We start from the raw sequence: 72,089 nt of genomic DNA, 5'->3' as shown, positions 1-72,089 counted from the left end.
CTATATTCATTAATTAGCTCTAGTAATTTTCTGATGAAGTCTTTAGGGTTTTCTATGTAGAGGATCATGTCATCTGCAAACAGTGAGAGTTTTGCTTCTTTTCCAATCTCGATTCCTTTTATTTCTTTTCTGCTCTGATTGCTGTGGCCAAAACCTCCAAAACTATGTTGAATAGTAGTGGTTAGAGTGGGCACCCTTGTCTTGTTCCTGACTTTAGGGGGAATGCTTTCAATATTTCACCATGAGGATAATGTTTGCTGTGGGTTTGTCATATATAGCTTTTATTATGTTGAGGTATATTCCTTCTATTCCTGCCTTCTGGAGGGTTTTTTATCATAAATGGCTGTTGAATTTTGTCAGGCTTTCTCTGCATCTGTTGAGATAATCATATGGTTTTTATTTTTCAATTTTTTGAAATTTAAATTTATTTAATTGGAGGCTAATTATGTTACAACATTATATTGGTTTTGCATTACATCACCATGAATCTGCCACAGGTATACACATGTTCCCCATCCTGAATCCCCTCCCACCTCCCTCCCCGTACCATCCCTCTGGGTCATCCCAGTGCACCAGCCCCAAGTATCCTGTATCCTGCATTGAAACTGGACTGGTAATTTGTTTCTTATATGATATTATACATGTTTCAATGCCATTCTCCCAAATCATCCCACCCTCTCCCTCTCCCACAATTTTTTAATGTGGTGTTTTACATTGATTGATTTGCGGATATTGAAGAATCCTTGCATCCCTGGGATAAAGCAAACTTGGTCATGATGTATGATCTTTTTAATATGTTGTTGGATTCTTGGACTTTGGTGATTATTTCCTTCGCCATTTTAGGGAAGTTTTCAACTGTTATCTCCTCAAGTATTTTCTCATGGCCTTTCTTTTTGTCTTCTTCTTCTGGGACTCCTATGATTTGAATGTTGGGGCGTTTAACATTGTCCCAGAGGTCTCTGAGGTTGTCCTCATTTCTTTTAATTCTTTTTTTCTTTTTTCCTCTCTGATTCATTTATTTCTACCATTCTATCTTCTACCTCACTAATCCTATCTTCTGCCTGTTATTCTACTGTTGGTTCCCTCCAGAGTGTTTTTGATATCAATTATTTCATTATATATTGACTCTTTTTTATTTCTTCTAGGTCCTTGTTAAAGCTTTCTTGCATCTTCTCAATCTTTGTCTCCAGGCTATTTATCTGTAATTCTATTTTGTTTTCAAGATTTTAGATCATTTTCACTATCATTATTTGGAATTCTTTATCAGGTAGATTCCCAATCTCTTCCCCTTTTGTTTGGTTTGGTGGGAATTTATCCTGTTCCTTTGCCTGCTGGGTATTTCTCTGCCTTTTCATCTTGTTTAGATTGCTGTGTTTGGGGTGGCTCTTCCGTATTCTGGCAGTTTATGGTTCCTCTTTATTGTGGAGTTTCCTCGTTGTGGGTGGGGTTGGACATATGGCTTGTCAAGGTTTCCTGGTTAGGGAAGCTTGTGTCGGTCTTCTGGTGGGTGGAGCTGGATTTCTTCTCTCTGGAGTGCACTGAAGTGGCCAGTAATGAGTTTTGAGATGTCAGTGGATTTGGTGTGACTTTGGGCAGCCTGTATATTGAAGCTCAAGGTTATGTTTCTGTGTTACTGAAGAGTTTGTGTGGTATGTCTTTCTCTGGAACTTGTTGACCCTTGGGTGGTGCTTGGCTTCCGTATAGGTATGAAGGTGTTTGATGAGCTCCTATCGATTAATATTTCCTGGAATCAGGAGTTCTCTGGTGTTCTCAGGATTTGGACTTAAGCCTCCTGCCTCTGGTTTTCAGTCTTATTCTTACAGTAGCTTCAAGACTTCTCCATCTCCTTTCAAAGACAATGGGGTGCTTTCTGGGTGCCTGATGTTCTCTGCCAGCATTCAGAAGTTGTTTTGTCTTTGGTATGGATTCTTGAGGGTATTCTGTATATAACATCACGTCATCTGTGAGTAGAGATAGTTTTATTCCTTCCTTTTCTTGTTTAAGTGCCCTGAACTTTCAGTGCAGTGTGACAAGAGCAAATATTCTTGTCTTGTTCCCGATCTTAGGGGGAAAGCATTCAATCATTCACCCTTAAGTATGATGTTAGCTCTGGGTTTTTCACAGATGCTCTTTATCAGTTTGAGGAAGTTCTCTTCTGTTCCTAGTTTGTTGACAGTTGACAGTTTTTATCATGAAAGGGTTTTAGATTTTTATCAAGTGTTTTCTTTTCTTGTATCTATTGAGATTATCATATGTGTTTTCACTTTGTTAATATGATGTATTATATTGATTGATTTTCATATGTTGACCCAACATTGGTCAACATCACGTGGTGTATAATCATTTTTATACGCTTCTGGATTTGATGTTCAAGTATTTTGTTGAAGACTTTGTGTCTGAGTTTTCCTGTGACCTCTTTGCTTGGTGCTGTACTAGGGTGAAATTATTCTCATGTTAGTGTTTCCTACTCTTCTATTTTAGAAGGAATTTAAGGATTGGTGTTAATTATTCTTTAAATGTTTAATGGATTTTACCAGTGAAGTTATCTAGTCTAGGATTTTCCTTATTGGAAGTTTTTGACTATTGACTGAATCTGTTACTTGTTTTATTAGGAAGATCCCCTGGGGGAGAAGGGGCTTCCCTGGTGGCTCAGATGGTAAAGCATCTGCCTGCAATGTGGGAGACCCAGGTTCGATTCCTGGGTCAGGAAGATCCCCTGGAGAAGGAAATGGCAATCCACTCCAGCACTCTTGCCTGGAAAATCCCATGGACGGAGGAGCCTGAAAGGCTACAGTCCATGGGGTTGCAAAGAGTCAGACACGACTGAACGACTTCACTTTCACTTTCCTGGGGGAGGAAATGGCAACCCACTCCTGTATTCTTTCCTGGAAAATTCCATGGACAGAGCAGCCTGGCAGGCTACAGTCCATGGAGTTAAAAGAATCAGACACAACTGAGCACACTTACATTTCTTGAGAGATTGCTTATTTTGGAGTGTATTCAGATTTTCTATGTCTTCTTAAGTGAGTTGTTTTGCTTTTTTAAGTTAAGAGGTGTGTTTATTTAGAGAGAAACACACTCCGCAGACCGAGTGTGGGTCATCTCAGAAGGTGAGAGTGGCCCTTAAGTCTGTTTTGATAGTTTGTGTGTTTCTAGGAATATGTCCATTTCATCTAGGTTATCTAATTGTTGGTATACAATTGTTTATAGCATTTTATTATTATTTTTATTTCTGTAAGAGCAGTAGCAGCATCCTCACTTTCATTCCTGATTTTTGTAATTTGATCTTTTCTCTTTTTTTCATGATCAGTCTAGCTAAAGTTTTGTCAATTTTGTTAATCCTTTTAGAGAAATGACTTTTGGTTTTGATGATTTTTCTCTACCTTTTGTTTTTCTATTTGAAAATTTAGTTTATTTTCTTTTAAATTTCTCTTTATTTTCTTCCTTCTTTTGCTTTAAGCTTACTTTTCTAAGGTGTAGCAGGTTAGGTTAATGATTTTAGATCTTTCTTTTTTGTGTGTACTGTAGGCATTTAGAAGATTAATCTCGCTGCTTTTGTCGCATCTCATAAGTTTTGATATGTTATATTTTTCATTTTCATTCATCTCGTATTTTCTAGTTTCCCTTGAATTTCTTCTTTGACCCATTGATTATTTAGAAATATGTTGTTTAATTTGCGCAAGTTTATGGAGTAATTAAAAGATGCTTTCTCCTTGGAAGGAAAGTTATGACCAACCTAGATAGCATATTGAAAAGCAGAGACATTACTTTGCCAACAAAGGTCTGTCTAGCCAAGGCTATGGTTTTTCCAGTGGTCATGTATGGATGTGAGAGTTGGACTGTGAGGAAAGCTGAGTGCTGAAGAATTGATGCTTTTGAACTGTGATGTTGGAGAAGACTCTTGAGAGTCCCTTGGATTGCAAGGAGATCCAACCAGTGCATTCTAAAGGAGATCAGTCCTGGGTGTTCCTTGGAAGGACTGATGCTAAAGCTGAAAGTCCAGTACTTTGGCCACCTGATGCGAAGAGTTGACTCATTGGAAAAGACTCTGATGCTGGGAGGGATTGAGGGCAGGAGGAGAAGGGGACTACAGAGGATGAGATGGCTGGATGGCATCACTGACTTGATGGACGCGAGTCTGAGTGAACTCCGGGAGTTGGTGATGGACAGGGAGGCCTTGCGTGCTGCGATTCATGGGGTTGCAAAGAGTCGGACACGACTGAGCGACTGAACTGAACTTAACTGATGGAGTTCCATATTTCTATCTGTTGTTGATTTCCAAGTTTGTTCCACTGTGGTCAGAGAACATTATCTGTAGAATTTCATCTTTTAAAAAATGATTGAAACTAGTTTTGTGTCTTAATCTATGGTATATTCTGATAAATGTTCCATGTGCACTTCAGAAGAATGTGTATTTTACTTTTGTTTTGTGGAATGTTCTGTATAGATATATAGGTCTAGTTAGTTTATAGTGTTGTTTAGTTTTCTATTTCCTTGCTTATTTTCCCTCGGGCTATTCGGTCCATTACTGAGAGAGGGATATTAAATTCTCCAAATATTATTGAAATATACATTTTCCCCTTAAATTCTGCTGGGTTTTGTTTAAAGTATTTAGGTGCTCCTGTTTAGTGTGTAATTGTTGTATCTTCTTGATGGATTGACCTTTTATCATCATGTAATATCCTGCCTCTCTCATAACAATCGGTGTCTTAAAGTCTACTGTATTTTGTCTCATATTTGTGTAGCCAAGTGTTTTTTAAGGTAACTTTTCTTCCTTTTATACATTTTAGGTTAAATTGTTTCAGAATACTAGAAATTGTTTCTAGTATTCTGTAAATAAATTTTGAGTACTCACTAATTGTTTTCCTTCCATTTCTATATCTACTTGAATTGTGCTAAAATAGTCAAAGCATATTGTTTCATGCAAGATTTTCAATAGAAAATCTTATTCTTACTGTGAATGCCACATCAGGGGTAAATGTGGGCAGTTCTCCAAGTTTGAAATGAAAACCTCAACTGGGTTGATAATGCTAGTATATGAGAGCCTTAATTTTCCTTTGGAAATTGAAGTGAAAATATGAAAGATTAGTAATTGCTCATACCACTTAAACTGAATATTTTTTCAGCACTTATAGGCTTCATTTTTTCAGAATTTTTTGTTGTTGTAAAAAACACATTATCATAAAATTTATGATCTTAACCATTGTTAAGTATAGAGTTCAGTAATGTTAAGTTCATTTATATTGTTGTGAAACAGAGCTCCAGAGCTTTTACATCTTAAAGGACTGGAATTCCATACCCAGTAAACAACAGTTCTCCTTTGCCCCTTCCCCCAGCCCTTGTAACTAACATTCTATTTCTGTATCTATGAATTTGACAGTTTTAGGTACCTCATATTATTGGAATGATGCAGTATTTGTCCTTTTGTGACTGGCTTATTTCACTTAACATAAATAATGTCCTCAAGGTTCTTCCATGTTGTGGCATGTGGCAAATTTCCTTTTTTTAAGGATAAGTAATATTCCACTGTATGTATATACCACATTTGTTTATTCATCCATCAGTGAACATTTGGGTTACTTCTCCTTCTTGGCTCTTGTGAGTAGTGCTGCTAATAGGTCTTAAAGACTCTACTTTCAGGTTTTTTTTTTTTTGGCTATATAGCCACAAGTGGGATTTCTATATCACATGGTAGTTCTATTTTTATTTTTTTGAGAATCAGATTATATATATATATATATATATATATATATACACACACACATATATATAAATATATATAATTCACATACCATAAAATTCACCAGTTTAAAGTATACAATTCAGTGGTCTTTAGTGTGTTCATAATGTTGTGCCACCATTGTTGCTGTCTTATTCCAGAAGAGTTCTATCACTCAGAAAAGGAAATCCAAACCTGTTAGCAGTCACTCTTCACTTCCCCATCCCCCTCACCCAGCCTGAAGCAACCACTAATCTACTTTCTATCCTTATGGATTTTCCAATTCTGTTTATTTTCATACAAATGAAGTTATACAATATATGGTCTTATGTGAATGACTTCTTTTGCTTAGTGTGTTTCCAAGGTTTATGCATGTTGAGGCATGTACGAATACTTCATTCTTTTTATTGCCAAGTACTATTCCTTTGTATGGCTAGAACACATTTTGTTTATTCATTTATCATTTGATAGACATTTGGATTGTTTCCAGTTTTAGGCTATCATAAATAATGCTGCTATGAACATTTTTGTATAAGCCTTTGTGTGGACATATGTCTTCAGTTTTCTTGAGCATATACTTAGTAGTGGAATTGCTGAGTTACATGATAACTGTATATGTAAAATTTTCAGAAACTGCCCAAGTGTTTTACATAGTGGTGGCGCCATTTGATAATTTCACCAGTAATGTATGAGGATTCCAGTTTCTCTACATTTTAATCAAAGCTGTCTTGGCTATCTTTTTATTGTAGCCACTCTACTGTGTATGAAGTGACATCTTTCTGTGAGTTTGATTTGCATTTCTTTAATGACCATTGACGTTGGACATCTTTTCATGTGGTTATTGCCTACTTCTATATATACATTGGAGATATGATTATTCAGATTCTGTTCTAAAACAAAAAGTTCAATTAATTTTGTAAAAAATATTTATTTATTTGCCTGCATTGTTGCGGCACATGAGATCTTCATCGTGTCCTGTGGGATCTTTCCTTATAGCACATAGGCTGTTTAGTTGTGGTGTGCAGGCTCTAGAGCACGTGGGCTCAGTAGTTGTGGTATGAGGGCTTAGTTGCCCTGTGTCATGTGGGATCTTAGTTCCCCAACAAGGGATTGAACCTGTGTCCCCTGCATTGCAAGGTGGATTCTTAACCATTGGACCCCAGGGAAGTCCCCCCAAAGATTAATTTAAACAAAAGCCTGGACCAGTGTTCCACAGATCTGTGATGTGAATGACTTAACTCTTTGAGATTTGGTGACTTGTGCAATGACACATAGTAGATGGGGACAGAGAGTGACCCCCTACTCTCTATGGGGCTTGCTGCTACCTTTTGTGCCACCAAATTACTTACTGCAGCTCACTATGGTGGGGTGCAGGAATCATAGGCTGTGGATACAGGCAGACCTGGGTTATGTCTCAGTTCATCCACTTCCAAGCTTTCTGGCCTTGGACAATTTGAAATCAGGAAGCTAAGCCCCCTCTGCTAAATGGGGGTGTTAGTAAGACCTGACTACCAAGTTATCCTGAGGATTAAATGATACCATTTAGTGGTACATAAAGTGCCTGGGTCTTTGCAGATGAGTAATCATCTATGTAGAATATTCCAAAGGATCGACCAAAAAGAAGCTCTTGAAGGGCTTCCCTGGTGGCTCTCCTGCCAATGCAGGAGACACAGGTTCAATCCCTGATCTGGGAAGACCCCATATGCCACAGGGCAACCAAGCCTGTGTGCCATAACTACTGAGCCTGTGCTCTAGAGCCCAGGCATTGCAACTACTGAGCCCATGTGCTATAATTACTGAAGCCCACGCGCCCTAGAGCCCATGTTCTGCAACAAGAGAAGCCACCACAATGAGAAGTGCACACACTGCAGGTAGAGAATAGCCCCCACTGGCTGCAACTAGAGAAGAGCCTGTGTAGCAACAAAGATTCAACACAGCCAAACAAACAAACAAACCCTCTTGAAACTAAAAGGTAGTCACAGGATGCAACATTAATACATAAAAGTCATGGCTTTCCTGTGTATTAGTAATGAACAATTAGAATTAAAAATTCAAATTTAATACCACTTATTGTACAGTAGCACAAAAATTCAGATACTTAAATATAAACCCCCCCAAAATGCTTGTAAGTTCTGTATGTAGAAAACTGAAAAACTCTGATGAAAGAAAAAAAGATCTGAATAAATGGAAGGATATTTGGTGTTCATGGATTGACTCAGTATTATTAAGATGTCAATTCTCAACTTGATCTATAGATTCAGTGCAGTCCCAGTGAAAACCCCAGCAAGTTATTTGAGATATTGACAAACTCATTCCAGAGTTTATATGAAAAGGCTGCTGCTGCTAAGTCACTTCAGTCGTGTCCGATTCTGTGTGACCCCATAGATGGCAGCCCACCAGGCTCCCCCGTCCCTGGGATTCTCCAGGCAAGAACACTGAAGTGGGTTGCCATTTCCTTCTCCAATGCATGAAAGTGAAAAGTAAAAGTGAAGTCTCTCAGTTGTGTCCGACTCTTCGCGACCCCATGGACCACAGCCTACCAGGCTCCTCTGTCCATGGGATTTTCCAGGCAAGAGTACTGGAGTGGGGTGCCATTGCCTTCTCCAATAAGAAAAGGCAAAAGGCCTCAAATAGCCAACAAAATACTGAGGAAGAACAAAGTTGGACTTAGGCTTCTATTAATGACTTCAAGACTTACTATAAAGCTGCAGTAACGAAGACGGTGTAGTATTGATGAAAGAATAGACAAATAGATCAATGGAACAGAATACAGAGCTCAGAAATAGATCCACCTGAAGACAGTCAACTATTCTTTGACAAAGGAGCAAAGGCAAGTCAATGGAGAAAGGGCAGTCTTTTCAACAAATGGTGCTAGGATAACTGGATATCCATTAAAAAAAAAAAAAAAAGAAGAAGAAGAACCTGGACACAGACCTTATAACTTTCACAAAAATGAACTCAGAATAGATCGCAGACCTAAATGTAATGTGCCTGGTATGTGGCAGGTACTCCATCAACGGTCTCTATGGTTTTGGAACCATTCTGAAGCTTTGTTGAGTTGGCTGGTCAAGAACTTGTGGTGCTTGAGGGAGGCTGAGTGGGCCTTGTTAAGAAGACTGGTTTTTTTTTAGTGTGGCCAGGGGACCACCTGTGTAAGAAGTTACATGGAATCTTTATTACACAGATAAGTTCCTGGGCTTGCTATAGAAACTGATGCCCTGTGACTTTTGTGGGTTTTGTTTATTTTTTCTGAAATGATACCTTCAGGTGATTTTGATGCATATTCATATTTGAGAATTTCAGGTGTAGGAGTTAGTCAAGATAAGGAGCCTGTTACAATGTGAGTTCCAATTGCAGCCCCACTGATTGGCATAGTAGAAGGGAGAGTAGGTTTTGGATTTACAGGAAACTGATTTCTTACTGATTTCAAATTGATTTCTTTTTCTGCCCCTTTTGACAGTGTGACATTAGGCAAAGCATCCTCCACTCTGAGCCTCAATTTCTCTTTTTCTAAATGAGGAGGGTAAAATAATGGTTCTGGCCTCCCGGGTGGGCTGGGAGGTCTAAATGAGATGGAACCTGGCCTTGTGGGTGTTATCACTCTCAGTCTCATTACATCTGAACAGCCAGCCAAAGGAAGGCAGGAGCATGGGGAGGAAGGAAGGAGAACTTGGGGTTCTTGGTGGGTCATGATGTAGCTGTGGAGGAGGTCTTGGTAGCCAGAAGGCAGTGAGTGGTCACATAGAGTGTCACAAGACAGACGGAAGTGATGCTCAGCAGCTCAGTGGTTTAGCCTTCTTTGGGAGCTAGGTGACTGCTTCTCAGATAGAAATGGCCCTGACCATGAAAGATGCCACCTTTGAGTGTCTGCCTACTTTCTGTCTTCAGAGTATGAAGAGCTGGTCATAGACCATAGGTATCCCCTTCAAGAACTGGCAGTTTTCAAAGGAATCTGTTTTTAATATTGTATATACTCTTAACTTCTTCAACATGAGAAAAAATTTCTGAGCCCCCTCTGCTGGTTGTACTGGAGAAAAACATGTGAGGAAAGGAACAGAATGTTTCACAGGGACATACAGACACCTACGCTACAGAAGCTGAGAGCTGTGCACATTTATAGTTCCTTGCATGTAGATCACACACAAAGACAGACACAAGCATGTGCGGACGTAACGCAGCCCCATATCAGTGCAAGGTGGTTGAGTGTACCAGCTCAGGCCTCACACAGACCAGGCCTGCATCGCCCACTTAGAGCTGTGTAGCCCTGGGCAGGTTAGATTCATGGAGGTAGAGCTAAGAATTGAAAGTTGTATGTATTCAAGGTGTACAACTTGTGAACACATGTATGCATTATGAACTATTCAGCATGATCAAGCTACTTAACATGTCCATCACCCCTCCCCCTCATAGTTATAATTCCCTTTCTTTCAAGTTCTTTAACCTTTTAATTTTGTAATTTTAAAATGTATGTATATATAACATATGTATAAGCCTATGTAAAATATGTATGTATATGCATATCTATATTATAATGTATGAAAAGGGCCTACTTAGCACACACTAAACACTTTATAAATGGAAGCTGTTATGTTTTTATTATTGTTACAAAGTCAGACTCAACCTTTCAGAGTTTCAGTTTACTAGTCCATTCTGAAGGAGATCGACCCTGAGATTTCTTTGGAAGGAATGATGCTAAAGCTGAAACTCCAGTACTTTGGCCACCTCATGTGAAGAGTTGACTCATTGGAAAAGACTTTGATGCTGGGAGGGATTGGGGGCAGGAGAAGAAGGGGACGACAGAGGATGAGATGGCTGGATGGCATCACTGACTCGATGGACGCGAGTCTGAGTGAACTCCGGGAGTTGGTGATGGACAGGGAGGCCTGGCGTGCTGCAATTCATGGGGTCGCAAAGAGTTGGACAAGACTGAGCAACTGAACTGAACTGAACTGAATCTGTAAATTGGGAGTGTTAGCAAACATTCATATGGTGTTTACTGTGTGCCAGGCACTGTTTTATTGATAAATGTTTTCTATGTACTTTCTCATTTCATTCTCCCAGTAACCTTATGAAGTAGGAGGTATAGCTACCCTCATTTTACAGAAAAAAACAAGTTTCAGAGAGGGTAAGTGGCTTGTCCAGCATCACACAGCTAGTAAGCAGAAGAGCTGGGATTCTAATGCAGGCAGCCTGGTTCCAGAGAGTGTTCTTAAACAGGAAACTCCATCTGCTTCACGGGTGGGATTGAATGAGGCACTGTGTGCAAGGTGCTTAGCAGAGTGCTAGGCACATTAAAAACAGTAAATACTGGCTATGATTATTCAAATGTCAGCCCTGCCACATTGACTAACTGGGCTGACACAGATATATACACACATGCAAGCACATACAGAGAGACTTACATGCCTATTCCAAACATCTGCAAATATGCAGGTGCAAACATGGATCCAAAAAGATGTATTCACTCATCCAGTGTACTCAATAGCGGTGTCAACTTGGGTAAACCGTTTTATTTCTCTGAGTCTCAGTTTCCTCATTTGGAAAATGGTGATAATAATAACAATTTTCTCAGAGGGTAATTGTGAGTATTGAGTTAATGCTTATAAAACACTTATTACAATGTGTGACTTATAGGTAGCCAGCTCTTGTTGGTCTTGGTGTTTGCATTGAAAACTCCCTGCCAGTCAGCCAGGCATCCTCAGTCCCCACCATTGGCTCTGCCTGTTACTTCTGGCTTTATCTTCAGAGATCCCCGAGGACAGAAAGGAGAGGCCTGAGGGGAGGGACCACGGCACACATGAACACTGATTTCGGCAAGTGGGAGATGGTATGAAGACAAGGCTCAGCAAACTCAGAATGAAGGGGACTTTCTGGAAGGGGCAGGCCTAAGAGAGATGCTTCAGCTAGAAGGCATGGGAAACAGAGCGCCGAAGACACAGGTGGGGTTCACCAGAGCCCTTGTCCAAAGGTCAGCCTGTGTGCTCCTAGCAGAGTCTGCTCCTGGGACTGATATAGGCGGTGGGCACTGAAAGAGGTGTGTCCCCATCTTACTCATAGTCCCCGGGCTATGGTGAATTGGAACATAGGCCTCAACCAAGGTCGTCTATCTTTAAAAAAAAAAAAAAAAAGATTGAAAAAATTGAAGAAAAGTACACATGTCATAAGGGTACAGCTCAAAGTATTTTTATAAACTAATATGTCTGGATAAGAGCTGACTTATTAGAAAAGACCCTGATGCTTGGAAAGAGTGAAGGCAGGAGAAGGGGGCAACAGAGAATGAGATGCCTGGATGGTATCACAGACTCAATGGACATGAGTTTGAGCAAATTCCAGGAGATAGTGGAGGGCAGGAAAGCCTGGTGTGGTGCAGTCTAGGGAGTCACAGAGTTGGACACGACTGAGTGACTAAACAACAACACCACCACCACTATCTGGCTAATCAGCATCAGATTAAAAATCATAAATGACCAGCACCCAGAGATCCTGCAGTGGCTCTGCTCCCATCACTGTGCCCCAGTGATAGCCACTAGCCTGGTTTCTAACAGCACAGACTTGGTTTTTCCATGTTTTCAGATGAAATCATCCAATTTGTCCTCTTTTGTCTCTGGCTTCTTTTACTCAAATGTGTGAGGTTCATCCTTATTGTTACATATATCGGTAACTTGTCCTTTTTTCACTGCTGTATAGTATTCCAATTTGAGACTATACTATGCTTGATCAATTTGAGGAGATACTAGCTTGAAGCTATCAGAAATATATACTAGGAATGTTATAGTACATCTTTTGGTAAACACATGCCTGTACCTTGTTTTTTATTTATAAATATTCATCCCTTATAAGAGGGCTACCCTCAATTGGTTAGGCCCTAGGCTTCAGAAAATAGATTCGGTCCTGCCCAGGAGCCAGGTGTTTTTTTTTGTTTTTTTTTTTTGTTTTTTTTTAACTTTTCTCTGGTTTCTCTGCATTTTCTTTTTTTTTTTTTAATTAAAAAAATTTTTTTTGGTTTTAATTGGAGGCTAATTACTTTACAGTATTGTGGTGGTTTTTGCCATACATTCACATGAATCAGCCATGGGTGTACATGTGTTCCCCATCCTGAATCCCCCTCCCACCTCCCTCCCCATCCCATCCCTCAGGGTCATCCCATGCACCAGTCCCGAGCACCCTGTCTCATGCATCGAACCTGGACTGGCGATCTGTTTCACACGTGATAATATACATGCTTCAATGCTATTCTCTCAAATCACACCCTCGCCTTCTCCCACAGAGTCCAACAGTCTGTTCTTTACATCTGTGTCTCTTTTGCTGTCATGCATATAGGGTCATCATTGGAGCCAGGCTTTTTAAAGCTTATGTAAGGCTGTCACGTGTCACAACTAACTCCAGTGGGCATCATTTCCATGTACTGTACATGATTGGCATCCCTAGAACACAATACACTTCTGGTGCCCCTTGGAGTTATGCAGTGAATGGCTCACTTACACTCTACTTCTTGTCCTTTCTCAGAACTCAGAGATGGCTAATTTAACTGAACTCAGAAATACCTTTTCTCAAAATTGCTTCTCTTTTATGTTCCTTTTGATTTTGAATCATGGGCACGGAATCACAAGAGTCATGGGTCAGTTTAAATGGTGCCAACAGCCCGTCAGCTAATTCTATGGGAATAAAAAAAGAACCCCAAATTACTTCAGGTGTTTGATTTTATAGAAAACATATCATGGAACTACTTTTCTTTTAACCCCTTAAGAAGTTGTTCAGATAGACACATTGCAAAAGTGTCATCCAGCCCCTTTTGAGAGTCAGCAAAGGAGAAACAGGTTGGGTTTTGGAAATAGAAGTTTTGTTTCAAAATTAGGTTCTAGTCTCTCTTTCTGCCCTAAGTTCCAGGATGTGTGGGTTGAGTGTGGCAGCCTGGAGCATGTTCTCTGGAAACAGAGTGATCTGCTTTCAGTCTCTGCTGGGCCAGTTCTGAGCTGCACAGGTGGCATTAAACACTCTGGGCCTCAGTGTTTGTCAGTGGATAAATGGATAAAGAAGATGATTGATTTTCTATCTCTATCTCCCATATCTGTATAAATAATGGAATATTATTCAGCCATTAAAAAGAACATCCTGTCATTTGTGAGAACATGGATGACCCTGGAGGACATTCTGCCAAATGAAAGAAGGCAGACAAGAAAGACAAATACTGTATGCTCTCACTTACATGTGAAATCTAAGAAACATGAGTTCCTAGAAACAGAGATTAGAGTGGTGGTTACTAGAAGCTGGGGATGGGGGAAATGGGGAGAGATTGATTAAAGGGTACAAACTTCCAGTTATAAGATGAAGTTCTGGGCATCTGATGGACAGTGTGGTAACTAGTTAACAATACTGAATTGTATATTGGAATTTGCTAAGAGAGTAGATCTCAAGTGTTCTTACTCCCATCTTCCAAAAAAAAGAAAGAAAAAGAAAGTAACTCTGTGAGCTGATGGATATTTCAATTAACTTGATTGTGTTAATCATTTCACAGTATATATATATATATATATATATATATATATATATATATATATCAAATCACTACACTACACACTTTAAATATATCTAGCATTATTTGTGAATTATACGTCAGTAAATCCTGGGGTGAAAAATGTCATATGTGATGCAGGACAGCTCTTTGTCATGTGAGGTTATGTCTGCCTTCCTGGTCTCCAACTCCTAAATGCCAGTAGTGACTTACGCAGTCCCTGTAACAACCCTTCAAATTTTTTTGGCAAATGCCCCCTGGGGGCCACAGTCCCCCATGAGAACCAAATCTATTTAAAGCTGTAGAAGCCTAGAGAGTCAGAATGTAGTGGAACCCAGGGAGAATCTTGACCAGTCCCTCCACTTAAAAAAAAAAGTTCATTGGAATGTAGTTGATTTACAATTTTGTGTTAGTTTCTGCTGTACAGCAAAATGAGTCACATATAGATATAGATACAGATATGAAAGTGAAAGTGAAGTCGCTTAGTCATGTCCGACTCTTTGCGGCCCCATGGACTGTAGCCTATCACGCTCCTCTGTCCATGGGATTTTCCAGGCAAGAGTACTGGAGTGGGTTGCCATTTCCTTCTCCAGAGGATCTTCCTGATGCAGGGATCAAATCCAGGTCCCCCTCATTGTAGGCAGACGCTTTACCATCTGAGACGCCAGGGAATAGTGGGTGTATATAGCAATGCGGGAGACCCAGGTTCAATCCCTGGGTCAGGAATATCCCCAGGAGAAGGAAATGGCAACCCACTCCAGTATTCTTGCCTAGAGAAGTCCATGAACAGAGGAGCCTGGGGGGCTACAGTCCATGGGGTCACAAAGAGTTGGACACAGCCAAGTGACTAACACTTTCATATATATATATATATATATATGTCTTTTCCTTTGGCCATATCCAAAGGTATCCAAAGTAATCTTACAGATGTTGAAAGTGGGACTTCTCTGGTGGTCCAGTGGTTAAGACTGCATGCTTCCCCTGGAGTGGGTAGGGGTTCAGTACCTGGTTGGGAAACTAAGATCCCACATGCCACGTGGTATGGGCAAAAAAACCCTCAACGTTGAAAGTTAGCATTCCTGCAACTAAATATGCAAAATCTTAAGTAGATTCCCTTTCTCTGGGATTTTGGAGGTTGTTTATATCCTATATGGAAGTGAATTTATTACAGATTTATACTGCTCAAAGGTGATATGAATGTCCTGAGTTGACTTGTACTTGTTTCCAAATCTTTGTGAAGGCAGGGTGCATCACAGCAGAGTCAGGTGGATGTGAACTTGAGGCCTCTTTTTATCATTTCCCAGTGGTGGGACCTTAAGAGTTAATCTCTTTGAATATCATTTACTTTCAGTAACTCAAAGTCTCTCACTTTCCTAAGAAGCCTAAGTAGGCTTCACACTGCTGAGCTCTTCTTCTAGCCACTGCCTCCCGTTATTACCCTGAAGAACTCTTACCTGCATTTCAGAGCCCTGCATGATGCACATTTCTCTGTGAGAATTCTGACTTCCTCCTCAGGTTCTCCTGTATTTTGTACAGCCCTCTGTTTAACTCTTATCTGTCTGTTGAAATGAGCGGTTTCCAGGTCTGTCTCCACCAAAGCACTGCCAGCTCCTTGAGAACAACTATGTCTTTTACTTATCTTTATATCCCCAGCACCTAACTTGGGGCTTCCCTGGTGGCTCAGATGGTGAAGAATCCACCTGCAATGCAAGAGACCCAGGTTTGATCCCTGGGTCAGGAAGATCCCCTGGAGAAGGGAATGGCTACCCACTGGAGTATTCTTGCCTGGAGAATTCCATGGACAGAGGACCCTGGCAGACCCTGGAGTCACTAGAGTCAGACATAACTTATCGACTAAACCACCAGCACTACCACCACCATGCCTAACTTGGGTCTGGGTCAGAGGAAGACCTCAATTAAGTTGTGTCAAACATCAATATCAGTCACTGTTGTCATCTTCTCTCCTTCCTGGCATCCTGAGGCACTTGCTGTCCAGAACTATACCATTCATTATGGCACTAAGTCATCTTCCTCCTAGTTCCTCCTGATTGCTTCTGAGTGCTTTCCGGATGTGACTCTGGGTTCCTCGGCATGACTGAGTTATGTAAGAGCAGGACATTGTTATATTTCTTCCTATGCAGTGCTTGGACACATAAGAAGTTGTCAACCACCACAGTTTGAGTTTGAAATGCACTGGGCTACTGGGATGCCACCATTTCAATGGTGTTGTATTGATAGCAGTTTGCTAGAAAAATAGGAATCCATGCTGTGGCAAAAGAGATCTCTCCTAGGCTTGGGGGTTTTCTCTTCTACTCAGCTGGTGACAGGGGATTTATCACTACAAATAAGCACCAGCAAAATTGAACATGTTGGGTATTTGAACTCTTGCCCAATGTTGATTCCATGTGATGAGCATGAACATCCCAATTATACATCCTAATTATACAAGCAATCATTCCAGACAATTTGAAGATGGATATGACCAAAAAGTTATTAGGGTATATAGTAAAGAATTGAGAGGCCAGTCTGTGGAGCTATTGAGGAATCTGAACATCTAATGAGTAAGGAGTTTTACAGACTTTTGAATCGGGGCATCAAAAGACATTCCAAATCTTTATGCACTTACAAATATTTACAGATCTTTTAAAGATCAAGTCTGTCATTATCAGTTTCGGTGCTGTATATTGTCAGTATCCACAGTGACCCCAGAGGAGCCTGTGCTGGCAGGAGTAATGCTGTGGTATGTTCAGCTTTGCTGGATCTCCATAGAGGGGGGCTGGAATGCCTTGTGGAACAAAGCCCTGGGCTCCTGAGAGCAAAGAATGAAGGGCAGCCTAGTTTGATAACCACATTAAAGCATTACCAACATCTGTTCAAGCCAAAGACAACGCTATCTCCAGGAATTAACCTTCTGAACTACTGAATCATTACCCTCAGTAGACTGAAAGTTGGACAACAAGAGCCTATTTGTCAGGGGTTCCTCAGAGAGACGTGGTAAGCCATATTTTACTGCAAACAGCGTGAGAAGGCCTGGCTCAGCTTTATACATTTTAAACACAGAATATATTTGTGTGGGAAACAAGCAGACAATGAATGTAAATAAACTTTTGATGGTACCTTGCAACTATCAGCATTTATCCCACTCCAGAACAAATGGACCCTGGCACATTGCCCCAGAAAATAGAATGTCCTAGATTTGTACTTAAATGTTTCCCCCTTATTTTAATGAAACATTAGGTATCAATAATGAGAGTATTAACAGTGTGTGAGATGCACTTTACCCACTCCAGTATTCTTGCCTGGGAAGTCCTATGGACAGAGGAGCCTGGTGGGCTACAGTCCATGGGGTCGCAAAAGAGTCGGACATGACTTTAGCGACTAAACAACAGCAAAGATGCCCTTTACATCTACACTAATACAAAAAAGAAAATCTAACGCTTTGTTGAAAGTAATATAATTTACTCTAAGTGTAATAGTAACTAGTTGGATGGACTTTGTGAAGCTACATCAGATGGAGAGGAAGTCAAGGAGGATGGAAGGGAAAATCTAACTAAATAAAATGTTTAGAATGGAAGTAAGCATAGAAGGCCTCTCCTCAAGACTTTTGAAGACTCTGGAATTTGGAGGTGTATTTCTTAGAGTGAACACTGGCTGCAACTTCTACTCTGATTTTAAGCCCTGTACCACACTAATTGAAAAATCCAGCTGCAGCTGTTTATGTTCTGATTCATCCTTAATTGCACTGAATGGGCTTTTTTATGCCAAATCTGCCTCTGAAGACTGAGATTAAACTGAGCTTTGTCCTTAGATTAGTGCTTGAAACATATTTATTTCACAACACATATAGTACTTACTATGTACTAGTTTCAAAGAAAAATGTTAATACTGTGTGGTGATTGACATCTGTAATTGCTGTAAAAATATTCCCTTTTGATGATTTAATAGTATATATGGATGGCTATATGGTATATATAAACTATATACAAGTATATATACCATATATGCATACATGCTAAGTCACTCAGTTGTATCCAACTCTTTGAGACCCCATGGACTGTAGCCCACCAGGCTCCTTTGTCCATGGGGATTCTCCAAGCAAGAATACTGGAGTGGGTTGCCATGCCCTCCTCCAGGGGATCTTCCTGACCCAAGGATCAAACCTGTGTCTCTAGCATCTCTTGCATTGGCAGGTGGGTTCTTTACCATTAGTGCCACCTGGGAAGTCCATATACTATATATATATATATATATATATATATATATATATATATATATATATATATATATATATATATGTGTGTGTGTGTGTGTGTGTGTGTGTGTGTGTGTGTGTGTGTGTGTGTGTCTTGGAAACTTGTATATAGTGTGTATAGACACACACACACACACACACACACACACACACACACGGGCTTCCCAGGTGGTGCTGGGGTAAAGAACCCTCCTGCCAATGCAGGAGACATAAGAGATGCGGGTCTGATCCCTTGGTTGAGAAAATCCTCTGGAGGACGTGACGACTCACTCTTGTATTCTCACCTGGAGAATCCCATGGACAGAGGAGCCTGGCAGGCTATAGTCTGTAAGGTGCAAAGAGTTGGACACAACTAAAACAACTTAGCATGCACACACACATACACACACACAAAATATATATAGACTTATTTTATCACATCAAGCAATGCAGAGTGGAATATTAGTGTTGTGGCTTACTCCACTCACTTTCTTAGAAGTCATTAAGTCTATAATATTGTGGGTGGCTCTAGTGGTGCTGGTCCTTGTAGGCTGACTTGCTAAGCTTCTGCAGCGTACCTAGGTAGTAGCATGATATTTGAGTGAGTGCCAAATGGCATGAGACTGTATTGCATCTGGACAAAGAAGGCTGTGGTGGGAAATACCACCCTTGTGATCACCTAAGTGGACCCCACCTTACAAGTTTGGAGGAGGGGTTGTGTTTTAGGTTTAGCCCCTGAATTACATGCCTTTTTCCCTGTGTTGGCATCTGCACTGAAGGTGCAAAAGCAATAGTGGATAAAATTTCTGGCATGTTAGCACAAATCATAGCACCAAGCTGTACACTAGCTGTCCCTATACTCTTCACTACCAGGCACTCAAAACAAACAAACAAACAAACAAACAACAAAAAAAAAGTTTCACTTAACAATGTCCTTGAAGGAGCAGTTAAAAAATATTAATCTTATTATATCTTGACTCTTAAGTACTTGTATACATAAATCATTTCTCTTGCACACTTTAAGTCCAGTGGTTGCCTTGAGGAGAAGCACTTGTGTGATTATCTAAATTGCATGCTGCACTAGCCATTCTTTTAAAAATAGAAGACCTTTTTTACTTAAAAAGACAACTGATGGAAAAATTATGGTTATTTGGACTTGGGTATTTAACAGATATTTTTTCAAAAATAAACAAGTAAGCCTGTCACTACAAGGAAAACAGCTGACACTATTTGTCACTGATGGTGGAATTTGAACTTTCAAGCAAAATTAGAATTTTGGAAAACTTGTGTCCACTGCTGTGAACTTTACATTTTCCCAGTAGTTAGAGTTTTCTGATGCTACCAGTGATAATATTAGCAAATATGATTTTTTGAATATTGTATGATTAAAAGTTGGAGAAGGAAATGGCAACCCACTCCAATATTCTTGCTGGGAAAATCACATGGATGGAGGAGCCTGGTGGGCAACACCCCATGGGGTCGAAGAGAGTCGGACATGACTGAGCGACTAACACACACATAAGTGAAAGTATAAATAGTTGGAAGATCTTCACAAGTCAGAAACCAGTAATTTTTTTAATGATCAAAGGAAGGCAGTCCCAAAGAATGCTCAAACTACTGCACAATTGCATTCATCTCACACCCTAGCAAAGTGATGCTCAAAATTCTCCAAGCCAGGCTTCAATAGTATGTGAACCGTGAACTACCAGATGTTCAAGCTGGATTTAGAAAAAGCAGAGGAATTAGAGATCAAGTTGCCAACATTTGTCGGATCACTGAACAAGCAAAAGAGTTCCAGAAAAACATCTATTTCTGCTTAGTCAAAGCCTTTGACTGTGTGGATCACAACAAACTGGGGAAAATTCTTAAAAAGATAGGAGTACCAGACCACCTTACCTGCCTCCTGATAAATCTGTATGCAGGTCAAGAAGCAACAGTTAGAACTGGAGACTGATTCCAGTTCCATGGAACAACAGACTGATTCCAAATCAGGAAAGGAGTACCTCAAGGCTGTATATTGTCACCCTGCTTAAATGCTGAACTGGATGAAGCACAAGCTGGAATCAAGATTGCTGGGAGAAATATCAATAACCTCAGATATGCAGATGACACCACCCTTATGGCAGAAAGTGAAGAAGAACTAAAGAGCCTCTTGATGAAAGTGAAAGAGGAGAGTGAAAAAGCTGGCTTAAAAACTCAACATTCAAAAACTAAGATGATGGCATTTGATCACTTCATGGCAAATAGATGGGGGAAGAGTCAAAACAGTGACAGATTTTATTTTCTTGGGCTCCAAAACCACTGCAGATGGTGACTGAGGCCACGAAATTATAAGGTGCTTGCTCCTTGGAAGAAAAGCTATGATGAACCTAGATGGCATATTAAATAGCAGAGATATCACTTTGCTGACAAAGGCCTGTCTAGTCAAAACTATGGTTTTTCTATTAGTCATGTATGGATGTGAGAGTTGGACCATAAAGAAGGTGGAGCGCTGAAGAATTGATGCTTTCAAATCTTGGTGCTAGAGAAGACTCCTGAGAGCCCTTTGGATGGCAAGGAGATAAATCCAATCAATCCTAAGGGAAATCAATCCTGAATATTCATTGGAAGGACTGATGCTGAAGCTGAAGCTCCAATACTTTGGCCACCTGATGTGAACAGCTGACTCATTGGGAAAGATCCTGATGCTGGGAAAGATTGAGGGCAGGAGCAAAGGAGGATGACAGAGGATGAGATGGTTGGATGACATCATCAACTCAATGGACATGAGTTTAAGCAAACTCTGGAGATGGTTAAAGACAGGGAAGGCTGGTATGCTGCAGTCCATAGGATCGCAAAGAGCTGGACATGACTTAGTGACTGGACAGCAATATTGCTTCTGTTTTGTTTTGTTTTTTTGGCCCCAAGGTATGTGGGATCTTAGCTCCTGGACCAGGGATCAAACCCATTCCCCTTGCTTTGGAAGGGGAAGTCCCAACCACCAGATTGCCGAGGGAGTCTCTGTGTTGATCTCTTGACACACCTGTTTCTACAAATGAACTGAGATTCTCAAAGGACAAGTGCTCTATACTAGTTGCATTTGTGTTTCTGGTACTCCATGCAGAAATCAGCAAAGAAAGCATGGCTCAGAATGTTTGTGGAGCACATGAATGACTAAACAAAGAAGCAGCTTCTTCAGGCTCCTTCTCATGTGAATTCTGTCTTAGAGCTTACATGGCATTTTCTTGTGTGTGGGCTCTCATAGGCCAGCCCAGACACTGAAAGTTATTTCAGGCAGGGTTTCTGATCTTGGGTGTCTAGCAGGATATTCTGGGAAGCTTGTTACAATGCAGACTCTTAGGCCTTCTTACCTAGGAATGATCATTCATAAAGTATGAGGGAGGACTCTGAATCTCTAACAAGTTCCCCTTGGGTCTGTGATGGTTAGCCAGGTTTAGGACTCACCGATTTTAGTGAGCCCAACTCCCAACTTGTGTCAATGGGGAAACGAAGGCTTAGAGATTAAGTGATGGTCAAGGTCACACAGCTTGCTGGTGGAAGAGCTGGGCTCCACTAAACCAGTGTCCCTGTCCCCACTTCCCCCAGAGCAGCTCCACGTTCATGTGCTTTATGTATGGGAGTTCAGCCAAAGAGGGGTTTGTTTTAGTACCTATTTATTTATTTGGCTGCACCAGTTCTTAGTAGTGGCGTGTGAACTCTTAGTTGCAACATTTGGAGTCTAGTTCCCTTCCCTGGGATGGAACCTGTGCCCCCTGCAGTAGGAGTGTGGAGTCTAAGCCACTGGACCACCAGAAAAGTCCCTTGTTTTGTTTTTAATTGAGATTGAGTACAGGCTTGGAGGCCCCTGGACTCTGTACACTGACTGTCCTCCTCTGCTCCTTATACCTGCTGATGGAAAGGCCAGGGAGTGCAGTGGGCTTTACACTGTGCAGGGGCCCAAGGGCCTCTATTCTCTCCTGGCTTTGTCACTGAAAGTCTTCAGTTCTGAATCTCTTGGGCTGTGGAATGGGTTCAGTCAGGTCCGCTCTGCTTAATGAGCAGGGCTCCTGTTTGGCTCACATGTTTCTGTTCTCTGGAGAGCTGAGCACAGCGCCTTGCCTGCAGCAGGAGTATCCATCAATTTTCAGTGACTGAATGAAAGTGTTTGGGAGATGTGGCTGTGTTCTATGAATGTAAGCTACTCTTAATAATAAATTCAAAAACCGTCTGCTCCAGACATTTGGCCTTAGTAGTAACCTGATTCAAAATGGTTCCTCACAGGACCAGACTACCTTAAGAGATCTTTGTTTTCCAACGTAAGAAAAGGACAACTTGCACTGACCAGTCGTGTCTACGAGATGTCAAAAGAGCCTGCTAATTTGGTCGATTCAATGAAAAAGCAAGGCCAACAGTATTGGGCATTGTGCTTCAAAGGAAGCTAAGTGGCTCGAAGCCTTTTCCATTGCTGCTCATTGGCTTGGCGTTATGTACACACAGCTATCCTTTCAGTTTCCACAAAATGGCTTATTTTCATTTCTGAAATGGCAGCCACGTGGGAGCCCCTGGTTGCTGTGGAGAAGGCAGGGAGAGGCCCAGCTGGTTGACAGCCACTGGGCTCCTCGAGCCCTCCGCTTCCCCTTGGCTGCTGTTAGGAGGCGGGGGTCCAAGGTTTTTATAGTTCCTCTCTCGAATTAGTGCCTGCAGACTCTACAGCTATGAACATGCAATTAGTCTTTGTTCATGCACAAAAGGGAGCTTGACCCTTGCCCGTCTTTGATTGGCACGTACAACTCTTGTAGCTACTTACCTAAGGCCCTCTCCAAGGAGCGTGGCGTCTTGTTCCTGCACCTGCCTTCAGCTTTTCTCTTTTGTGACTTGTTTCCCATAATATTCGGCCCTACTCGCAGCAAGGTTGCGGCGATGAAGGCATCATGCGAGTACAGGCAGATTTCCTGTTTTTCAGAGAGGTGGGGGAGTGGGTGGGAGGGAGCTTTGAATCGGAGTTTTTTTGGATAATTGCTGAGCCCCCAAACACTTAGCAGGAGCCCAAAGAGCTAGTTTTTCTTAATAAATGAACACTTTGCTTGCTTTCAAAAGCAGACCTCCCATGTCATGGAAAACAAGCTGTGGGCACAAAGCTTTACATTTCTTTCCCTGTTCACCTGCTTTCTCAGCAACATAGAAACTTTGTAGTATTTTTTTGAGAGACAATTGCTAGGAAAAACATGCAATTATTGTGGTCAGAAAATTTCTCTCTAAACCATGCTTTCCAAGCTACTCGAAAAGTGGTTATTAGCAGCTCAAATGAGTTAAATACTGTGGTGGTGGATTGCATTTGCAAGAAATGTTTTTGAGGAGCCTGAGTAGTTTTCAAAATGTCCTCATTTCTTAAACTCTCCTTGCCTCAACGTGTGACACCATGCTTGAATAGACTACTCAGCTCAGGCATTTTGGAAAAAAATCGAAAATACATCCGTTTTGAACTAAGCCATTCAAACTCCCCAATCTGCAGAGAATATTTAATCCATGATTTAAAACAATAATAGCTGCCCTTTGTGGGGTGCCCATTTGGGTTCAGGAATAGTACTAACTGCTTTATACATTTTTTTTTCTTGTCCCGAAAACAGCCTTTTACATTGGGTTTTACTGTTTCTGCTTTATAGAAAATTGATGTTTGGCGATCTTAAGGGACTTGACCGTGGCTATTTAGTGGCTGAGGAGCTGAGTGGAGAAGTTAAAACAAGTCTCTTGGTATGTTTGTTCCTTCATGGAATGCTATTGAAAACTTAAAAAAAAAAAATAGAAACACACAGTAGAATTTACACAGCAAGAGTTTCACCTTTTAAAATAATCACTTTTGGTGCCCAGATGTGCTTTCCAACACATCTGACTTTTGTTGTCTTTGGGACCCTACCTCAGAGCTGACTCATATATTGCCTCCTTCCTTATTCACACCATACCATTGACCAGCTTGGCATTGCCAAGTTTGATCATGTACTTTTCACAAGACCTGACTCCCGGTCAACTTTTATCTGTTTTCAAAAATCACCAACGTCTGACAGCTAAGGGGGCACAACGGTAAAGAATCTGTCTGCAATGCAGGAGCCACAGGAGACTCGAGTTCAATCCCTGGGTCAGGAAGATCCAGGCAAGAATACTGGAGTGGGTTGCCATGCCCTCCTCCAAGGGATCTTCCCGACCCAGGGATCAAACTCACATCTTCTATGTCTCCTGCATTGGCAGGCGGGTTCTTAATCACTAGTGCCACCTGGGAAGCCAGGTTCTAAAATAAGTGTTCTCAAAATTGCTGTTAACAACCTGATTTGGCACAGGTGTGTTTGTTTTCAGCCTTTCTCTGAACTTGTGAACTCTGATGTGCCTTGGTGGGGCATAGAATGGTTAATAGGAATTTGCCCTTTGGCATTATACTTGGGTTTGAATCCTTTCTGTGCCACTTTATTAGCTGCATACCTTTGGGAAAGTTAATTGACTGCTCTAATCTTAATTTTCTTGCTTATAAAATGACAATAATACAGATTTGCTTTTTGCATTCAATAGTAATATGTGCCATACCATAAGTATGTAGTAAATGTTCAGTATATGTTTCCTATGCTCTCCCCTTCTGCTGATAAATTTGGTCAACAAAGTCTTTCTTTTTATAGGCAAGTCTCATCTCTTCTGTGAGCTATTGAAGTTTAGTGCTGGAAGGGCCCTTTAAGATAATCTTATCCAGTGGGTTTCAAGCTTCATTTTTTTTTTTCATTTTAATGCAGAAAATTGTTTTTTAATCTTCATTTTTTAAATTGAAGTATAGTTGATTTACAATGTTGTGCAAATCTCTGCTATATAGCAAAGTGACTCAGTTATACACATATATATTCATTTTGTAAACATTCTTTTCCTTTATGGTTTATCCCTGGAGATTAGACATAATTTCCTGTGCTATACAGACCTTGTTGTTTATCCATTTTACATATAATAGTTTGTGTCCACCAACCCTAAACTCCTAGTCTATCCCTCTCCCTCCCCCTCTTCCCCTTGGCAACCATAAGTATGATCTCTTATGTCTGTGAGTCTAACAGCAGAACCTTTGATGCAAAGGAGAACTTGGATGGAACCTCAGTAACTGCAATAGCTGAAGTAGGGCTCCTGGAGTTGCAGTGGGTGGGTCAGAGGTGTGGGAGAGCAAAGTTCCAGCATTTCAGACTCAGCTTCACCCTCTCAGTCATGTTGTGTCATCACCACTGTGTCCTATTCTCCCTGCTTCCAACCTGGGTTTCAAAGGAAGTCCTACATAGACCCTAAAGCTCCACTTAAATGCTAAAACCTGCACAGTGCCTTGCCAGAAAGAGCTAGCTAGAATGAGTTCTTTTCCAGTTCTCCATGGATAACGTGTATCTCTGTTTAGCAAAGTTTGCTTTGTATTAGAGTTATTTTTATCTTTTTTATTCTTTAAAAAAAAAAACACACATAGCAACACGTATCCAACCCCTAGTAAGTGCCAGGAACCAGTGCAATATAAACTTATTTAACCCTCTCCATACCTGTTCTTTACACCAAGCTTTCTAGGGGCAGGACTCACATTTTCATTATCTGTATCTCCCACAGTGTTCACACATAGGAAGCCCTCACTTACTACATACTGGATTGTTAAATAAAGGGCCAGAGATAAATCAGAATCATGTTAAGGTCTAGGAAACCAAGGGAAAGATTCCTAACAAAATATATTCTTTGGTTTTTCAAAGTTGATCTCTTTAGATAGTAACTTGAGATACTTCACAAATCCAAACCTAGTTGATTTATGTCATCCTGGCATGATGTGCTTGCCTGATTTCTTAAGCAAATATAGCTGTTCTAATCTTCCTTTGGCCCTTTCTCCATCATTTGAAGGAAAAAGAAACATCGTCTTCTGCACAGTTAATACCTCAAAATATGCAAACAATTTAAAAACCTTTAGACTCGGTACTAAGGTCTGCTTACGGTAAAAAGCAGAAGAGCTAAATGCTCACTAGCATCTGTTCTCTAAAATCAACTGAGGAAACTAACATTAGGAAATTTTGTTTAGATTCACAGCAATGTTACCCTTTGTAAAGGGCAATACTTGAGGGGAAATAATTGAAAAAGTCTTTGAAAGTGTATTGGGTCAAATTCAAGGGAAAGGAAGCAACATAGAGAAGAGCAGGGAAATGTAAGAAATTCAGAGAGCATGGTTATGTGGACACGCTTCAGTAGCTAACCAGCAAGCATAGTAAGATAGAAAGAAGACAGTGTAATTAGATGCCACAGTACTCTCAAGGGAGAAATTTGGTTTGGAGTAATATGAAAGCATTTTAAGTCTTATGTATTTAACCTTACATATTATGTAACACAGGGCTTCCCTGGTGGCTCAGTTGGTAAAGAATCTGCCTGCAATGTGGGAGACCTGGGTTTGATCCCTGGTTTGGGAAGATCCTCTGGAGAAGGAAATGACAACCCACTCCAATACTCTTGCCTGGGAAATCCCATGGACAGAGGAGCCTGGTGAGCTACAGTCTATGGCATCACAAAGAGTCAGACATGACTGAGCGACTAACACATACACATTATGTAATATAAGATGTACAGAAAACATTATTTTGCATTCCATAAATATAAGTCAACTAGGATACATAGGTTTTTAAACTCATACTTATAGTGCTTTGCATGTGGTATTAGTCATAGATCATCAGAGATACAGCTGGTAGTACTTCTGTTGGATTTCAGATATAATGGTATCAGTGTTTGGAGGAGTGAGGTCTGCTATGTTTGTTTTTACCAGCATTAGTCCTATTATTTCATTATCATTGAATATTCAATTTTTAACTGATGATAAAAGGGGGAAAAAAAGCAGGGCTATAATACTGGTTGCAATATCCCATTACAAGGCCACTGTAGACAGTTTTCGTGTTGTGGTTCTGGCTCAGACATGGGCTGGTGTACCTTTAACTTCTGCTATCAGCAAGCCAGAGTTTTGAGGCTTTTCAATCTTGTGAAATGACAAGTTGCACAGAATCAAAGGATAACAAGTTCTGTGTAGACAGGAGTTGGTTCATGCGTTTTTAAGGGTGGGAGGCTGACTTGTAGAACACTGTCGCACAGACTGAAGCTGCTAATGCTGGTGAGATGACAGCTCAAGAAAGCAGAACCTTGGTTGTGAAGGCAGCAAAAAAGACAAATAGCATGTATGGTTAATGCTTGTTTCTGCTAGCAGGAAAGATAACATTTAGAGGGAAAAAACCAGCAAAACAATTAGCCTTGGATCAGATTTTTAAAAATATCAATTCATTGTCTTTCTACAAAATCATCCCAAGTATTCTGGACACATTTCCCTAAAGTTTTGGACCTCCAGGTTTGTTGCAGCAAACATGAGGAGATGTGGCAAGGCAGGCCGAGAGAGAGCCCTGTGACATACATATTTGACACCAGATTAGACACAGTTTTATGGGGTTGGCTTCTGTGAGATCTGTTAAACTTTGGTTATATATGCACTTTAGAAAGCATTTCCTTGTGCCAACATCTCATTTGTGGTCTGTGGTTGTTTCCAGAACAAGTTTGCTGTTCTGGTTTTTCTCTAGAAATGTGACTTCCTGATACACGAGAGATCCTCATCTGCAATGTGGCTACACCTGGGGTGTCACCATCTGTTGGGAGTTGAATTGCAAATAATTTGTTCTCACTGAGCTTCCCAGGTGGCGCTAGTGGTAAAGAACCTGGCTGCCAATGCAGGAGATGTAAAAGATGCACTTCGATCCCTGGGTTGGGAAGATCCCCTGGAGGAGGGCATGGCAACCCTCCAGTATTCTTGCCTGGAGAATCCCATGGACAGAGGAGCCTGACAGGAGCCTGACAGTTCATAGGGTTGCAAAGAGTTGGACACAACTGAAGTGACTTAGCACGCATGATGCAATTTGTTCCTACTAATAAGGGTCTGAAGTTTGTCAGTGATTGCCTGTTTTGAGTAGATTAGACCCGGTTCAAAATTATCCTTATGAAAATGTTGCTCTCCTTCCCTCGCATTCTAAAATGCTTGCCTGATTGGGAAAGAACCCATGGTGGGAACTTATATAACCTTGATTAAGCCTCTGGTAGTTGGCCCTGTGTGTGAGCATCTTCTACCATGTTTTCCAGTGGATACATTAACAAAGCTGAGACTGCCCATGCTTTTCCATTGTTTCTATGAGAAATTCAGATAGGAATTGAAGTTCTCTTCCTGGAATGTAACCTTACCGCTGGCCTGTTTACTCATCTACCATACTGTTTCAGCTATTCTGGAGAAGTTAAGGAAGGGCTTACACTAACTATGGTGGTTTTATTTCTTCAAATCCACTTAGAGAGATGCATCTGTTCAGTCAGTCAACAAATACTCATCAAGTCTTGTTTTGGTACCAAAATGCTACTTAATAGAACAGAGAGAATTTGCTGCTGGTGATGTTTAAAAGATAAGCTGGGTCTTGTTAGTTTGAGAGGAGTGCATAGTATGAACAGAGGCAAGGGGGAGGAAATGGATGGAGTTTTCCCAGACGAAAACCAGTGCAGAGTGTCTGAAGGCCAGGGGATATGGAGAGGACTTGGGATGTGGAGCTGGATAGCTTGGAAGGATCCAGCCAGATGACTGGGGGACCTAACTCAGCCCCTGGTAATTAGAACTTATCAGGGACTAACTGTATTGCTGTTGTCTATGATTTGCATCAATCTGTGGTAGAAAATACCTAATACATTCCTGCTGACCATGTGTGAATGTGAGTCTGTCTGTCACAAAGGGCAGGGGCGGGTATGTGGCGAAGATTGTTGGTAGCCCTGGTCTAGTTTGACTTACAGATCTCTGACTCTTAGGTATGTTGCTATTTTTCTACATTTAAAAACTGGGCGTATAATTCACATATCATAAAACCCACTCATCAGAAGCATGCAATTCAGTGGTTTTCAGTATACTTACAAAGTTGTGCCACCTTCAGCATAATCTCTTTCCAGAACTTTTTCACTAATCCAGAAATAAACCGTGCACTCATTAGCAGTAACTCCCCTTCCCTGCCTCCCGCCCCTAGGTGACCACTCATCTACTTTGTTTCTTTAGATTTACCTGAAAATATATCCTAAATATTTAATATAAATGGAATCATACAATATAGAGCCTTTCTGTCTGACTTCTTTGGCTTTGCATAATGTTTTCAAGGCTCATTTATGTAGTGGCATGTATCAATACTTCCATCTTTTAGGGGCAGAATACTATTCCATTGTATGGATTTACCATATTTTATCTGTTCATCACTTGGTGAGCCTTTGGGTTCTTTCCACATTTTGGCTACCATAAGCATTCATGTACAAGTTTTTGTGTGGACACTGTGTTGTCATTTCTCTTGTGTAGATATTTAGTAGTGGAATTGCTGGGTTATATGATAACTCTATGTTTAACTTTTCAAGGCACTGCCAAACTGTTTTTTAAAGTGGCAGTACCATTTTACAATCCCACCAGAAATGTGTGATGGTTCTCCTGTTACCACATCCTCACCAATACAAGTAATTCTGTCTTTTTGATGATACTCTTCCCAATATATGTGAAATAGCATATCATTGTGGTTTTGATTCATATTTTTCTAATGACTAATGATGTTGGACTTCTCCATGTGCTTAATGGCCATTTATCTTCTTTGGAAAAATGTCTAATCAGATTTTTTTGCCCATTTTCAATTGGGTTGTCTGTTTTGTTACTGAGTTCTAAGAATTCTTTATACATTCCGTATACTAGATCCTTATTAGACAGGTCTGTATACTAGACAGATCTGTATACTAGATCCCTTCCCCAGGGGATCTTCCCAACCCAGGAATCAAACCTGGGTCTCCCTCATTGCAGGCAGATTGTTTACCATCTGAGCCACCAGGGAAGCCTCTTATTAGACATATGATTTGTAAATAGATTTTCCCATTCTGTGGTTTCTCTTTTCAGTTTCTTGATGGTATTCTTAGAAGCACAAAAGATTTTAAAATTTGACAAGATCCAATGGATCTCATTTTTTCTTCTGTTGCTCTGGGGATAGTGCTATTTTATTTTATTTTATTTTATTTTAAACTGAAGAAAGGAGATCTTTATTACATGGTAATTCTTTTTGGTAGTCTTCTATATTTTTTTTTTAATTTTTTTTCTTTTTTTTTTAATTTTTAGTTTTTTATTTTTTAAATTTTAAAATCTTTAATTCTTACATGCATTCCCAAACATGAACCCCCCTCCCACCTCCCTCCCCAGAACATCTTTCTGGGTCATCCCCATGCACCAGCCCCAAGCATGCTGCATCCTGCGTCAGACATAGACTGGCGATTCAATTCACATGATAGTATACATGTTAGAATGTCATTCTCCCAAATCATCCCACCCTCTCCCTCTCCCTCTGAGTCCAAAAGTCCATTATACACATCTGTGTCTCTTGACCCAGCAATCCCACTTCTGGGCATACACACCGAGGAAACCAGAATTGAAAGAGACACATGTACCCCAATGTTCATCGCAGCACTGTTTATAATAGCCAGGACATGGAAACAACCTAGATGTCCATCAGCAGATGAATGGATAAGAAAGCTGTGGTACATATACACAATGGAGTATTACTCAGCCGTTAAAAAGAATTCATTTGAATCAGTTCTGATGAGATGGATGAAACTGGAGCCGATTATACAGAGTGAAGTAAGCCAGAAAGATAGTGCTATTTTAAATGAGAGAACAGCTCATGGAAATGGCCACTGGCCAATGGAGTTTGCTAGGGGTTAACATGTGGCTGGAATCCTAAAGCTGGAAAGACTGAATTATCTTTAATCCTATTACTGGAGTTAGATAACATTTAGAATTAGATAATCATTATCTAGTTGTTGACAATTCTGTTGCTAACATGGTAGAGAGATAGGGAGGTCCTGGAAGGGAGTGAAAAGGTTGTCACCTCTGGGTCTCCATTTCCAGTGCTGATTTTAGGACTACAGTAGAAACCTGAGGGCTAGACAAGAGCAAAGACATTTTGCTACACTTAAAATCAGCTTTGAACTCAAGGACTGATTTCTAAATCACTGTTTAAACTTTTCGCCTTGATTTGAATCAGATTTGCATTTGAAAATAAAGAGGGCTTCCATTTGTAAGATTCTAATCCACATTTTTTTTTTAAAAATTTCACGTGAGATTTCCGTTTTGTTTGGTTTTTAAATTATCCTAGACCCAGGAGGGTAAGTCCTGTATTCTCATTTTATCATCCAATCAAATAGCACTTTTGTCTAGAAGCGCTGTGCTTTAAAGGCAAGCTGTTCACAACCTTTCACCCCCAACCCTGAGCTGCAGACTTTTGTGAAAATCAGGTTCTGGGGCAGTTGTGCCAAGTGTGCTTAGTCACTCAGTTGTGTCTGACTTTTTGCCACCCCATGGACTGTAGCCCACCAGGCTTTTTTTTTTCCATAGAATGCTCCAGGCAAGAATACTGGAGTGGGTTGTCATGTCCTCCTCCAGGGGATCTTCCCAACCCAGGGACTGAAACCAGGTCTCCTGTATTGCAGGCAGATTTTTTACCAGGTGGCTCTTTACCATCTGAGCCACCAGGGAAGCTCAGTTAAGTCTTGATAAAGTTGTAAAAGATCTCTTCATACCTGAGCTCCCATCCTCCATCTGGCCACAGTCACAATAGAAGCAGGAACCCAAGGGGCAGATTTCTTTCCTTACTCAACTTCTAGGCACTGTAGGAGGAAGGAGAGTTCCCTGCACCTGCTTGCCAAGCTCTGGTCTACTTGCTGAACTCTGATCAGCATAAACAGGTCGTTCTGGCTACAAGTTCCCCCAAATTCTCCTTACTTGTAATTTTAAGTCACACCAGCTCCCCTGTGTAATGTTCTCTATTTACAGTGAATCAATTATTTATTTTTATTATTTGATAATTTTATTAATTATTCAACTATTATTGAAGAAGGAAATGGCAACCCACTCTGGTAGTCTTGCCTGGAAAATACTATGGACAGAGGAGCCTGGTGGGCTACAGTTCATGGGGTTGGCAAGAGTCAGACGTGACTGAGCACACACACAATTATTAATTATTCTTACTATTCAAAAGAAACTTTCACACTGCCCAGCCAAATGCTTAGACCCAAGATGCTGAGAGTGGGCACAAGGACAGAGCCCAATTTGCATCATGGATTCTGGTCACTGGGGTTATACTTGATCATGACTTTCAACCCCAAACCGTTTTTGGAGGTTTTAAAAGCCCCCAGAGCTTTCACCATAGGAAACTGATGGGTGACCAAGGGCTTTACATTCACAAACTTGGATGCAAGTATTTAAATCACCATTGGCCACGTTTTGCAGTAGCGAAACGCCCTTGATATCCACCTTCCAGGTGGCTGCATGCATGAGGGGCCCACTGGTCATCTCAGAGCCCAGAACCACCAGCACCAGCCCACCAGGATGAGTGGGGTAGATACCTGCCTGGATGGAGGTCCCTACTCCTGTGCACTTGATGGTGACTTCCGACTTGCTGCCCAAAAGGCCTTCCGCTTTCTTGGCTGTTTCCTGAGGGCTCTCATTGGAGTCCGGAGGATGAAATCAGCCCCGACTTCCTTGGCTTTAGACAACCAAGAGGCTGACAGATCAGTCACCACCATTTGAGCTGCACCCATCACCTTGGCTGTGAGGAAACTGACCAGTCCATCTGGCCCAGCTCCACACCCAAAGACCTTGTTTCCAGTTTGCTGGCAGGCATGGATCCCCCATACAGTGGCTCAACCAGGGCCCCTTCCTCAAAGGTGACATTGTCAGGAAGCTTGTAGCAGAAATTAGCCTTGTGCTTGTAGAACTGACAGAGGTTCCCATCATCGGGCCGCATGGCACAGAAGAAGATGGTTGGTGACAGATTGTATCGGACAATCTTGCAGAGTTCATCAACTTTCTCAAGGAGCTCCAGGCTCTGTGTCAACACTATCACCTGGCTGTAAGTGCTTGACTGATGATTCCACTTTTATGACTGTTCTCAAAGCTTCATGCCCTAGCACCATTGGCTTTTTCACAACAAAATTTCTGATTCGACCATGCTGCCAGCCATGGACATCTGAACTACAAATTCCGGCAGGATGTATCTTCAGCAGCACCTCATTTGGGCCTGGTTCAGGGATAGGATAGTACTCCAAGTGCAGGTCTCCGGGCCTGTGCACCACCAAGGAGAGGTTGTCGGGCTTGGCTGCTGCCATGTCTGTGCCTCCCTCCTTTCTGGTCAGGGCTGCTGTCCGCTGTTCATGAGGTGGTTTAGTTTGCGGCCCCTTGAAGGGTTCTCCCAGATTTTAAATTGTGAAAGTGGTTGAATCCAGTTTAAAAACCAAGAGAAAGTTGTTGGCAACTCTAGCTGGGGATCCCACAGTAGATAAAATAGGGAAGCAATTCAGAATTTTTCAAGGTGAATTCATGGTTATATTGAGTAAATCTTTGCTGATTTCTGCAGTTGGCTCTTGAGAATCTCTCTGCTTCTGAGCACGTTGCTCAGAAAATCTTCAACTCTAAGGATTGGAAGGAATCTTAAAAGTCATCTTTTTCAAATCTGCTCACCAGTGAGTGGAATGTAGCAGGGAAAGTGCCAGGGACAACGGTGAGGGGACACATGGCTTAAGGATTTTATGCCCACTTCATTCAGCTTCAGAAAGGACAGATACTAAAGGAAGGGAGAGAAATCAAGTGGGGAAAGAGGTTGAATAAGAATGAATTCAGTTGGATTTGCAAAGTCTAAGGGAGAAGGCTAGCTTTTGAGACTCTTTCTAAATTCCTGCCAGCTGCACTTCATCATTCTGTTCTCTGGGATCAGATCCTGTTTTATAAACTCTATCCTAGCACTGATCCCTGTTATCTTTGAATGTGTCTATATGTTCTTTTAGACCAGGAGCTCTTGGAGAAAAAAAGCCACAGCCTCACTCATGTGTGTAGCCTTTCCAGTCTTTGATACTTAGGGACTTAGCTGATAGTATGGTTGCACAGCTACAAATGGAGGCTTTAGCATCAGTAAGACTGACTACCAGCTTCAGTAGCTTCAGATTGGAAATCTCTCCTTGACTTTGACTGGCTCTGTGACCTTGGGCAAGTTACTTAAGTCTTAGCGACCTCATACATAAGATGAAGAGTAAGAATGAGTTGTAAGGATGAGAGCTGTGTAGAGTTCTTGGCACTTGGCAAATGATTGCTGCTGAGATTCAGATTAGCAGGCCTCAGAAAGTGCTTGCTGGGGGCCTTCCCTGGTGGTCCACTGATTAAGGTTCCATATTCCCAATGCAGGAGGCACAGGTACAATCCCTGGTCAGGGAAGTAAGATCCCACATGCTCTAAGGCATGGTTGAAAAAACAAACAAACAAACAAATGTTTGCTGAGGTAATTTTCCAGGGGCAGGGGGAAGAGCTCCAGACTCATGAAGCATGACTCCAGCTGACTGCCAGGAATGCTGAAGCCATTCTTAATTCTTGAATCTCAGAGTGGCAACTGCCTGACTCTGGTCAACTGGGCTACCCAAGTTCAGCTAACTTAAGAACATGTGGCTCTGTTCTGGAGACCTCTGTGATTTGGTTCACCTGTCCCTTAATCCAGGGTAACAGGTTCAGTTCAGTTCAGTTCAGTTGCTCAGTCACGTCCGACTCTTTGCGACCCCATGAATCGTAGCACACCAGGCATCCTTGTCCATCACCAACTCCTGGAGTTCACTCAGATTCATGCCCATCGAGTCAGTGATGCCATCCAGCCATCTCATCCTCTGTTGTCCCCTTCTCCTCCTGCCCCCAATCCCTCCCATCATCAGAGTCTTTTCCAATGAGTCAACTCTTCACATGAGGTGGCCAAAGTACTGGAGTTTCAGCTTTACCATCATTCCTTCCAAAGAAATCCCAGGGCTGATCTCCTTCAGAATGGACTGGTTGGATCTCCTTGCAGTCCAAGGGACTCTCAAGAGTCTTCTCTAACACCGCAGTTCAGAAGCATCAATTCTTCGGCGCTCAGCCTTCTTCACAGTCCAACTCTCACATTGATACATGACCACTGGAAAAACCATAGCCTTGACTAGACGGACCTTTGTTGGCAAAGTGATGTCTGCTTTTGAATATGCTATCTAGGTTGATCATAGCTTTCCTTCCAAGGAGTAAGCGTCTTTTAATTTCATGGCTGCAGTCACCATCTGCAGTGATTTTGGAGCCCCCCAAAATAAAGTCTGACGCTGTTTCCACTGTTTCCCCATCTATTTCCCATGAAGTGATGGGACTGGATGCCATAATCTTTGTTTTCTGAATGTTGAGCTTTAAGCCAACATTTTCACTGTCCTCTTTTACTTTCATCAAGAGGCTTTTTAGTTCCTCTTCACTTTCTGCCATAAGGGTGATGTCATCTGCCTATCTGAGGTTATTGATATTTCTCCCAGCAATCTTGATTCCAGCTTGTGTTTCTTCCAGTCCAGCGTTTCTCATGATGTTCTCTGCATAGAAGTTAAATAAGCAGGGTGACAATATACAGCCTTGACACACTCCTTTTCCTATTTGGAATCAGTCTCTTGTTCCATGTCCAGTTCTAACTGTTGCTTCCTGACCTGCATACAGATTTCTCAAGAGGCAGTTCAGGTGGTCTGGTATTCCCTTCTCTCTCAGAATTTTCCACAGTTTATTATGATCCACACAGTTAAAGGCTTTGGCATAGGTTTTACCAATGCTGTTGCCAGGGGAGGAGACAGGTGGAGCACATGCTAAGGAGTCAGGAGGTAAACATGTGCACCCTTTTTCCTTCCAGGGCTGGACTTGGTTGTTGTTATTCAGTCACTTAGTCTTGTCTGACTCTTTGTGATCCCATGGACAGCAGTGCACCAGGCTTCCTTGTCGTTCACTCTCTCCCAGAATTTGCTCAAACTCATGTCCATTGAGTCAGTGGTGCCATCCAGCCATCTCATCCTCTGTCATCCCCTTCTCCTCCTGCCTTCAATCTTTCAGAGCATCAGGGTCTTTTCCAATGAGTTGGCTCTTCGCACCAGGTGGCCAAAGTATTGAAGCTTCAGCTTCCTTCCAATGAATATTCAGAGTTGATTTCCTTTAGGATGGACTGGTTTGATCTCCTTGCAGTCCAAGGGACTCTCAAGGGTCTTTTCCAATACCACAGTTCGAAAGCATCAATTCTTCAGTACTCAGCCTTCTTCATGGTCCAACTCTCACATCTGTACATGACTATTGGAGAAACTATAGCTTTGAGCATATGGACTCTTGGCAAAATTATGTCTCTGCTTTTAATATACTATTTAGCTTCATCATAGCTTTTCTTCCAAGGAGCAAGTTTCTTTTGTGGCTGCAGTTACCATCTGCTGTGATGCTGTGATTTTGGAGCCCAAGAAAATAGTCTGTCATTGTATAACCTTTATCTTTGGGTCCTTGAGTATTTTTCCCCAGACAAAATGGTGGGCCGCATTGTTATTTATTTCTTTTTTACAAACTAGTTCACTAGTTTACCAGTTAAATCATTCTGACCACAGCACTGTTAAAGCCAGGATATGATCTCTAGCCTGTAGAGGAGGATGCCCCCTGCCATATGTTAGTAAGTGCCCCCAGGTAAGAGGCAGAGCAGTGCTTTGAGTCCAGGACTTCTGGCTCCAAATGCAGTGGTCTTCCATAGGACCACAGCTACCTGTGAAGTATGTGATTCAGGAATATTCCTGTAACAGAAAGGATGTTCCATGTGGAAATGCCATGGGAGAAAAGGGACGCACTAGAGAGTGGTCCCTTGGGTCTTGCCTCAGTCAGTCATCCTCGGTGGTGTTCAGATTTTGTTCAGGTAGCTTGAGAGGAGCTATGGGCCACAGGAGAGGGGGAGTTCCAGAACAGGTAGAGCTCTTCATGCACACCCTCCACAGCACCACAACAGCACCTTCATCCAGCATAAGACGGTGTTTGTAGACATGGTACTGCTGCCTTTAAAGATTTGTTTTCACAGATTCTTCATAGGCTGCATTGTTATTGGTAATTATAATCATGATTGTCATTGCTGTCATGAATCATTTATTCAACAAATGTATCTAGGTCTACCTTCTGCTAGACGTTAGGCAGAGAGGGATACAGGAGATACAAAAGAGTGCCTGTCCCCAAAGAGCACACAGTCTAGTGTAGACCAGGGGTTATGAGAGTGTGGTGGGTGCTGTTGTGGGGGAGCACACAGGGTGTCATGGGGCAGCAATCTCATCCTTGGGAGTTTTCAGAAACTTCCTGGAAGACATGCCTCCTGATTTGAGTCTTGAAAGAGAAACCAAGTTATTAGACAAAACCAAAAATGGGAGTTCAGTCCAATTAAAGGGAAAGCACATGCAAAGGCACAGAAGTGGGAGATGAGTTTGATTGCAGGACAAGACATGAGGAGGGGAGCAGAGTGAGATACTAATAATGTTATTACTATATAATATAATGTATTATATATAATACTACATTATGATTATGGAAGGTAACAATAGCATAGCACTTACCTTGTGTCAGACACTGTGTTCACCATTTAACAGTTGATAGCACATTTAAATGTCAAAGCAAGAAAAATAATAATTTTAACAGCTGAAATATAATAAGTATACCTTGTACACCAGGCACTAGACTGAGTGGTTTTTGTGCATGATCTAACTTAATCTTCATTATTAACCCCAATAGGGGCTTCCCTTGTGGCTCAGCTGGTAAGAATCTACCTGCAATGTGGGAGACTTGGGTTTGATCCCTGTGTTGGGAAGATCCCCTGGAGAAGGGAAAGGCTACTCACTTCGGCATTCTGGCTTGGAGAATATCATGGACTGTATAGTCCATGGGATCGCAAAGAGTTGGACACAACTGAACAACTTTCACTTTCATACTTCCCTGGTGGCTCAGATGATAAAGAATCTGCTGGCAATGTGAGAGAGCTGGGTTCGATCCTTGGGTTGGGAAGATCCCCTGGAGGAGGGAAAAGATACCCACTCCAGTATTCTTGCCTGGGGAATTCCATGACAGAGGAGCCTGGCAGGCTATATTCCATGGGGTCACAAAGAGTTGGATACGATTGAGTGACTAACACTTTCACCCTTATACAGATCAGTCAACTGAGCCTCAGAGAGATTTAAGTCATTGGCCCCAGGTCACACAGATGGTGAATGGCCAAGTTTTTATTCGAACCCAGAAACTGAGTCTTAGTCATTAGGCTGCAGAGAGACAGCTGTTTCCTCTCAGTGCCTTGGGCAGATGCCACTTTGGTGAAAAATTATCTCACCTGGGACTTCTCTGGTAGTCTAGTGGTTAAGACTCTATGTTTCCTCTGCAGGAAGTGCAGGTTCGATCCCTGGTCAGGGAACTAAGATCCTGCATGCTCTGGCACAGACAAAAAAAAAAAAAAAAAAGGACAGAGAGAGAGAACCTAAAATAAAATGATCCCACATTAGGCAAGATTGCCTGGACACTAATTCAGCCTCCTAGAACTAAGGCAGGTTATAATAATATAATGCCTACTCAAATGGACCCTGAGCCCAGCAGACAGGTGACATTTGGTGACTCTTGAAGAGAGGGCTCCCTGTGCAGGAGTTCAGAGACTGTTATTAAGCAGAATCTCTGCATAAAGGAGAATCTCTGGGGTCCTGTGAGGTCCTTTTTAGAAACACTAAAATCCCATGTAGGCAGAATAAACAGAGCATCACAAATTGGGTTCCAATGCCAGTGATGAGCTCTTTGTACAGAAGAACTCAGTCTCCCTTCCAGGCCATCAGAAGCCAGTTTCCTTCCTGGCAGAGCTTGCCCTGCCTAACCAAGCTGCACTCCCCTGGACCTTGCGAGACCACCTCTGCGACTCCAACTGTAGCTTCAGCTTCAGCTCTATTTGCTTTTATGCCTGGGTTCTGGCCCTAGCTCTTGTGCTGATTAGCTGTGTGACAACGGGCACATCCCTTAACCTCTCTGAACTTGCTTTCCTCATCTGTTATGTGAGGCTGTGGTTTCTCACCTTGCCTACCTCCCTGGACTGTGGAAGACAAAATGAGAAGAGGTGCAGATTGGGGCCTTGAGAGTGCACCACCATAAGGGGTGATTCTTACTCTGTCCACTTGGCTCATCTCCTAAAATTAACTAAAATTAACTAAAAATTAGTTAATTTTTAAATTAACTAAGGACAAGAACACAGCCTTCTCCTCTCTTTGGGGAACTTGAGAATATGACTCTGTTTGTCCTGATGGGCATTTGCCCAGAGGCCACCTTGGTGCTGTCAGCAACTACTTCATAAGGCTTGAGCAGCTGCTTATTTCTTTCATATTGTTATGATTTCATGTTGTAGAGTTGCTGGAGAGAGCTTCACCACCCCACCTCCTTTGGAAAATAGTGGCTCTTGGTTGTCCTCAGAGCTCTTGAATAGTTGCAAAAGTCCCAAGCAGGCCTGAGTATATTCCTTTCACTTGTGAAGGGTGAGCATGCTGATGGCAGTAATTAATTGACTGGGGGCGGGTGGGGAAGATAGCTTTGTAAACTGAGGACAAGTGAGCGAGTCATGCTACCCAGGCTGACCCCCTCACCTGGGCAGTCTCTGAGGACACCTGCCTTCCATCATTAGGGCCGCTGAGCCCATTGACACAGCCTGACTGCCTCCGCTGGTGTGGGGAACAAAGCCGAGCATTTACTGGCTGGAGCGCAGAGATGAATACAATGAGGCTCTTCGACCAGGCCTGGCCCAGACAGCTGCTCAGGCAAAGGGGTTTCGAATGAACGTGTTTCTATTTAGAATGTGTGTGTTTTGATTGAATTTGAAGAAAAGCATGAGGTGGTTCCCTCTTTGGAAAACAAACTAATTATATACTCCCGTGTTGTCTGGTGGTCGGAAGCCGAATATGTCCACAACAGTACTTCATGGAGAGAATTTTCTTCAGAGATGTACGTGAGATGCCTCTGTAGGGCCACAGCTGGCACTTTTTCAAAATCACATGCCTCGTGGCTTAAAAGGACTCTTTAGGGAAACCTTGAGTGCTGTAAATATTCTGTTTTTAATTGGGAATTACCACCCTATAATTTTTGTGCTCTCTTAATTTGGTTTGGCACATACTGGGTTTTCGCTGGAGTTGGGATCCAGGATCTAGAAAGGTGATTTGCTCTTCTGTGGGCAGTAGAAAAGGTTCCACGGAAGCAAGAGCTGGTGGACCAAGTGACACCCAAAGCCATTACTGGACTGAACCATTTGCATTTCCATTCAGGTCATGATGTCTCGGCCAAGCTATTGACTTAGCACTGTTTTGACTTGGGTGGCTTTGACTCTTCCATTCAGGCTTTAGAAACATCATTGAGTTAACAGGCCACACACCAATTCACCCTTCTCCCTCCCTACTCTTCAGCCCCTTTGTGTTAGATAAGGAGGCCTTTCCCTGCTACAAAAAGGTAGCAGGCCTGAGTTTCCATGAGCTCTGTGCCCCTTATACCACCCTCAATTTAGTCTTTGTGCAGGGCTGCTTTTGTTTCCTTCTGAGAATTAAAAGTTAATTGATACCTCAAATGGATGTTGGTCACAAAGCATTTCACCTCCAATGCAGTCCTGCATCCCATTAGATTAACCCTCTTCTGCAGTTCATTGTAAATAAACATCCCACAACAAAAAAAAGCTTACCTACCTGAATTCTCTTGGTTTCTGCAGTGGGGCTAAAATTCTATGACAATGTCACTGGGTTAATTAATTTAGATTGATGACTTTTGGAGTTCTGTTTTCCTTTGCCTTCACTGTTTGTCACAGACTGCTGACCAAGTATTTCTAAATGTCTGAATTTATCAGGTTATCCAGAGCCCTTCCAGAGATGGGCAGTCATCTCAACCTTAGGCCTCGATAGCAATACTGCAAATCCTCCTAAGGAAATCCTGATGCAATAATCTAGTATAGAAGAAATGTATATTCAAACTATTCTCTGATAAGAGTTCATTTCCAGCTTTCTTATCCATTCATCTGCTGATGGACATCTAGGTTGCGTCCATGTCCTGGCTATTATAAATAGTACTGTGATGAACATTGGGGTACACAATGGAGTATTACTCAGCCATTACAAAGAATACATTTGAATCAGTTCTAATGAGGTGGATGAAACTGGAACCTATTATACAGAGTGAAGTAAGCCAGAAAGAAAAACACCAATACAGTATACTAATGCATATATATAGAATTTAGAAAGATGGTAATGATAACCCTGTATGCAAGACAGCAAAAGAGACACAGATGTATAGAACAGTCTTTTGGACTCTGTGTTAGAGGGAGAGGGTGGAATGATTTGGGAGAATGGCAATGAAACATGTACAATATCATATATGAAATGAATTGCCAGTCCAGGTTCGATGCATGATACTGGATGCTTGGGGCTGGTGCACTGAGACGACCCAGAGGGATGGTTAAGGGAGGGAGGAGGGAGGGGGGTTCAGTATGAGGAACACGTGTATACCTGTGGCGGATTCATGTTGATGTATGGCAAAACCAATACAATACTGTAAAGTAATTAACCTCCAATTAAAATAAATAAATTTATATATATTTTTTAAAAAGTTCATTTTCAGTGAAGAGAAATATGTGAATTTTTTTCCAAACATGGAGGAAAAAGTTTCTCTAGGGTCAACTAAAGCACAGTGGAATGCACCCAATTAGGTTGAGAAATAAAGAAATAAGGAGCACATTTATGATAGACTTTTGCTGTTATTCCAATGTACACAAGGGTACACACCAATGATCCTGGCAGAATCTGGGTTCCAATAAGGTGTTCTGGAATTTTGAGGCTTAGGGATGAGTAAGTTGTTCTTCCTGCTAAACAAACTTCCCCCATTAAATAGTTCTTGTTAATTCTCAGCTAAGGCCACGTGAATAGAACAATTTTTGTTGCCATTAGAAAAATGGATTTTCTTTTTCCTATAAATTAAGCTATTTAATTCTGTAATGGGGTCAAAGGGCTTGGGGGATATTTAATATCAACTTTATCAGGGTTACTATTTCTATTCCAGATGGCCCTACCTGCCACACAATGCTTCCCACACCTCTTGGAGAATCAAAATGAAACCATGACTTCTCCAAGGAAGATATGCAAATACCCAAGAAGAATATGAAAAGATTTTCAACATCATTAGTCGTAGGGGAAATACAAATCTAAACCACAATGAGAGATTCCCTTATATCCACTCAGTTCTCATTTTAGTCACTCAGTCGTGTCCGAAACTCTTTGCGAACCCATGGACTGCAGCATGCCAGGCTTCCCTATCCATCACCAACTCCTGGAGCTCGCTGAAACTCATGTCCATTGAGTCGGTGATGCCATCCAATCATCTCATCCTCTGTCATCCACTTCTCCTCCTGCCTTCAATCTTTCCCAGCATCAGGATCATTTCCAATGAGTCTGCTTTTCACATCAGGTGGGCAAAATATTGGAGCTTCAGCTTCAACATTAGTCCTTCCAATGAATATTTAGGACTGATTTCCTTTAGGAATGACTTGTTCGATCTCCTCACAGTCCAAGGGACTCTCAAGAGTATTCTCCAACACCACAGTTCAAAAGCATTAATTCTTTGGAGCTCAGCTTTGTTTATGGTCCAACTCTCACATCCATACATCAGTTCAGTTTAGTTCAGTCGCTCAGTTGTGTCTGACTCTTTGCGACCCCATGAACCACAGCAAGCCAGGTCTCCCTGTCCATCAAAACTCCCAGAGTTCACCCAAACCCATGTCCATTGAGTCAGTGATGCCATCCAACCATCTCATCCTCTGTCGTCCCCTTCTCCTCTTGCCCTCAATCTTTCCCAGCATCAGTGTCTTTTCAAATGAGTCAGCTCTTTGCATCAGGTGGCCAAAGGATTGGAGATTTAGCTTCAAATCAGTCCTAACAATGAACACCCAGGACTGATCTCCTTTAGGATGGACTAGTTGGATCTCCTTGCAGTCCAAGGGACTCTCAAGCGTCTTCTCCAACACCACAGTTCAAAAGCATCAATTCTTCGGCATTCACCTTTCTTTATAGTCCAACTCTCACATCCATACATGACCACTGGAAAAACGACAGCCTTGACTAGACGGACCTTTGTTGACAAAGTAATGTCTCTACTTTTCTATATGCTGTCTGGGTTGGTCATAACTTTCCTTCCAAGGAGTAATTGTCTTTTAATTTCATGGCTGCAATCACCATCAGCAGTGATTTTGGGGCCCAGAAAAATAAAGTCAGCCACTGTTTCCACTGTTTCCCCATCTATTTGCCATGAAGTGATGGGACCAAATGCCATGGTCTTAGTTTTCTGAATATTGAGCTTTAAGCCAACTTTTTCACTCTCCTCTTTCACTTTCATCAAGAGGCCCTTTAGTTCTTCTTCACTTTCTGCCATAAGGGTGGTGTCATCTGCATATCTGAGGTTATTGATATTTCTCCTGGCAATCTTGATTCCAGCTTGTGCTTCATCCAGCCCAGCGTTTCTCATGATGTACTCTGCATAGAAGTGAAACAATCAGGGTGACAATATACAGCCTTGTCGTACTCCTTTTCCTATTTGGAACCAGTCTGTTGTTCCATGTCCAGTTCTGACTGTTGCTTCCTGACCTGCATATAGGTTTCTCAAGAGGCAGGTCAGATGGTCTGGTATTTGCATCTCTTTCAGAATTTTCCACAGTTTATTGTGATCCACACAGTCAAAGGCTTTGGCATAATCAATAAAGCAGAAATAGATGTTTTTCTGGAACTCTCTTGCTTTTTCGATGATCCAGCGGATGTTGGCAATTTGATCTCTGGTTCCTCTGCCTTTTCTAAAACCAGCTTGACCATCTGGAAGTTCACAGTTCATATATTGTTGAAGCCTTGCTTGGAGAATTTTAAGTATTACTTTACTAGCATGTGAGATGAGTGCAATTGTGCAGTAGTTTGAGCATTCTTTGGCATTGCCTTTCTTTGGGATTGGAATGAAAACTGACCTTTTCCAGTCTTGTGGCCCCTGCAGAGTTTTCCAAATTTTCCAGTGTATTGAGTGCAGCACTTTCACAGCATCATCCTTCAGGATTTGAAATAGCTCAACTGAAATTCCATCACCTCCACTAGCTTTGTTCATAGTGATGCTTCCTAAGGTCCACTTGATTTTACATTCCAGGATGCCTGGCTCTGGGTGAATGATCACACCATTGTGATTATTTGGATCATGAAGGTCTTTTTTGTATAGTTCTTCTGTGTATTCTTGTCACCTCTTCTTAAAATCTTCTGCTTCTGTTAGGTCCAGACCATTTCTGTCCTTTATTGAGCCCATCTTTGCATGAAATGTTCCCTTGGCATCTCTAATTTTCTTGAAGAGATCTCTAGTCTTTCCCATTCTGTTGTTTTTCCCTATTTCTTTGCACTGATCACTGAGGAAGGCTTTCTTCTCTCTCCTTGCTCTTCTTTGGAACTCTGCATTCAAATGGGTATATCTTTCCTTTTCTCCTCCGCTTTTTGCTTTTCTTCTTTTTCACAGCAATTTGTAAGCTGTGAAAAGACAGCCATTTTGCTTTTTTGCATTTCTTTTTCTTGGGAATGGTCTTGATCCCTGTCTCCTGTACAATGTCATGAACCTCCATCCATAGTTCATCAGGCACTCTTTCAGATCTAGTCCCTTAAATATATTTGTCACTTCCACTGTATAATCATAAGGGATTTGATTTAAGTCATACTTGAATGGTCTAGTGTCTTTCCCTACTTTCTTCAATTTAAGTCTGAATTTTGCAATAAAGATTTCATGGTTTGAGTCACAATCAGCTCCTGGTCTTGTTTTTGCTGACTGTATAGAGCTTCTCCATCTTTGGTTGCAAAGAATATAATTAGTCTGATTTTGATGTTGACCATCTGGTGATGTCCATGTGTAGAGTCTTCTCTTGTGTTGTTGGAAGAGGGTGTTTGCTATGACCAGTTCAAGGGCAAAGGAGAAGCCCCAGCAAGACAATAGGAGGGTGAATTTGCATTTAGAATCAAACCCCATTACTCCCAGAGACACTCAGAGGGCTCAAACAAACCTTGTGTGCACCAGGACCCAGGGACCTCACAAACACTGAGAAAGAACTGTGTTTGAGCATCTCCTATGGAGGTACAGGTCAGCAGTGGACTGCCACAGGATAGGGTCTCTGGGTGCAGCAGACTTCAGTTTGGCATAAGCCCTCTAGGAAGAAGTGGCCATTAACCCCACCACAGAGCTGCCAGAATTTACACAGGACTGGGAAATAGAGGGCACAAACAACCTAGTGTACCAGGACTCAGGAGATAGGAGTAGGGACCCCACAAGAGACTCCCCCAGACTTGCCTGTGAGTTTCCAGGAGTCTCTAGCAGAGGCATGGGTTGGTGGTGGCCTGCTGCAGGGTTGGGGACATTGAGTGAAGTAGTACATGCATGGGATCTTTTGAAGGAGATCACCATTATCTTCATTACCTCCACCATAGTTTGGCCCCAGGTAAATAGCAGGAAGGGAACACAGCTCCACCCATCAACAGAAAATTGGATTAAAGATTTACTGAGTATGGCCCCGCCCATCAGAACAAGACCCAGTTTCCCCTCAGTCAGTCTCTCCCATCAGGAAGCTTCCATAAGCCTCTTATTCTTCTCTGTCAGAGGGATAACCATCAGACTGAAAACCGCAATCACAGAAAACTAAACAATCTAATCACATGAACCACAGCCTTGTCTAACTTAATGAAACTATGAGCCATGCCCTGTAAGGCCATCCAAGACGGATGGGTCATGGTGGAGAGTTCTGACAAAATGTGGTCTACTGGAGAAGGGAATGGCAAACCACTTCAGCATTCTTGCCTTGAGAACCCCATGAACAGTATGAAAAGGCAAAAAGATAGGACACTGAAAGATGAACTCCCCAGATCAGTAGGTGCCCAATATGCTACTGGAGATCAGTGGAGAAGTAACTCCAGAAAGAATGAAGAGATGGAGCCAAAGCAAAAACAACACCCAGTTGTGGATGTGACTGGTGATGGAAGCAAGATCTGATGCTGTAAAGAGCAGTATTGCATAGGAACCTGGAATATTAGATCCATGAATCAAGGCAAATTGGAAGTGGTCAAACAGGAGATGGCAAGAGTGAACATTGACGTTTTAGGAATCAGCGAACTAAAATGGACTGGAATGGGTGAATTTAACTCAGATGATCATTATATCTATTACTGTGGGCAAGAATCCCTTAGAATAAATGGAGTAGCCATCATAGTAAAAAGAAGAGTCTGAAATGCAGTACTTGGATGCAATCTCAAAAATGACAGTATGATCTCTGTTCATTTCCAAGGCAAACCATTCATATCATGGTAATTCAAGTCTATGCTCTGACCAGTAATGCTGAAGAAGCTCAAGTTCAATGGTTCTATGAAGACCTACAAGACCTTCTAGAGCTAACACCCAAAAAAGATGTCCTTTTCATTATAGGGGACTGGAATGCAAAAGTAGGATGTCAAGAAACACCTGGAGTAACAGGCACATTTGGCCTTGGAATACAGAATGAAGCAGGGCAAAGGCTAATAGAATTTTGCCAAGAGAATGCACTGGTCATAGCAGACACCCTCTTCTAACTGTATACTAAGCTGGTACTCTAATCCAGGTGCTGCTAAACATGTGTTGTCTTACACAGGTCTTAATCTGTGTGTGTATGCATGTGTGCTCAGTTGTGTCCAACTCTGAGATCCCATGGACTGTAGCCTGCCAGGCTCCCCGTCCATGGAATTCTCCAGGCAAGAATACTGGAGTGGGTTGCCATTTCCTTCTTCAGGGGATCATCCCACCCAGGGATCAAACTTGCTTCTCCTGTGTCTCCTGCATTGGCAGGCAGATACTTTACCACCTGAATACTGTGCCACTAGAAAAGCCCCAGGTGTTGATCTATCTTTTTGCCAAACCCAGCCTGGGAAGCACTATGCTGCCCTGCCCTCCAGCATCCAAGCCATATTCTAGCCATTAGTTAGGTCATTGAACTGCACTTGCATAGGGTCACAGAAAACACTGTACCATAATGCTCCAACTATCCACGTACAATGTATTTTGTTTCCTCCAACATCAAAACTATGTTTCACGTTTTCTTCTAATAAATTTGGGAGCCATTTAGCTCAATATTTTCACTGATATAACTTTGGGAGCTGCGGGAAGACACAAACCAGCTGTTGCCATACAAGTGCTCCAGAGGATCTTTTCTGGTATGAGTTAATAATTTGATAAGGACTATTGACTTAGTTTTGGACCACACAGAAATTCTTAGCAAACACTGTAATTACTTTATGTACTCTCAATGGTAAATGATTTGGTAGTGCAGACAGCTGGGGGAGCTTCAAGGGGAGACAGAAGGAAGTTCAAATTCCTCTTCAGCAGTACGTGAACATGAACTTCCAGATGTTCAAGCTGGTTTTAGAAAAGGCAGAGGAACCAGAGATCAAATTGCCAACATCTGCTGGATCACTGAAAAACCAAGAGAGTTCCAGAAAAAACATCTATTTCTGCTTTACTGACTATGCCAAAGCCTTTGATGTGTGGATCACAATAAACTGTGGAAAATTCTGAAAGAGATGGGAATACCAGACCACCTGACCAGCTTCTTGAGAAACCTATATGCAGGTCAGGAAGCAACAGTTAGAACTGGCCATGGAACAACAGACTGGTTCCAAATAAGAAAAGGAGTACGTCAAGGCTGTATATTGTCACCTGCTTATTTAACTTCTATGCAGAGTACATCATGAGAAATGCTGGGCTGGAAGAAGCACAAGCTGGAATTAAGATTGCTGGGAGAAATATCAATAACCTCAGATATGCAGATGATACCACCCTTATGGCAAAAAGTGAAGAGGAACTAAAGGGCCTCTTGATGAAAGTGAAAGAGGAGAGTGAAAAAGTTGGCTTAAAGCTCAACATTCAGAAAACGAAGATCATGGCATCTGGTCCCCTCACTTCATGGCAAATAGATGGGGAAACAGTGTCAGACTTTATTTTTGGGGCTCCAAAATCACTGCAGATGGTGACTGCAGCCATGAAATTAAAAAAACACTTACTCCTTGGAAGAAAAGTTATGACCAACCTAGATAGCATATTGAAAAGCAGAGACATTACTTTGCCAACAAAGGTCCGTCTAGTCAAGGCTATGGTTTTTCCAGTAGTCATGTATGGATGTGAGAGTTGGACTGTGAAGAAAGCTGAGCACCAAAGAATTGATGCATTTGAACTGTGATGTTGGAGAAGACTCCTGAGAGTCCCTTGGACTGCAAGGAGGTCCAACCAGTCCATCCTAAAGGAGATCAGTCCTGGGTGTTCATTGGAAGGACTGATGCTAAAGCTGAAACGCCAATACTTTGGCCACCTCAAGCGAAGAGTTGACTCACTGGAAAAGACCCTGATGATGGGAGGGATTGGGGGCAGGAAAAGTGGACGATGGAGAATGAGATGGCTGGATGGCATCACTGACTCGATGGACATGAGTTTGAGTGAACTCCGAGAGTTCCTGATGTACAGGGAGGCCTTGCGTGCTGCGATTCATGGGGTCACAAAGAGTCAGACACGACTGAGTGACTGAACTGAACTGAACTGAACTGAATTATTAATAGATATATTTATGACCTTGGGCAAATTATTTAACCACTCTTGACCTCAGGTTTCAAGGCCGACAATAATAACACCTTGCTGGTTGAGACATTAGCTTGAGAATGAAAGGTGATAGTGGGAACTGATACTCAATGAATATTAGTTCTATTTCTTCCCTTGAAAAGTATATCAGGAGAAATGCATTTTATTCAAAGGAAAGACTTCAGTGGTCTTATTTTTTAAAAATCTAAAATTCTAAAATTAGAATTTTAGTACTTCTCTTTGGAGAAAATAAGTTAAATTTCACATCTTTAGTTGAAAATAATAGTAATAACAGTAAAACATTTGGAACTTGAAATATCTGGCAAGTTTTCACTATGAAAATCCACTAGAATGTTTTCCTTACCATACCTCCTGATCACTTTAAGGCTAGCAAGCTGTTAATTTATTTCTCCATTTTTTCCTGAAGTCAATCTTTACCTTATTCCTAAAGCCATCTGGGCTGATTTAGTTCAGTCGGAACCTGAAGCTAATGAGGCCAAGGTCAGGGCTGGATCCCATTGGGAGCAGTTAGCTTTGCCCCCTTCTTTGGCCCTACCCTGCTTTTTCAACCCTACCAGCTGGTTTTCTACATGCATTTGCTCTAAGGGACTAGGGGGCGGGTGAGAAGGAGAAGGTGGCTGTGGAACCCCACTACCAGCAACATAGCTGAAAGCCTGTGTCTTTGGATGAAAAGCACTGTCCATGAAAACCAGTCCCCAATTCCACTGGGCCCTGAAAACAGATGATTAGCACTGATGGCTATATAAAGGTGCTGATCACAGTCCAGTTTATAATTATTTTCTTTCTAATTTATCTCCTCTTCCTGAATGCCCTCATTAGAGAGTGGCAGCCACTTCCTGATGCTCTAACTTGGTCCTTAGTCATTTAAGGCCACATAACTGATGCCTGCTATTGTCAGCAGTGCCATGGCAGGAACCTTCTGCAAAGCTTGCAACCAAGGTTAAACACTTGGAGAAGGCTCTTGTTAGTAACATCCCATTACTGTTGCTATGATAAATTTGGCTCATTGACTGTAATGTTAGTTTCTCAGTCATGTCGGACTCTTTGTGACCCTATGGACTGTAGCCTACCTGGCTCCCCTGTCCATGGAATTCTCCAGGCAAGAATACTGGAGTGGGTTGCCATTCCCTTCTCCAGGCAATGACAATAAGGCATAAATGAAAAATCCTCCTGATCAAAGGTAGAGACAGTCTCTCCTATGGCTTTTGATTGATTTATGTTGCATGTGTGTTGTTTACTGGGCATTCAATAACCCATTGGACTTCCCTGATAGCTCAGTTGGTAAATAATCCACCTGCAATGCAGGAGACCCTGGTTCAATTCCTGGGTCCGGAAGATCCCCTGGAGAAGGGATAGGCTATTCACTCCAGTATTCTTGGGCTTCCTTTCTGGCTCAGCTGGTAAAGAATCCGCCTGCAAGACCTGGGTTTGATCCCTGGGTTGGGAAGATCCCCTGGAGAAGGGAACAGCTACCCACTCCAATATTCTGGCCTGGAGAATTCCATGGACTGTATAGTCCATGGGGTTGCAAAGAGTCGGACATGACTGAGTGACTTTCACTTTCACTAACCCATTGCACCTGTGTTAAGAGCAGCATATACTTTATTTTAGCATTTTGTTTATAAACAGAAAATGATCTGCCAAAGTCCCCAATAAAGAGGCAGTTCCCCTTTCATTTTTTAACCTTTTTCCTTCATTAGTATCAAAATGGGAATAAAACTAGTTTAAATCTTTTCGAAACTTGCATCTAAATTGTGTTCAAACACTGTACGTCTGCTCTTTTGAAGGCAGTTTGTGATTTCAAAGCATTTATGGCAGCAACATACATGGCAAAAAACCCTACATTTTGTATGAATAAAGTTATACACAGCTCAGGCTGAAGAAGTGTCAGAGGGAAGGATTAAGAACATTTTTAGGCATCATTTTTATCTCAGAAAATTTCCAACATGTGAAAAGCAGGTTAATATCTTCAGGTACCAATCACCTAGTTTTCATGACCATGCATGTTCATCTCTACCCTAACTTACCCTCCTTCACTATTATTTTAAAGCAAACTCACGATACCTTATTTTATCCCTACATACTTTAGTAGGTAAGGACTAAAAAACACACATAAGGAACATGATTTCAAGAACATTTTAAATAGATTTGGAGAATGGCCGAAAATCCTATGATGGGAGAAAATATCACATTTTTTACATCACCGTCTTTTAAAACCCAAAAAATTGATTAGAGGGGCCTGAAGAGAACAGCATGTTTGGGAGTCCTCAGAGAATTGTCACTAGATGAGGCAAAGATGCTGGTACCCAGGTGGGTATGCCTGAAGAAGCCTACCACCAAGCTGTCCTGCAGAAAGTCAGAAAGAAGAGTTGGATCAGTGGTAAGAACAACAGCTCATCAAAATGACTATACTGAGTGAAATTCCTACAGATTGCTCTTATTTTTTTTAAGTTGACCCCAGATCATCCTAAGTCATTCACATTGATTGAACACTTACTGTATACCACAGTTCATGGACAACTTTCTGTAATCCTGCAAATGTCTGATATATACTTCTCTTATTCCCATTTTATAGATGAGGAAACTGAGACCTAGAGAGGCCTGAGGGCAGGGATATGTTTCAAATATAATCAATCTGATTCCAGTGCCATTGTTTGTAACTACCATGAAGGTCTGGGCTTCCCAGGTGGCTCGGTGGTAAAGAATCTGCCTGCCAATGCAGGAGATGCAGGAGACACAGGTTCAATCTGTGGGTCAGGAGCATTCCCTGGAGAAAATTCCCATGGACAGAGGAGCCTGGTGGGCTGCAGTCCATGGGGTTGCAAAGGGTTGGACACGACTTAGCACACATGCACCTTTCATCTAGCTTTGAAAGTAGTAGGATAATGGTTAAGTGTAGCTGTTTTAATATTTTTATTTTTTAGCAGTAAGATTCGGAGAAGGCAATGGCACCCCACTTCAATACTCTTGCCTGGAAAATCCCATGGATGGAGGAGCCTGGTAGGCTGCAGTCCATGGGGTCGCTAAGAGTCGGACGCGACTGGGTGACTTCACCTTCACTTTTCACTTTCCTGCATTGGAGAAGGAAATGGCAACTCACTCCAGTGTTCTTGCCTGGAGAATCCCACAGATGGGGGAGCCTGGTGGGCTGCCATCTATGGGGTCGCACAGAGTCGGACACGCCTGAAGCGACTTAGCAGTAGCAGTAGCAGTAAGATTTAGAAAATGGAGAGTCATAAATTCCTGGGTACTGAGCCTTATCTGAATCTCAGCTAGAGCTCATGCATGGTAATTTGGAACAAATGCTTCTATCCATTCATTTAGCACACATTTTATGAGGACTTACTACAAAGTATATGCCAGATGCTGTGGTGTGCCAGGATCATTCTTGCCTAGGTAGACCTTTGAGTGCAAATTCCTTTTGCTTTAGAGTAAGTATATCTCTTTCAAAAGTGAAGAATGCCAAAATTAAAGTTTGAAAGTACAGTCATTTGAACTCTTGCTTGTAAGGACAAGAGGCCTACTTTAGCTGGTTTAGGCAAAAAGGAGGAATTTATTCTACAGACCCTGAGGTTGTCAAGGAATCCAGGGATAAGAATGTAGCCAGGCTTCAGGAATGACCTGGGACCAGGCACTGGGTTAGCAGTCAGGAATTTTCTTTCCCTCCTTCTGTCTCTGCCTCTCTTTTCATGTCAGCTTGAATCTTTCTCTCTCTGCTCCTTGGTCTGCAGATAGTAGATGACTATTTCTCCCACCTGCATTTGTATTATAGGCCCAGCTAACCAGAGTGAGACCAATTTTCTCTTAGTCTCAATTCCAAATTCATGGATGGTTGCTCACCCCTGGACTAGTCACCTGTGGTCAAGGAAGTGAACGTCATGTTGTACAAACTGTACACAGCTGCCAATAGCCACCCCTATAAATCATGTGGACTGAGGAGGGAGGGGCAGTACCCAGGAAAGGAAGACAGAGGGGAGCCAAGTAAGACAATCTAACAGATACTCAATTAAGGAAGGAGTTATAAATACTAAGAAGGACATTAAAATACATGTATTCAAGTTTCTTTAAAAATTTTTCTCTTTTAAATTGAAGTATGGTTACTTTAACCATGTTCCAGGTATACAGCAAAATGATTCAGTTTTATGTATATATATATATGGCCTGGATTTATATTGCCTGGATTCTCCAGGCAAGAATACTGGAGTGGGTTGCCATTTCCTTCTCCAGGGAATCTTCCTGACCCAGGGGTCAAACCCAGGTCTCCTGCATTGCAGGCAGACGCTTTAACCTCTGAGCCACCAGAGAAATCCTACACACACACACACACACACATACACACGCATACACACACACACACACACATATATATTCTTTCCCATTATAGGTTATTACAAGATATTGAATATATTTCCCTGTGCTATACAGCAGGTCTTTGCTGTTCATCTATCTTACATAATAGTGAATATCTGTTGATCCCAAATCCTAATTTATCTCATGCCCAACCCTTTCCCCTTTGGTAACCATAAGTTTATTTTCTGTATCTATGAGTCTATTTCTATTTTGTATATAAATTCACTTATATCATATTTTAGATTCCACATATAAGTGATATCATATGATATTTGTCTTTGGCTTACTTCACTTAGTATGCTGCTCTATAGGTCTATCCATGTTTCTGCAAATAGCATTGTTTCATTGTTTTTTATGGCTGAGTAATATTCCATTGTAATATGACAGAGGGGAGTGAAAAAGCTGGCTTAAAACTCAGCATTCAAAAAACAAAGATCATGGCATCTGGCCCCATCACTTCATAGCAAATAGAAGGGGAAAAAGTGGAAGCAGTGACAGATTTTCTTTTCTTGGGCTCCAAAATCACTGCAGACAGTGATAGTACCCAAAGATGAAATTAAAAGAAATTAAAAGATGCTTACCCTTTGAAAGGAAAGCTATGACATACCTAGACAACATATTGAAAAGTAGAGACATTACTTTGCTGACAAAGGTCCATATAGTCACAGCTATGGTTTTTCCAGTAGTCATGTACAGATGTTAGAGTTGGACCATAAAGAACGTTGAGCACTGAAAAATTGATACTTTTGAACTGTGGTGTTGGAGAAGACTCTTGAGAGTCCCTTAGAGAGCAAGGATTTCAAACCAGTCAATTCTAAAGGAGATCAACCCTGAATATTCATTGGAAGGACTGATGCTAAAACTGAAGCTGCAATACTTCGGCCACCTGATTCGGAGAGCCAACTCATTGGAAAAGATCCTGATGCTGGGAAAGATTGAACGCAAAAGGAAAAGGGAGTGGCAGAGGATGAGATGGTTAGATAGCATCACCGGCACAGTGGACATGAATTTGAGCAAACTCTGGGAGATAGTGGAGAACAAAAGAGCCTGGTGTGCTACATGTCCTACAGTGACTGAACAACAGCAACAAATATTCCGCTGTGTATATGCACCACATCTTCTTTATTCATTCATCTGTCAATGGACACTTAGGTGGCTTCCATGTCTTGGCTATTGTAAATAGTGCTGCAGTGAACATTAGGGTGCATGTATCTTTTCAAGTTAGAGTTTTCATCTTTTCCAGCTATATATCCAGGAGTGGGATTGCTGGATCACATGGTAGCTCTATTTTTATTTTTGAAGGAACCTCCATACTATTTTCTATAGTGGCTGTGCCAATTTACATTCTCACCAACAGTGTATAAGGGTTCCCTTTTCTCCACACCTTCAAGTTTCTTACTCTTCTTTTGGGGATGAAAGTCAAGAAACCAAATCAAATATAATTCTAATATCTTCAATTTGTCCACAGGTATAATCATGGCAATTAGTATATAACATATGTATCATAGTGTTGAATGCCTTGTCTTGATTCCAGATAGAAACATGTCAACATCAATTGGATTACCACCATCACCACCTCAAAAAATTTCTTACTGAACCTCTCCCATGGTCAACTGGAACTTCTTTCAGTTTTATTTCAGGTACCTACAAGTTCCTAAATAGAAGAAACTTATAAACCTTATGCTTACTCAAGTTCTTGAGACTGCAGCAGGAGTTAGCTCTTTGTGTTCTATTAATACTACTGGGGGGGACAAGGAATGATACATGCATTAGTCCTTTTAGTAATTGTGTTTTTAAAAATAATAAGATTTCCACATCTAAATTACATTCAGAATGAATCTAATAATGCTTAAAAATATCCGCTGCATTCTTGTAATGGGTGTCTTTCACTTTTTAACATTAGCTAATATGTCATCGTACCTCACAAGTAATATTGTATACTTTGCCCATAACTGTTATTCAAACTGGGAAAAACCTCATTTCCTAGGTGTGATGGTGATTTTCAGCTATTTAAAACCTTCACTCAGTGAGGAAGATGCAAACAGTTATAACAACATGTTCTTGAAATTGGCATGAGTCATCAATGGCCTCCAATGTCTGGCCAGTGGGTTCTGGTGGTTCAGAAGATGCAGGCTACATGAAATTAACCTCCCTTCTGTGTTTCTCATCCCCTCTTGGGAAAGACACATCTTTTGTCAGAAGAGGGAAAGGTTCAGACTCCTCAGGAAGGAGCTCTGTGCAAAAAGGAGCTGACTTTCTAGTTTAGACACATGAAAAGTCATTGAAGGATTCATGTAAATAAGGGTTGCAGGGTCAGTCCTTTAGTCTTAAAGCCAGACTGATGCTTAACATTCCAGACAACGGCCTTCTGCAGACCACCAGAAGGCTCTTCAAAGGCCACGTTTGCCTCTTCCCACCCTTAGTGAGAACAAGGGACATCTCATTTTGAGTTCTAGAATGAAAACAATCAATACTATTTTTATACTCCCTTATATTTACAGATCACTTCCATGTGCATTTTCTCATTGGATTAGAACCATCCATTCTACAGGGAAGCCCATTTCATTTAAGAGAGAGTGAGTAACATGTCTGGGGTTACTGAGCTGGTCAGGCACAAAGCCAGGACTGAAATCTAGGTTTGAGGCTCCAAATCCTATTCTTTCCTGAGGATACATGTACTGCTTCTCTTGTGGGTATGTGTTGTGAGAAAATCTCCAAGCTAAATATACTGTGGCATCTTGTCTCAAGGGAACTAGACAAACGAAGTAGGGATAATTGTGCCAAGAGCGGATAAGGAAGTTGATACTTCACAGCCCAGTGTTTGGTAAATGAGTGACCGCAGGTAATGACATGTTAAGATTCCCCACAATTGCATCAAAAAATACACTTTGGAGCTTTAAGGAGAGACATGCAGAAAAAAATAGAGCCTATTCAGATAAGCTGTTTGGAGACCTTTATTAGTATTTACTCACCTTCCTCTTCTCCCTCCCCCATTGAAAAAATGGGGAGGGCGTCGAGAGGTTATTTTTTTTTTAATACACAGTTTTATTTAGATTTATCCAGACAGCAGATATAGGCAGCTGGCTTTGGGGAAATTCACTTTAAAAAGTGCTTGGTTCTGGTGCACGGGGATGATCCAGAGAGATGATATGGGGTGGGAGGTGGGAGGGGGGTTCATGTTTGGGAACTCATGTACACCCGTGGTGGATTCATGTCAATGTATGGCAAAACCAATACAGTATTGTAAAGTAAAATAAAGTAAAAATAAAAATTTTTTAAAAAAAGTGAGTTCCATTACATGATTTTGAAATGATTTGATTGACAAAAATCTGACAGTTTTTTTATTTTTCATTTTCCCCGGAAGTACAGCAATAGCTTGAAGGGGGGTCAGCTTATAGTTCTAGGATATTTTTCTTACAAGATCATGTTTGACTTTCTCATTTACCTTCTGCCATGTGGCTGCAGCTGCAAATCTACTGCTTGTCTGATTTTCCACAATGAGCAGGAGGACATGAGTCTCATAACTGTTTTAACACCTCCCTTACAGATTCCTGTAAAGACAGCAGTGAGGACACAGCCAGGATGCACTGTTGAACAGAAGTGTATGTAAACATTAAATATAAACACCAACCTCACTGAGCCCCCTCATGCTTTGAAAAAAGAAAGTTATGGCACTTTGGCAGTCAGAATTTTCTGTTTATAAATCTAAGTGAAAGAGGACTTGGATTTTAATGGGTGATAATAGTTGCACATGAATCTGAGCAAAGTCCAGGGGATAGTGAGGGACAGGGGAGCCTGGTGTGCTGTAGTCCATGGGGCCGCAGAGAGTCAGACACAACTGAGCAACTGAATAACACAAAAAAATTGTCAATTTATGAATAAAAACAACAACAAAAATAGTTGCCTTAGGGCCAGTTAATGAGTGTGTAACAGTGTAAACTGTTTGCTTGATACATTTCCACCTGATCCAAACAACTGTTATCTCCTTATTTCTTACCCCCTTCCCCACTCACCTGGAATGGAACACTTTCCTTTGTTGTATCTTATCTATGAAGACAAAAATGCCACTAACTACAGGAAAATATCCTTTGAGAACTGGTGGAAACCTTCCTCAATGGCTGGCTTGGAGCTTTGGTTTCCAACATGAGATTCATTTCAAAGTGGCCTTGTCAGAGTTTTATACTTAACTATGGATTCGTTGGTAGTTGCTGGTGGTTTGTTGATGTAGTTATGTCTAATGTTGGTGAAAGTCATGTTACTTGGACTTAAACTTAATTCAGTTCAGTTCAGTCGCTCATTCATGTCCAACTTTTTGCGACCCCATGGACTGCAGCATGCCAGGCCTCCCTGTCCATTACCAACTCCCTGAGCTTGCTCAAACTCATGTCCATTGAATCGGTGATGCCATCCAACCATCCCATCCTCTGTTGTCCCCTTCTCCTCCCGCCTTCAATCTTTCCCAGTATCAGGGTCTTTTCCAGAGTCAGTTCTTCACATCAGGTGGCCAGAGTATTGGGGTTTCAGCTTCAACATCAGTCCTTCCAATGAATATTCATGACTGATTTCCTTTAGGATTGAAATTTAATTGCGATTTCTTAAAACATGGGGTTTATTCCAGAATACTGAAAAAAGATAATTATTTGACTCTGTGATAGAAAATAGTGGCTAGCTGCTAAATGAATATTCTTTATGTCATCAGATTCATATATTTAGAAAGTTATAAGTAAAGATCAGTAGCTATATAAAAATGGGGTTTCCAGATTAAAATACAGAGTGCTCAGTTAAATTTGAATTTCAGATAAACAACATATCATTTTTTGTAGAAGTCTGTCCCATGAAATATTTGGAACTTGCTTACCCCCAAAAAATATTTATTGTTCATCCATAATTCAGATTTAACTGAGCATCTTGTATTTTTATTTGCTCAATCTGGTAAGTCTGGTTAAATTACACCTATTTCTCCATCATATGAAGCCATCAGATCAAAAAGTAATCATTCTTAACACATAGCTCAATTGAAATAAGCCTGTTAGTAACAGGCAACCAAGTGGAGAGGAGTATGTTTCATCAGAATGTCTATTAGCTAGCCTATTTTACAAATAATGTTAGAATTGTGCATAAAGAAGTATATGCTTTTATTCATTCTCTGAGTTCAGTGATTCAGTGTTGTAATTAACCATGTAGTAGCAGAGGAGATATTGGGACAATGTGTCCTCCCACTGTGATAGAAAGCCAGATAGTAACTAGGAAAAATTGTAGGAACTTATGAGGCATATGCTTGGGTTTCTTTTGCTGCTATTAGGAAAAACTACAGACCTGTAAAGTTGATTAGTTCAGAATACTCTACTGCTTCAGTCAGTAGCAAAAACATTGAGAGTGTTCCTTGATCTGCTTTCAGTGTAAAGATTTTCAGATTATTCTATGAAAGGAGAAATTAATAATGAGAGCAGTAGCAGCAGCAGCAGCAGCAGCAGCAGCAGCAGCAGCAGCACACTTGCTATTTGTTGAAGGCTGACTATGGACCAGGCACTGTGGAGGGCTCCTGACTCCCTGTTGGACTCCAGGTAACTCCAGAGTCCATGCTTTTTCTAGTAGATCATCCTGTACATCATCTTCTCATGTATAGGTAACAATGGAAGGAGGTTGCTGATACCTAAAGAGACCTAACTATTTGATGTATCTTTGCTTTGTTGTTTTTACTTATTATGTTATTGTTACTGTGATTATTATCATCTGAGGCAATAACTTAAGGGCTAACTATATGGCAGGCTCTCTCTATTTTTTTTTTTATTGAACAGTTGATTGACAATGTTGTGTTAGTTTCAGGAGTATAGCAAAGTGAGTCAGATATATATATATATATATATATATATATATATATATATATATATATATATATATTCTTTTTCAGATTCTTTTCCCATTTAGGTTATTACAAGATATTGAGTATAGTAGGCCAAAAGGCACAGGCTCTGTACTTTTAGTGTCTTTTTTCATTGACTCCTCAGATTGACTCCATGAGGTTTCACAGTTACTCTCCTTTTTAAGATGGTGAATCTTAAAGGTTGTATAATTTACCCAAAGTTTCTTGACAGAGCTAGAATTCTAACTTAGGTTGAAGTTCTTAATGACTCTGCTGAATTTCTTGTATAAATGGCTAACTTCATGCAGAAGTATCTCAGATTACATGTAATGCTTTCACAGGTTAGTTAAACATCACAGGTTAGTAATAGTGGAAAATCCTGCCTCAGGTTTTCAGAACTCACTTTCAGTATAAGATCAGTTTAAGGATATTGTATCGATACTTTAAGAATCAAGAGACTGTTGAGAAGAAATTAATCTCATCAATTTTATTAATTTTATTTTATACATCATTCCAGAAAGGATTCCAGGCACCTTGTCAACTTTTGTGCTAATTGATTTTCAGTTAAGATCAGATTTTAGTTTTGCTGGCAATGTGCTACTCAGTCATTTATTTAGCAAACCCTTTTTAGAGCATCTACTCTAGAGCATTGACTCTTGCCCTTGAGGAATCTCATTTGGCCTAGGAGAAAGATAGGTAAAACAAAAGTTGGATAAAGTCTTCCTCTCAAAGACTTGGAAAAAATCCAGAGATTAAATCTGTTCCAACACAACCTGAAACAAGAAGAAAAACAAAAAAATGATTCCATTTCCACCCATCCCTTCCCCAATTCAGAAATGACCAGAAGTTTTCTCTTTCACAAGATGAGGGCAGGGATCTCTTCTCTTTTCTACTTTACCTCTGAGCTCAGTGTGTTAGCACTCTCTGGGCTCCCCTCCCTTCCAGAAAGAACTGGATGCCCCCTTTTGTCACCTGCTCTCAGGTGGGAACATGAGCCTCTTGATGGATAATCTCACTTCACCAAATGGCCTTCCCATGAGGTTACATTCACGGTGTGCTGGCTCCTGTCTTCCTTACTCATCTCGGTGAAATTCCATGGAGTTGGAAGAACTCTCACTTTCTGGATGAGGCAATCAACTGAGGCTTAGAGAAGGGAAGGGACTTACTATAGGAAACACAGCTGGCTAGCTATTTGTTAGAGGCAAGACCACAACCTGGGTCTTCTGATTACTAGACTCAAAGTCTTGGACTCGTACTGTGAAGCTTTGTACTACCTTCAGACTTGGTGTGGATCCTCACAGTCTATTCTTGGTTCAAGAAACAGATTCCACGGAGTCTTTAATGGAATATAACCATCAGTTACCAAGAGCAGAAGCATGCCTGGTGAGAGTCATGAAATAAATTACACAATCTTTCTGGTTAGAGAGCTTTCATAGCCAAAGACATATATTTGCAGCATTAATTAGAATGATAACCCCTCCCCACCAAAGCAAAGCAGTTGCTGGCCTGTTATGACTCCCAGGGAAGCATCTTTTTTTTTTCTTTTAAAGTTTTTATTGGAGTATAGTTGATTTACAATGTTGTATAGTTTCAGGTGTATAGCAAAGTGAATCAGTTATATATACAAATATATTTTTCAGATATTTTCCATTCTTGGTTATTAAAAGATATCGAATATAGTTTCCTGTGCTATATAGTAGTTTTTATTGGTTATCTATTCTATTTTAAAGCTTTTATTAATTAATACTGGACATGGAACAACAGACTGGTTCCAAATAGGAAAAGAAGTACATCAAGGCTGTATATTGTCACCCTGCTTATTTAACTTATATGCAGAGTACATCATGAGAAACGCTGGGCTGGAGGAACCACAAGCTGGAATCAAGATTGCTGGGAGAAAGATCAATGACCTCAGATATGGAGATGACACCATCCTTATGGGAGAAAGTAAAGAACTGAAGGGCCCCTTGATGAAAGTGAAAGAGGAGAGTGAAAAAGTTGGCTTAAAGCTCAACATTCAGAAAACTAAGATCATGGCATCTGGTCCCATCACTTCATGACAAATAGATGGGAACAGTGGAAATAGTGACTGACATTATTTTTCTGGGCTCCAAAATCACTGCAGATGGTGATTGCAGCCATGAAATTAAAAGATGCTTACTCCTTGGAAGAAAAGTTATGACCAACCTAGACAGCATATTAAAAAGCAGAGATATTACTTTGTCAACAAACGTCCATCTAGTCAGGGCTATGGTTTTTCCAGTGGTCATGTATGGGTGTGAGAGTTGGACTATAAAGAAAGCTGAGTGCTGAAGAATTGATGCTTTTGAACTGTGGTGTTGGAGAAGACTCTTGAGAGTCCCTTGGACTGCTAGGAGATCCAACCAGTCCATCCTAAAGGAGATCAGTCCTGGGTGTTCATTGGAAAGACTGATACTGAAGCTGAAACTCCAATCCTTTGGCGAGCTGATTCATTTGAAAAGACCCTGATCCTGGGAAAGATTGAGAGCAGGAGGAGAAGGGGACGACAGAGGATGAGATGGTTGGATGGCATCACCGACTCAATGGACATGGGTTTGGGTGGACTCCGGGAGTTCGTGATGGACAGGGAGGCCTGGCGTGCTGCAGTTCATGGGATCGCAAAGAGTCGGACACAACCGAGCGATTGAACTGAACTGAACTGGAGTATAGTTACCAACATCTTTTTAAAAGTGGGTTTTGGAGTCATTGGAAGAAACTGGAGAACTGGGGCTGGAGGTACAGTAATAGCAGGGTACAAGTGGCATTGCAGCTGGGAAATTATAATATTCTTGTCACTTCCATTGATAGAGAAAGATGGATTTCTCTTTGAATGCAATTATAATCTTTTATATGTATTCTGGAGACTTGGTGTGGGTCTTATATGCAGAGTACATCATGCGAAATACTGGGCTGGATGAAGCACAAGGTGGAATCAAGATTGCCAAGAGAAATATCAATAACCTCAGGTATGCAGATGACACCACCCTTATGGCAGAAAGTGAAGAGGAACTAAAGAGCCTCTTGATGAAAGTGAAAGAAGAGAGTGAAAAAACTGGCTTAAAACTCAACATTCAAAAAATGAAGATCATGGTATCCAGGCCCATCACTTCATGGGAAATAGATGGGGAAACAATGGAAATAGTGACAGACTTTATTTGCTTGGGCACCAAAATTACTGCTGATGGTGACTGCAGCCATGAAATTAAAAGACTCTTGCTCCTTGGAAGAAAAGTTATGACCAACCTAGACAGCATATTAAAAAGCAGAGACATTACTTTGCAGACAAAGGTGCATCTAGTCAGAGCTATGGTTTTTTCCAGTGGTCATATATGGATATGAGAGTTGGACCATGAAGAAAGCTGAGCAATGAGGAATTGATGCTTTTCAACTGTGGTGTTAGTGAAGACTCTTGAGAGTTCCTTGGACTGCAAGGAGATCAAACCAGTCAATGCTAAAGGAAATCAGTCCTGTATATTCCCTGGAGGGACTGATGCTGAGGCTGAAGCTCCAATACTTTGGCCACCTGATGTGAAGAACTGACTTGTTGGAAAAGACCTTGATGCTGGGGAAAATTGAAGGCAGGAGAAGGGGACGACAGAGGATGAGATGGTTGGATGGCATCACCGACTCAATGGAAATGAGTTTGAGGAAGCTCTGGAAGACAGTGATAGACAGGGAAGCCCGGTGTGCTGCAGTCCATGCGGTCACAAAGAGTCAGACACAACTGAGCGACTGAACTGAACTGATACATATTCTGATTAACAGCATTTGATTCCTGATTTTATCTGAGCTCTCCTTGAATCAACCTGACACTGTGACTAAACCAGCCAGAGAAAGGACAACCAGCAGGGTTATTTGGTGATGCAGAGACCAGGTTGAATTCGTGCGGCATTTTGTAGACCTGCTTTGGTCAGGTAAGCAAGGATCAATAATTAACATCTCCCAAATTCTTTAAAATTATTCATTGATCACAATAGCACATCTGTAAAGACATATCCATATGAGAAGCATAAGGCTTTGATCTGTTTAGATCAGACCACCTGGTCCCCAGTTGGCAGCCTCCAATTTATAGCTGAATCATGTCATCTTCCAGACATTAGTATGTAAGGCAATTGGGAACCTGGAGCATGTTTTCCCACAGAAGCAATATCATTTATGATGGTTAGTTTCTTAGGCTAGCTTGTCAATGACACCATGTGTTGGCTTCAAGTATGTGTAAATTATGGCATAATTGATGGGAAACAGTGTTGTTAGTTAGCGTAACAAATCAGAGATAGGAGTGAGACCCATATTTCTCAGAAGATACTGGTAAGGAATTGAGATTGGTGCTATGATTTAGATTGAGGAACTCAATCTACCTAGTAGCAAATTCTGCAAACTTGATTTGCCCCTATCATTCCTCATTTGAAAGGACTAAGCTGGAATAATCTGGTGTTGTGCCATCAATGAGACAGCTGCTGTGAGGAGACCTGGCCTCAGCCTCTGGCCTTGAGCGTTCTATGGCCAGGGCACTGTCACTCACTGGCTCTAGCATATTGGACCAGTGATATTTGTTCCATGAGAGGCTCTCAGCAAAGTGAAGTCAGATCCATGGGAGGATGTGCTGCTGGCCTTGCTTCTATTCCATCTGATGTCCTGCCCCATCCTGGATGCACCAGTGTTATCTGGAGAAGGGGATGAAGGAATGGAAGAGGGCTTGAGAAATAACAAGTATTCAAGTTCCTGTTTTTCAAATTAAAAATAGAAATATACATATATGTATATACACAGACATGTGTGTGTGTGTATATATATGTATATATATGAATACAGAAGTAATATTTACTTGTTTTTAAAAAAAATTGTGACACAGAAGTTTTGAAAAGAAGAAAGTAAAATTTGTTCATAATTCTGCCACTCATAGGTAACTACCACTAATATTTTGGTGAATATGCTTAAATAATTTTTCTGTGTTTGTGAGTGTACACATACCTTTGAAAAATTACAGTGGGATGATACTAATATTGTTTTATGACTTTAAAAATCTTAATAGCATATTGCAGATATTTTCCATGTCAATAAATATAGATCTATTTCAAAAGAGAGGAAAATTTATGAATAAATAATCATCGATCCATGTCAGTATTTTTGACAACAGCTTTGTAGCCCATTGTATGGGTAAACCGTCATTTGTTTAACTACTCCTCTCTCTGTTTTTAAAATTACATAGTTATTCATTTGGCTGCTCCAGGTCTCAGTTGTGACACGTGGGCTCTTTAGTTGTACCATATGGGATCTAGTTCCCTGACCAGGGATTGAACCTGGGCCCCTTGCATAAAAAGCGTGGAGTATTAGCCACTGGGCCACTCCTCTCTTGACAGGCCCAATTCCTTTTTGTTGCTCTGTACAAATTTTCCTGCTTGGCTTGTGCTGGGTCTGGAGAGCTATTGTTAGTATCTCTTCCCAAATTCACATTCAGTGGAGTCACATGGGTAGCTCGAAATCAGGCATGGTGGGTGTATTTACACCATGGAAATTGGCAAATGTTCCATCTAGGGAATGTTTTGTTTTCTTTTCTCTCTCTCCTAGAGAGCTGGCTTACTAGCATATCACACAGAGCTCCTCAGCTCACTCCCTGGCTTCACTTGGCCTGGTTCAGCTGGCCTGATGAAGGGGGATGGAAGGCAGAAAAGAAACTGACAACAAATAATCAGTTAACAACCAGTCCTCAAAGGCTGATAACATAGATCCATTTGTGGCTAATGCTCCTATCACAAAGTGCAGGCATTGTTTCTGAACAATGATGGGTAAATAAATAATAATAAGGTTTTAGAAGCCAAGTGTTTTGGCAAATAAATTAAAGCTGTGTTATCTGTTAACCTGAATAACACAGCTTTAATTTATTTAAAGGATAATTTATTTTATTTATTTAAAGGGAGGAGAAGGGGATGACAGAGGATGAGATGGTTGCATGGCATCACCGACTCAATGGACATGAGTTTGAGTAAACTCTGGGAGTTGATGATAGACAGGGAGGCCTGGTGTGCTGCAGTCCATGGGGTCGCATAGAGTCAGACACAACTGAGCGACTGAACTGAACTGAACTATCTGTTAACCTAGAAACAAGTTTCAGATTGAATAGATTACAGATGGGTAGCAAAGCCAGCAATAAGAAGAGTCTCAAAAGTCCCCCATGGGTGCTTTGGCTTTTCAGGGATTTTTGTTGCTTCTGTCAGAGAAAGAATGCCTGCCTGTAGAATGTCTCCTGTGAGCCCCTTGTTTGTTCTGTTTATCATGAAACTTTAAACCTGTGGTGCAATACCAACAATTGGGGGTGGCATGTCTAGATTTTTCTTCCTTAGTCAGAGTATGGTTGGTCACTCTGGAAAGTTTTGGAGAAGAGTGAAAAAGAGGGCCAAAGAAATACAGGATTTAGGACCCTTAGGGATGGCATAGACACACCACTTTGCTACAGCATGTTTTGCTTTCTGCCTTGACAAAGTAGCAAGGACAGAGAGTGTAGGACACTGCATTCATCTGAGGGTGGCTACTCACATCCATTCCTGTCTTTGTCCCTGACACCACACCGTGCCTTAAGTGCCTCAGAAACTGGGCTCAACCGTGTTCGTTTCCCCCCCAATCACCATGTTTAGCCCCATAATGCTGGTGGTGAAGAGTGTAGGCTCTGGAGTCTGACAGATCCTGGTGGTCATGAGTGTTGGTTTTCAGGTCTGACAGGTCTGTCTGGGTTCAAAGCCCAGAACTGCTACTCACATACTATGTGATCCTGGGCATGTTTCATGAAATCCACTCCCCTGCCTCCATTCCTCTAGCTGTAAGATGCGAACGATGATGTGCCTAATTTGGGGTTTTGCTGTGAGCCTCAATTGGGACGATACCTAGGAAATGCATCTTACACTGCCTGGCACTTAGGGTAAGGTTAGTATCTCCTGATTTTCCTGGATTGGTCTAGTTCTCTCTGGAAATTTTACAGAAATGCTTTCAAAAGGACCCCCTGTCTACTCTAGTGTGCCCCTCTCAGACTGATCTTTAAAAATGGTCCTATTCTGATAAAAACTCATCCGCTGAACACAATACACACTGTCTAGTTCATCTCAACTTCAGCTCTTTCTCATGAAACAGCTTCTGAAGTTTTTCTCCATTCTCGTCCTTCCCAGCCTGTCTTCTCTAGGGAGCCTTTCCTGATCACCCCAGCCTACAGGGCTTGCGAACACCCACATAGCTGATGTTCTCCAGCAATTCAACTCCTGTTTCTCCTTAGATCATTCACTTGGCCCTAAACTGTGACAGATCTAAAGCTGTTACAGCAGAATTGCCATCTAACCCCTGTGTCTTATGATAAGTGCTCCATATTCCCAAGACTGCAGCAAGGCCTACAACAATTGGTTTGCCAGATTTAGTGAATAAGAATACAGGATTCCCAGTTAAATTTGCATTTCACACAAACAACAAATAATATTTTAGTGTGTATATAACCCACATCTCAAGAGTCTCCTCCAGCACCACAATTCAAAAGCATCAATTCTTTGCACTCAGCCTTCTTTACAGTCCAACTCTCACATCAAACCAGTCAATCCTAAAGGAAATCAATCCTGCATATTCATTTGAAGGACTGATGCTGAAGCTGAAGCTCTGATACTTTGGCCCCTTGATGCAAGGAGCCGGCTCATTGGAAAAGACCCTGATGCTGGGAAAGATTGAAGGCAGGAGGAAAAGGGGACGACAGAGGATGAAATGGTTGGATGGCATCACCAACTCAATGGACTTGAGTTTGAACAAACTCCAGGAGATGGTGAAGGACAGGGAAGCCTGGTATGCTGCAGTCCACGGGGTCACAGAGTCGGACATGGCTTAGCGACAATGAAAGCAACAATATCCCACATACTGTATGTACTTATACTTGATAATTGTTTATTGTTTTTCTGGAATTCCCATTTCCATGGGTGTCCCATATTTATTTGGCAACCCTAATTGGAAATTGACAAGAAAGGCCCTGAGAGGGCAAAAAGTGAAAGTGAAATTGAGGTCGCTCAGTCATGTCCGACTCTTTGCCATGAACTGTAGCCTACTAGGCTCCTCTGCCCATGGGATTTTCCAGCCAAGAGTACTGGGGTGGGTTGCCATTTCCTTCTCCAGAGGATCTTCCCGACCCACAGATTGAACCTGGGTCTCCTGCATTGTAGGCAGATGCTTTACTGTCTGAGCCACCAGGGAAGTAGAGAGGGCAAAAGAACTGTGACAAATCATGGGCATACAAATACTCTGAGACAATTGACTCATTTAACCAGTACCTTTTAACCCACATTGTCATTTGGTTTCTCTGCTACCAGGGCCAATGTGTACACGTGTGTACTGGGCGCTCCCAGCATCGTTTTGTCTTGGGGGCACCATACACTCTGTTGATATTCAGTTCAGTTCGGTTCAGCTCAGTCACTCAGTCGTGTCCGACTCTTTGCGATCCCATGAATTGCAGCACGCCAGGCCTCCCTGTCCATCACCAACTCCCGGAGTTCACCCAAACCCACATCCATTGAGTTGGTGATGCCATCCAGCCATCTCATCCTCTGTTGTCCCCTTTTCCTCCTGCCCTCAATCCCTCCCAGCATCAGAGTCTTTTCCAATGAATCAACTCTTCACATGAATGAGCTGGCCAAAGTCCTGGAGTTTCAGCTTTAGCATCATTCCTTCCAAAGAACACCCAGGACTGATCTCCTTTAGAATGGACTGGTTGGATCTCCTTGCAGTCCAAGGGACTCTCAAGAGTCTTCTCCAACACCACAGTTCAAAAGCATCAATTCTTCGGCACTCAGCTTTCTTCACAGTCCAACTCTCACATCCATACATGACCACAGGAAAAACCATAGCCTGGACTAGACGGACCTTTGTTGGCAAAGTAATGTCTCTGCTTTTTAAGATTTATAAATAACCATTTCCTGGCAGATAGCAGTGGCGTGTCTTACTCTAACAAATGCAACTTATCTTGACAATTTTTTAACAAATAGGATTAAGCATCTTGAGGAAGAGGCATCTTTTTCTAGCTTACATCAAGGTGGCATCTGGCCAGGGGTGGCCCTGTATCCATCGCCAATTAACCATAAACTGTGCTGCAGTATTTTTCAAATCATGAGTTGTGACCCATGAATGAGTTGGGAAGTCATTTCAGTGAGCCACATCCAATATTAGTCATGGTGCTATAATGATAATGATAGAATAGAATATCGGAATATGTTCCATGTAATGTGTTGCTGTTGGCAGTTTTGATTTTATTATATATGTTTGTGTCTACTGGATAAAAATATATTTCTGATTATGTCTCACTATCCAAAATGTTTGAAAGGCACACTGATTTGGTGGTGTCCGAGTTCTGCTACAGGCTTGCTGTGTAACCTTCAGCAAATGACTTGACCCTTCTGGGCCTTGGTTACCCCATCTATAATTTGGGGATAATAATTGTACCTGCCTCAAGGGTTACTCTGGGGATTTAATTAATTAATCCATGGAAAACACTTAGTGTGGGGCCTGGCATGAGCAGGGAATCAATGCAGTTTTTGCTGTTATTATCAGTGATTAGTCAAGAGCAGAGAGAGTTGGAAGAGGCAAGCTCATTAACTGTGGGTGAGCAGTGACAGCTGACAGCCAGATGTGCAAAGAAAGAGAATTCAGAATAATGCAAAAGCAAGCGAGGTACAATGAACGATCTTCATATTGATGACCCTGAGTCATCGGGAAAAGGTTAAATTATGCCCAGAATGTTCCACTGAATAAAACAAATTCGTAATCCACGAAGACTTTCCAGTGAGGATGATCCGAACAAACAGGATGAACACTTCACTGAAAATATCAATTAATTGGAAAATTAATTCATATGGAAGTTCTGCTTCCGCTGTAAGTCCAGATAAATGAAATCAGCTGTATTTCTCCTATGAGCAAGTCATGACTCCTAGCTATGTTTTAGGCTTTCTGAGGGCACAGATTGAACTGTCTGTTCCTTCTGTATCCCCTGCAGAGTCAGCAGGGGACCAAGCACACAGCTGTGAATCCTAGGCCCCTCAGTTCAGTTCAGTTCAGTCACTCAGTCATGTCTGACTCCTTGCGACCCCATGAATTGCAGCACGCCAGGCCTCCCTGTCCATCACCAACTCTCGGAGTTCACTCAGACTCACATCCATTGAGTCAGTGGTGCCACCCAGCCATCTCATCCTCTGTCATCCCCTTCTCCCCCTGCCCCCAATCCCTCCCAGCATCAGAGTATTTTCCAGTGAGTCAACTCTTCGCATGAGGTTCCTAGGCTAAAAAGTGGAGCATTTCCCCATTCCATGCAGCAGAGCACTTTTGCAAACTGGATCAGATACTAACCCACAGTGTGCATGCAGTGCTGGTGGTCTTCCTTTCCCCTCACTCCTAGCTAGCTTTGAGAGATGGGAGCAGGGGTGGTAAGTTTGCAGCTGTTCTCTGTCATAAGGAGCGTACCTGCTTGCTAATACGTGCCAAATGCTCACCTCTGTGTGTATGTGTGTGTATGGGGGAGAGAGAGACTGTATTAGAACTTCAGAACTTTATTAGACTGATCATTCATAATTTGTGAGTATGAAGACACCTTTTTTATTTTAAAATAAAAGTTTTTATTGATGTACATTGATTTACAACATTGTGTTCATTTCTGGTGTACAGCAAAGTTATTGATTCAGTTATACATATATATATTATTTTCCATTATGGTTTATCAGAAGATATTGAATATAGTTCCCTCTGCTATACAATAGGACCTTGTTTATCTACTATATATATAATACTACCTGTTAATCCCAAAGTCCTAACTTATCCCTCCCCTTACCACTCAATTCTGCAGCTTCCAACCCAGTTCTCTTCCTTTTGCCACTTGTTCTTAGGCAAACATTTCCTCCTGCAGGAAGTTTTCAGGTTCTGCTTGTACAAAATAAATGCACAATAAATAAGTAAACAAATGGTTTTCTACTTTTCACTCCCCTTGATATATACTCCAGTAAACATCTTACTGACCATCCTATCTGACTTCTTTGTGTACACCATTTTACCTAAATGAGACTACAGAATGCAAGTTTCTACTGTGGACACTTTTATTTGAAAAATATAGAGCTTGTTTTTTTACATGCCATACCACCCCCACAAAGGTAACCGATTTGAACAACCCAGTACATACCTTTCAATGCCTCCTTCCATGCTTGCATAGTTATCTAGAATTTACATTCCACACACATAAGAGATGTTTTGGACATTTTACTTTACAACAGTGGCATCCTAGTATATGTGCTATTACATCTTGCTTTTCTCATTTAACAATACACCATGGAAACCACATCGTTCTGTTAAGTGTTGGTATAAAAGGCCATGGTTTGGATGTACAATTCACAAACATTCCTTCCATTTCCAATGCTTTTATTCCTGTAGACTAGATTCCCAAGAGTGGCATTGCTAGGTTGAAATGTATCTATATTTTTAATTTTAGTAGATAATACCAATTCTCCTCCAGATGAGCTGTAAGGATTCATTTTTCCACCAGCAGTATAAAAGAGTACACTTTCTCCAACATTTCAGCATTCACTTTGGTAAAAAACAAATTTAGGATGACCCTTCAATTTGTTATCAGCTATTTGTTGGCTCAGATTGTGAGATAGTTTGAACACAGAAAATATTTGAGTAGACTCATCTTCTAAGCCAGAGCCCTGTGTAGAAAAATTGCTTTGATTTTATCAATTTTACCTTTGTGCAGCTTGGACTAGTCATCAACATGATAGCTACCAATTGCTAAGAGCTTCCGTGGCATCCAGCTTTAACATAGCACTAATTTAAACCTTAGAACTATTGGGAAACACTTATTCCTTCCATTTTACAAATGAAGAAATGTAAGCACAGTGCAGTTGAGAAACATACAAAGGTTATACAACCAGGAGGTGACAAAATACATCTAAGTGCAGCATGGGACTCTCAAATACGGTGTCACTAGACTTTGGTGTGTATACCTTTGGGCTATTGGAGCTTGAAGCTAGGCCTGATATTTGTAAGGGTGCTCTTTTGCCCTTTATAAGACAGTGAAGAGTGAACTGGGGATACATCCAAGGTCCCAAGTACCCCATATTTGCACTGGGGCAACTGGATGTGGATTGCTCTGTCTTGCAGACTATGAGAAGGTAAAGCCCCGCCTCAGGGGCACAGAGCATCCCCCAGCCTAGGGAGATCATGGTCCCAGGATGAGAGGCTGGAGCCAAAGGGTGCAGCAGGAATTGGGAGGCTGGATTTTTATCTCCTGTCCCTGGGCAGAATTGGTGTCATTCAGAAACTGGTTATTTTTCCTTAGGTGCTCTTCCTTCATGGCCATGTTGTGGCCTCAATTTTTCCAGCCTATCTTAACAAAACAAGGCAGACTTCTGGGGAAAAAGTCTTAGAGCAACCAGTCTCCAAGCTTTGAGTATGTTTTCATCCCTGCAGTTGTTTCTGTGCCATCAAGACCAGATCATGATGCATTCTTTAATGTCACTGTGATAGTACAAATACTTATACAAATAGATTCACAGAGGCCATTATTTCCTTGGCACCAAATCTCAGCCAAATACTCCTCATGAGAGATAGTGAAGGACACATTACAATTCTACCACAAGAGATACATATAAAGAGTTAATCAGGTGCAGATTGGCCATCAAACAAAGAGAATCACTGATATTAATGCTTTGGCTGGAAATTGTTTCACCAAGAAAGGGTAATCAAAGTAACAATCATTTATTTATTGAGCACCCAGTAAATGGCAGTTGATCCATATACATTATTTCATTTGATTTT

At 41.4% G+C, this 72,089-nt stretch overlaps 1 pseudogene; it reads right to left on the bottom strand.

Moving 5' to 3' along the window:
• Window positions 1–32,610: 32,610 nt before the first annotated feature.
• LOC138930006 (sorbitol dehydrogenase pseudogene) lies at window positions 32,611–33,663 on the bottom strand (annotated as a pseudogene).
• Window positions 33,664–72,089: the final 38,426 nt, after the last annotated feature.

Source organism: Ovis canadensis, chromosome X (assembly GCF_042477335.2).
Source record: "Ovis canadensis isolate MfBH-ARS-UI-01 breed Bighorn chromosome X, ARS-UI_OviCan_v2, whole genome shotgun sequence".
NCBI classification, from domain to species: Eukaryota; Metazoa; Chordata; class Mammalia; order Artiodactyla; family Bovidae; genus Ovis; species Ovis canadensis.
Note: the sequence above shows the minus strand (reverse complement) of the source record. Positions and strands in the feature narration are given on the sequence as shown.